General features: G+C 39.6%; 1 protein-coding gene and 1 long non-coding RNA gene across 3 annotated transcripts; both read right to left on the bottom strand.

Annotated features, from left to right (window-relative positions):
• Nucleotides 1–26,689: 26,689 nt before the first annotated feature.
• Nucleotides 26,690–36,996, bottom strand: LOC131231034 (uncharacterized). The gene is made up of 7 exons (XM_058227111.1): nucleotides 36,777–36,996; nucleotides 35,841–35,984; nucleotides 30,299–30,366; nucleotides 30,148–30,198; nucleotides 29,268–29,327; nucleotides 28,305–28,787; nucleotides 26,690–27,184 (listed from the first exon to the last, which is right to left on the bottom strand). Exons 1-7 carry the CDS (start codon nucleotides 36,901–36,903, stop codon nucleotides 27,131–27,133), a joined length of 987 nt encoding a protein of 328 aa, XP_058083094.1. The 5' UTR covers nucleotides 36,904–36,996; the 3' UTR covers nucleotides 26,690–27,130.
• Nucleotides 36,997–71,557: 34,561 nt separating this feature from the next.
• On the bottom strand, nucleotides 71,558–71,827 carry LOC131231945 (uncharacterized). 2 transcript variants are annotated; one of them, XR_009164575.1, is made up of 3 exons: nucleotides 71,793–71,827; nucleotides 71,664–71,747; nucleotides 71,558–71,588 (listed from the first exon to the last, which is right to left on the bottom strand). It is a non-coding gene; the product is annotated as an uncharacterized LOC131231945 (long non-coding RNA). The 2 variants fall into 2 exon arrangements; XR_009164576.1 differs by having other exon boundaries at nucleotides 71,558–71,584.
• Nucleotides 71,828–72,089: the final 262 nt, after the last annotated feature.

Below are 72,089 nucleotides of genomic sequence, written 5' to 3'. Positions count from 1 at the left end.
GTTGACGTCCAATCCTTACATTTTAGGGACACTTGGGTATTGTATTCGGTTCATTTTTAGCTCCATGTCCTAAAATGAGCTCACAAAATGGATGAATTTCTCCCAAACAACACTTTGGTGGCACCACGTAGCTTCACCGTGCAGGAACTTTATGCGAAAAGCTTTCACAGGAAATCCGCGTCCGACGGAAACGTCTCTACGGCTGTCTTTGTTCACGGGATATCTACGCCATCGGATAATCCAGTAGTTGGGATCGCCACGTGCAAACTCACATGCTCTCTGCAAGGTTTTTAACTTTTCTAAGATTTCCTCACGAGCATCTTATCATCTTCCCATCCTCAAAAGCGTCCAAGATCAAAACACGCTTCTTCCACATCCACAACCAAAAGAGAGGGGAAATAGCCTAGAAATTAGTATTCTCAAATGGATGACTAGGCGAAGCCACCTGCTATTCACGTGGGAGGAAAGGATCCTTGCAGCACACGTGGCAACATGGTGCACGTGTGAGATACGGACCATTAATCATGTTATCACCCATGGAAACATAACCTTGTTAAGAAACTATGGAATGTAACTCATACGCTGAGGCGAGCACAAGACGGGCGGGGATTCGGTACTACCCCCAATCAGGACCTAGCTAGAGACGGACGGTCCTGTCAAGGGCTCAATCGGGCCCATCTTGATGTATATGTTTTATCCATGCCATTCATCCATTTTTGACGAATCATTTTAGTTTATGAGCCCAAAAATGGGCCACTCTGGATCAACAGTACATTTATTGCCCTAATGGGGCCCACTTGCTGAGATAGTATGATGATCAGAACCATTCCTATTATGGATGCTAAAAGCAGTGTTCAAAAATTCAAAAACAAATAGATTATAGATCACCGAAAAATGGCCGCAGCTGCACAAAATAAATATAATTGTTCACGGTTCACATTATGTTGTGCTTGTTTTTTAGTTTGATGGTCAAGAGCCATGATCCAACACTTAATTCTTCCTACCATACAATTATGCTGGACCAGGTAGGCCCACCTTTAATCATGGTAGAATTGGATAAGAAGACTTCATAATCGATTAACATAGCCCAAATTTCACCTTGAATGAAGATGACAACCGTTCAAATAAGGGCCAACAAAATGAACCATAAGACCATTTTTACTAAGCACCATCCATTTTGGATACGCTGATTTAGATATTTGTGATTATAAGGTTACGATCTTTCTTCTTTTTTTCTTCTTCCACTCCACCACAGTGCTTGATGATATATATATATATATATATATATATTCCTTCTTCTTCCTTTTTTGTAGGGAGGCCCAGTCCAGCACAATGCTATGATATATATATATATATATATATGTGTGTGTGTGTGTGTGTGTGTGTGTGTGTGTGTGTGTGTGTGTGTGTGGGGGAAAAGGTACTATGCGCTCGACCTCACGATAAGCTCCCGTGAGGTCGAGCTGTGTGGGCCCCACCATGATGTGTGTCGACCATCAACACCGTGCATTTGATGGGTCCCCTCTAAATTATGGGATATCCCAAAAATTAGCCGTATACAGAACTCAAGTGGGCCATACCATCTAAAATCATGTGAAGACACCGTTAAAACATATAAAAGCACTTGGTGGGGCCCACTTGAGTTTTTAATGCTGCTGAAACTTGGTATAAACCCCTATCTAAGTGGGACACACATAATGGATGGGCTAGATTTGCAAACCACATCTCGGTGGGCCCAAAAACTGATTATGAATGTTTTAATAGTGCACGGCCCCTTCCCACTTCTATATGTGGTGTGCCCCACACAAGTCACGGATTGACTTGATTTTTGAGACCTAGGCCCACGATGGAATGGTGCATCTGACTGATGGGGTAGATTTTCGAAACGCATCACGGTGGGGCCCACACAACTCGATCTCATGGGACGGACTCGCGAGGTCGAGCCCATAGTACATTTTCCCTATATATATATATATATATATATATATATATATATATATATATATAGAGAGAGAGAGAGAGAGAGAGAGAGATGCTCAGCTACACACTGGTTCGCACGTCATTACATGTGAACCTTACTATCAACCGTCTGTTACGGTACCGAGTCCAAGTCACCTGACTCCGACAGATCCGAAGCAGGGTTGGCCTGACCCGAACCGAGTCCGACTCAGTCAGGAAAACCAACTCGGATCGGGTTTGGTATAATTCGGATCGTTTAAATTTAATCCATGGTGTGGTCCACTTCAGTCTTCAATATACTATATTTTTGTGCTCAAGGCTTAAAATGATATGTAGAAATGGATGAACGGCTTAGATGAAACATATATATTAAGGTGGGCCCCACATGACTGCAAAAACTGTATCCACGCTTTCACCGAAACGTAATGCAGTGTTGCCGTTCACGTGTTGTTGACGTGCTTTCCACGCAAACTCTGTGACTGTTTTGTGGGTCTCATCATGGGGTATGTGTTATATCCAAACCGTCCATTCATTTGGTGACATCGTCTTAAGGCTTGAGACAAAAAATAAGACAGATCTAACTATCATGTGGACCATACCAATTGTTTAACAGTGAAAATCATTCTCTACTGCTATTTATGGTGTGGTCTAAATGCTTTTTGGATATTATTCATTTTTTGGCTGATGCTCTATAATAATCTCTAAAAATATATGAACGGTTTAGATATAATAAATACATCACTGTGGGGCTTATGTAACTTTGATATCCTTTGAACTGTTCGTACAACTCGGAGCTCGAGGAGCGTCAGTGCTCGTCTCCGCACAACATGTTCCTATGGCAGCTGGAGGTAGGCAGAGACGTCACGTCATGTGGGAGGGAAATGGAGACATGATCGGTGCTATGTGGGCCCCACCATGATGTATTTGTTTCATCCATGTCGTCCATCTATTTTTACAGATCAGTTAACATAATGAGTCAAAAAATGAGGTATATCCAAATCTCAAGTGGACCACGTCACAGGAAACAGTGTTGAATGAGAGTTGACCATTAAAAATATTTTGAGGGCCATAAAAGTTTTGGATCAAGCTGATCTTTGTTTTTTCTCTTCCTCTGAAACTGTATGAACTAGTTAACAGACTGGATATCAAATAAACAGTATGGTAGGCCTCAGGAGGATTTTAATGGTGGATATCCAACCGTTATTGTTTTCATGTGGTGTGGTCCACCTGAGATTTATATTCCTCTCATTTTTAGTACCAAGTCATAATATGAACTTTAAAAATGGATGAATAGAATGAATGAAACACATACATTCGGATCAGGCCGAATCGGACCGAATCGGTTCCAAACGGATCGAATTTCGGATCGGATCGGTCGGATTTGCTACTTACCCAAATCCGATTCGAATACCGTTCGGATTTGCCCGATCTCACCCAAACCTGACCGATCCAGGCCATCGGTTCTGTTCGAATCGGGGCAGATCGGGTCAGATCAGGTCGGATCCGCCGGATCGGGTCCATCTTGCACACCTATATATAGATATATATATATATATATATATATATATATATATAGTTGCGCAGCACGCCAACAACGCAGTGAACCGAGATCCAATTTTTGATCTCACCCACAAACGATAAACAAGAAGAAATATAAACTAAAAACAGATCAAAGCAATCCAAATAAACCACAAGACAAGATATATGTGGAAAAACCCCAAACTAGGGTAAAAAACCACGGATGCAAACTTCCACTATGAAGAAAAATGAAGATTACAAGGCAATATACTAACCTCTCCCTTGAAAGCACATAGAAAACCTTTACCCAAACCTCAGAATTATTTCACATACCCTAGAAAAGCCATAGGGACACCTATTTATAGTTTAAGCAACTTCCCTTTCGCACCCTTGCAAAAATTGACTCAAATTTTCGCAGTCCGCATCAAATCTGAAAATAAATCTGTGTAACCTTGACTGATCGTGGAGGCTACAAGACCGATCGAGCGGACCCCTCGACCGATCAAGCATGGGCCACGACCGGTCGAGCACCTCGGAACCAAAAAATTGATGCTCGCTGGACTTTGAGTCGAGCCTGTCCACGACTGTTCATGACCAGTCGAGTGGACCCCACGACCGGTCGAGCAGGGGCCACGACCGGTCGTGCATCCCCCAGATGTGGCTCCACATCTCAACAATCTCCCACTTGGAGACACATCGCCATAAACCTTTGTCTTCTTCATCCGGAGTGCACCACCTCCCCGTCTTCAAGCCTGAAGACCAATCAAAGCTAAACAGAGCTTTAGCTTCTCCCGTGTGACCGCCTTGGTCAACATATCCGCAGGATTCTTAGTTGTATCAATCTTCTCCAAAGCAATCAATCCATCTTCCATTAACGAACGTATGAAGTGATATTTGATGGCAATATGCTTGGTCCTTGAATGAAAGGCTGAATTCTTAACCAAGTGTATTGCACTCTAACTGTCACTGTACAGCTTGCAATCTGCTTGCTTCTTATCCAACTCTTCCATGAAACCTTGCATTCACACCATCTCCTTGCACGCTTCTGTAGCCGCAACATATTCTGCTTCTGTCGTACTGATAGATACTATCTTCTGTAACTAAGAGACCCAACTGACTGCAGCACTACCCAGAGAAAAAACATAGCCTGTAGTGCTTCTTCTGCTGTTAATATCTTCTGCCAAATCTGAATCCACGTAGCCTTGTATCTTGATTTCCGATCCACCATAGCATAGTCATACATCCTTAATACCTACCAAGTATCTAATAATCCACTTCATAGCTTCCCAATGTTCCTTCTTGGGGTGTTTATGAACCTACTAACAACTCTCACTGCTTAAGCAATGTCTGGCCTCGTGCTCACCATAGCATACATGAGACTCCCAATAGCTGACGCGTATGGGACTTTAGCCATGTAGTCTTGTTCCTCCTGCGTCTTTGCACTTTGCTCCTTAGATAGCTTGAAGTGGTTGGCTAATGGAGTGTTAACTGGCTTAGCACCTCCCATATTGAATTGATCAAGTACCTCGGCTATGTACTCTACATGTGACAAAATTAATTTTTTATTTTCTCTGTCACGCTTTATCCTCATGTCTAGAATTTATTTTACAGCTCTTAAATCTTTCATGGCAAATTCTCTAAACAGTTGTCTTTTGAGATCTGAGATGTCCTTCATGCTTGAACCGGCCACAAACATATCATCAACGTACAGAAGAAGGATGATGTACGACGTATCAAACTTCTTCAAATAACAACAGTGGTCTGCATGACATCTCCTAAAACCATTTCCCGACATGAAACTGTCGAACTTCTTGTACCACTGCCTCGGGGCCTGCTTCAAGCCATATAGACTCTTTTTCAGTCTACACACCTTGTTCTCCTTTCCTGGTGCCACATATCCTGTCGGCTGATACATACATACATACATACATACATACATACATATATATATATATATCTCTTCTTCAAGGTCCCCATGAAGAAAGGTTATCTTAACATCTAGCTGCTCTAGATAGTCCTCTGTAGCCACTATACTCAAGACCATATGAATCGTAGACATTTTCACCACAGGTGAAAATATTTCAGTAAAATCGATACCTGCCTTTTGTTGAAACCCTTTTACAACCAATCTAGCCTTATACTATTTTGAACCATCGTGCTCCTCCTTCAGTCTATAAACCCACTTGTTATGAAGAGCTTTCTTACCCTTGGGTAGAGTGACTAAGTCCCATGTAAGATTAGACTCAAGAGAGTCCATCTCATCATCCATGGCCTGCTCCCACTTAACCCGTGTATCCGACTATAATGCCTCTTCAAAACACTCTGGTTCACCATTATCTATCAACAGTATATAATGTAAGGAGGGTGAGTATCGGACCGTAGGTCTCCTCTCCCGAGTAGACCTCCTCACCACTGGTGCATGCGACTCTACCTCATAATGCTCTTGTACATGATTATCCTGTGGCACTGTAACACCTGTGTTTAGTAACTTTTCCATCTTTACGAATTCCTTTTTCTCGGCCTTATTTTCCTGCACACTGTCCTTATGCATCACTTTTTCATTGAAGACTACGTCCTTGTTTCTGATGATTTTCCTGTTTTCTGCATCCCAAAACCTGTAGCCAAAATCATGCTGCCCATATCCTATAAACGTGCACCTCTTAGACTTCACATCCAGCTTGTTTCTGTGCTCTGCATCAATGTGAACATATGAAGTGCAACCGAACACTCTGAGATGTGCGAGGTTCACTTCTTTCCTAGCCAACTTTTCTTCTAGTAGCCCACCATCCAATGGTGCTGAGGGACTTCTATTAATAAGATATACGGTAGTATTCACAGCATCTGCCCACAAGGTCTTGGGCAACCCTGCATGTAACCTCATGCTCCTAGCATGCTCAAGGATTGTCTTGTTAATGTGCTCAACCACACCATTCTGCTGTAGTGTCCCTGAAATCATTTTTTGATGTTTGATTCCATTTGTTGTACAATAATCCTCAAATCTCTTATCACAGTACTCTTCCCGATTATCAGATCTGAGACATTTTACTGTTTTACCTGTCTCGTTTTTTACCATAATTTTTCACTTCTTAAATACTTCAAATACATCAGATTTATGTTTTAAGAAATAGACCCACAGTTTTCTTCTAGTATCATCAATAAAAGAAACAAAATAACGGGAGCTACTAAGAGATAATACCTGTGCCAGTCCCCACACATCAGTGTGTACAAGCTCCAACAGATGCATCTTTGGAGCGCGTCCCGTCTCCTTGAAACTTACCCTCTTCTGCTGGTCATACACGCAGTCCTCGCAGAATTTTAACTCAAAAGATTTCAGCCCTGGTAACTTTCCTTTTGACAATAACACTTTCATCCATTTCTCACTCATATGTCCCAACCTCTGATGTCATAACTGTCCATTCACTCCAGTTGATGCGACTGCGAGTCAACTATACGATCCTGAAGTCACGTACAAAGTACCTTCCTTCTTGCCTTGAGATATCACAAAGGCACCTTTTGCGATCTTTCAAGAATCACTAATGAATGTCGTCACATAACCGGTATCTACCAATTGCCCCACTGAGATCAAGTTACGTTTTAAACTCAGACATGTCTGGCATCCTTCAATTTCAAGGCCGTTCCGTCTTTTTGATTTACATGAACGTCCCCATTTCCAACAATACTGAACGGCTCATCATCACCCAAGTAGACTCTCCCGAAGTCACCTGATACATAATCACGCAGAACTTCCTTACATGAAGTGGCATGAAACGAAGCACCCAAGTCTATAACCCAAGATTCATTCCTCACATCAAGAGACAAGATCAACGCCTCTGTGTCACTCTCCTCAGATAGATTCACTGAATCCTTCCCGCCTTGAGAGCTTCCTTTTTATTTCTTAAGCGCCCTGCAATCACATTTCATGTGCCCCTTCTTACCTCAATGCCAACACCTGTCTTTGTCTTTCAGTCCCTTGGACTTCTTCCTCGACTTAGAGCGCCCGTGTTTATTGCCTTCTTTGTTCAATGATCTTCCTCTTCCTTCAACGTTTAGAGCATTCCCTGAATCCCCTGAAACTCCTGATGCCTTTCTTCTAGATTCTTCGCTAAGAATTAAACCGGCTACATCATCAAATTTCAGCTTTGTCGACCCTGAAGAATTGCTCACAGTAATCACCAAACCATCCCAACTGTCTAGCAAACTGGATAAGATCACTAACGCCCTAACCTCATCCTCAAAAACAATGTCAATGAATTTCAACTGGTTCGTGACTGTATTGAACTCGTTTAGATGTTTAGCCACACTCCCACCATCTGACATCTTCATGTTGAATAGTTATTTTATAAGATGAAGCTTATTGGATGCTGAGGGTTTTTCATACATGGTGGCTAGGGCTTCCATTAATTCTTTTGTGGTTTTCATCTTGGATATATTAAAGGCGACGCTCTTAAACAAAGAGAGTCGGATCGTTCCTAAAGCCTTCCTATCCAATAAAAATCATTCATCATCTGTCATCTTCTCTGGTTTCTTCTCTTTTCCTCTTGGAGGAATATAGAGGTCCTTCTGATACAGATAATCCTCCATCTGCATCTTCCATAAGGCAAAGTTTGAACCATCAAACTTCTCAATTCTACTTTTCCTTTCTTCCGTCATCGCTCCCAATAGAACTAAAACCAATAGCTCTGATACCAGTTGTTCCGTAGCACGCCAACAACGCAGTGAACCGAGATCCAATTTTCGATCTCACCCACAAATGATAAACAAAAAGAAATATAAACTAGAAACAGATCAAAGCAATCCAAACAAACTATAAGACAAGATATACGTGAAAAAATCCGAAACTAGGGTAAAAAAAAACTATGGATGCAAACTTTCACTATGAAGAAAAATGAAGATTACAAGGCAATATACTAACCTCTCCCTTGGAAGCACATAGAAAACCCTTTGCCCACACCTCAGAATTATTTCTTATACCCTAGAAAAGTCATAGGGACACCCATTTATAGTTTAGGCAACTTTCCTTTCGTACCCTTTCAAAAACCGACTCAAATTTTTGCAATCCACATCAAATATGAAAACGAATCTACGTAACCTTGACTGGTCGTGGAGGCTGCACGACCGGTCAAGTGGACCCCTCAACCGGTCGAGCATGGGCCACGACCGGTCGAGCACCTCGGAACCAAAAAATCGATGCTCGCTGGACTTTGAGTCGAGCCAGTCCACGACTGGTCACGACCAGTCGAGTGGACCCCACAACCAGTCAAGCAAGGGCTACGACCGGTCGTGCGTCCCCCAAATGTGGCTCCACATCTCAACATATATATATATATATAGAGAGAGAGAGAGAGAGAGAGAGAGAGAGAGGAATGCTCACCTACACACCTTTGCACACGTGTCATGTCTATAGAATCTGAAAAGTCCACGTGATGCGGCACCCCCTGAAGCCTCACAAGCCTAATTTTTAGCCCGATACAAACCTCTGGCGGGCCATGGCGAAAGGAAACAGTTTCCTCCCTTGATTTTCATTTCTCTTTACTGTGGCCCACTAGAGTTTTGGATCAAGCTGAAAATTGAGCTCATTTGGTTTCAGGAGGTACCGCATCAACGTGGTCTATTCAAATTTTATGGCCATGACACATGTGCGAAGATGCGCACACATGCTCACATAAGAATGTGTATATACATGAGAGAGAGAGAGAGAGAGAGGTCTTAAGAGAGATTTAAAGATTGATATGTTTTTCCCACATTTAATGGATCCTTACTCTTGCTCCGGTGGCAGACTCTTAGGAGTTTCAACGCCTGGTCAAGGGTTCGACTACCCATAGGTGATGAAATTCCACTACGAAAGTTGCACAAAACTTGAACAAATCTCTATAACTTAGTTTTGATCTAATTTAGCACATTTCCTTCCAAGAGAGACGACTTGAAATCTGATTGAGTTGAATCAGACGACTAAGATGGCTTGAAATCTAGTTAAGTTGACTCGGATGAGTTTTGAGTCAACAAGTCTTAGTGGTTCTGACCATCCCTATGCGAAGATGAATGCAGAACATTGTAGTACATTTGCCTTTAAAAATCGAGAATCTTAGCATGATTTATTAGACAATAGGTTATTTAAATAGTACCAAATAGATGGATGGTTCCAGTAACTGGACCATATCTAGCGAGGTGATATGACGCTAACTCCTAGAGCCAGTTACTAAGCTCCACTAACCTTGCACATGCCTATAAAAAAAAATTTTAATTTGTTTGATATTGGCCTGAGACCCACACTTGGATGCGTGGATCCCACAACATGCACTAAGCTAAGGTGGGCACAGGCAACTACTCAGCGAAGCAGTAAGATTAGCATTTTACCTATTTTACTTGTAGGACACAGTATCCAGCGTGTGCACTAGGGCCCACATGTTGAGCTGTCTCATGATCGAAACCATCCATATTGTGGAAGCTATGATGTGCATACCAGAATAGCAAACTTACACTGAATGGATGATTGTTACCATCACTGTCTATATATGAATTTAGAACAAATAGAGAAGATTTTCAATGGCTCACATTCAACTTTAAAAGTTAAAGGCTAGGATCATCTCTGAATCATCATTATGGGATGATGAGTTATTTGTGATAGTCAAGAGTATATGCATAGTTCAGATCATAGAACCGTCTTAGAATGTAAAACCTGGTGGGTCGCAATAAAGATCAAAGGAAAATGAACTCGCTCAAATTTATCTCTAAGTAGATGTTTCAACCATTTATCTCTTAGTAGATGTTTCTAACCATTAGATCCACGGGAGAAAAGCTTTGATGCTAGGGTAATTTTTTACTATAGATGCTACCTTCCATTCACCTTCATTTTTTCGACCCAAACAAAACTTACCTAACCAATCTAGACTCCTACCTGTACCAATGAAGCAATAAAGACAAAAACACCCCTACCTTTTCAGCTACTTTTAGCTTAAAATTATGGGTATTTTTGTTCAAAATTCTCTTTTCGTACCTGACAAATCTACTTTCGTAACATAAGTTTTCAGCCTTTCAAAAAACAAAAAAATGCATAAAATGTAAGCTTATGGTGATACATGATTTCATTGAAATTCGTTGCATTGCATAATGTTTAGCAAGATTATGTGGCATTGCATCGTGTCACATTGTATATGGATACCATTGCACACTCCAACATGAGTAAGTTACACCAAGATCCATAGCTCAAGTGGTAAGCTGATTGAAGATACCTTGTTTCAACACTGAGGTCTTGGTATTGATTCCCTAGAGGGGGTGGCTAACGCCAAACGTATAATCAGTGCGTTTTTTTAGCTCATACTTTTCTTATTCTCATTAAGTAGATAGTTTGGATCCTAATAGTGTTCTCTAATATTTTAATATTTTTTATTCTGAAGTGCATTTGTGTACTTTAAAATATAATTATAAATAATACTTAATAAAAGTTTGCAAGTTGCTCTCTTATCTCATTGACATCATAATTATGGATGATACTACTGGCTGTTTAAAAAAAAAAAAAGAAGCACCCATTTGTTTTCGAATCACATTCCCAAAGCTGAATCAGGCTTGGGGTCCATTTTCGGCATTCTCTTAAAATTTTATTAGAAACTGCATACCTAGCACACAAGTTACTTAAATTGAACTGTTGAAATTATATACCGTTTTTAGATGTAGCATGAACCAAAACTTACTCTTATTTGATTACTTGACGATTGGATTGGTAGATATTTTTTTGACATTTATAATTAAAAATGAAGAATATCCAATATGGTCCTATTTCAACAACCAAGTATACCCCAAACGGAGGTTAAGATTGAAACGATAGATTTTTTTACATAACTTGGTAAAAACATGTTCTATAATTTAGTCTATAAATTTAAATTAATGCATGTCACATGCACAATTTTTTAGTGCTTGTGTATCAAGGATCATAGTCCACCAGAGCATCAAACAACTCCACTAATTGTTAGTGCTAGGGCTGTCAATGGGCCGGGGGCTTGGACCTGCCAAAATCAAAATTTTAAATAGGCCCAGCACCGGAAACAATTCAAAATCCGGCCCAGCATGTTGACAGCCCTAGTTCGTGCCTGCGATAGGAATAGTTTATTTAGTTGCTAAGGAATTCATTCCTTAGTTCCTATGTTTTCTGGAAAATGTTAAAATTAGCTTAGAATTTTTTGGAAAATGTTTAACTTATATTTGGTTGATACATTGGGGTTTTCTTGAGAAATTAACTTGTAACTAAAACTACAAATTATTTTGTGGACGTGTAATTTTCAGTTCTAAATTTGTCCTTTGCTGCAAATGTGGTGTGTGTGCGTGAGATAAAACTCTTCATTTGAGAAAGCACCTGATTAAACTACAACATAAGCATAAAAATGGATGGACCCACTTTGATGGATGGAGAGAATGAATCTATTAACTTTATTTCATTTGACTAATCCAAGCATAAGACCAGTTTCAACAAAAAATAACTAAAAGGCCCACCCAATCAACAACCAAGCCCACATTTTTTGTCCAAAAAAATTAGACAAGACCAGTTTCAACATGATTCATGACATGACATATTAAATAAAACATTTACATCCATCACATCCATAAAAAATTTAAAAAATAGTAAATAAATAAACATTTGATGAGTTGTGCGCAGCATCAAGACACACATAGTGCTCACTTTTCTTTTTTTTTCTAAAAATTTGTACAAAACCTATTTCCAATATGTTTCAACATCTTTCATATATAATGTGACACACACCAGACACACACACACACACACACACACACACATATATATATATAGATATATTCTCATCTATCGGAGAAAAATCGGCAAATGGTCCACACCACATCAACACCTGCACGGCCCACATTTTTTGTCCAAAAATTTAGACAACTCCTATCCCAAACTTATTTCAACATGTTTCATAACATCATGTAAAGAAAAAATATTCTCACGTACCCATCGCATCTATCAAAAAATTTTCAAATGGACTCTACCACATCAACAAACATCGAACTTTAAAAAACTGGGCATATGCACATTCTGCTTCAACCTAGTTTCACATTGTTGAACAGTGTAAAGTCATATTGTTTAACAAAGTCATTTAATAAGACATCAATAGTCACATTATTTAACAAGCCAACAAAAGGTTTCATCATTTAATTAACAACACAATAAGAAGAATGACAAATAAAATTGAAGCAGTGTCGATGCATGCGTGAGGGCTGGCTTCTGTCAGTTTTTAGTGTCATGGCCACTGGCCGGCTTTTATTGGTTTTTAAGGTAAGGGGTGAATTGACTAGTGAATTTTTCTTTCTTGACTTTAAGTTGCCACTAGTCAATAGAGTTAGGAATCTATGATCGATTACATACCATAGAATTTCTACAAAGATTTTTTAACTTGAATGATTCCTGAGGTTGGTATGCTGCTGGTGATTTCAAGTATATAAGCTTTGTTGGGTCTAAAACCCAGCTTCCTGCTGACATGTGGCTGCAGCCACCATGAAACAAAAACTAAAACTTTGGGAAAAAAAAAAAAAAAAAGAGGAAGAGAGAACTACTGCTGTATTGGAATGAATGAAAACGTATTACACGGCTGCCTTTTATAGGCTTTTTTATTCTATGAAATGACTAATTTATCCCTGTCTAGATTCATCCTAGGGGCAACTAAAGAAAGAAAAGAATCCATAAAATATATACTGTTTATCTTCACCCAGCTAGCAAACTAAACTTAGAAAAATCTCACAGCTAGCATACATGGCATGCACAGCTAGCTCAAAAGATACTTATACGGTTTTGGATTTGCACAAATCCTCCACCATGTCCAACACTCCCCTTCAAACCAAAATCGGCTTCATTCCGAGCATCGTTCTTAGTCGTTTGAATGCATCTGTCGGTAATGCCTTTGTGAAAATATCTGCCACCTGTTCCATAGTATGACAATACTCTAATTTCATCGTTTTCTGCTTCACATGATCTCTCAGAAAATGGTATTGGGTATCAATGTATTTGCTTCTTCCATGCTGCACCGGATTTTTAGCTAGCTCGATTGCCGACTTGTTATCCACATATATGATTGTGGATTCTTCCTGCGGATGCTTCAGCTCCATTAACAGGTTTCTCAACCAAATTTCCTCACAGACGGTGGACGATGCTGTCATGTACTCTTCTTCACATGTGGACAGGGCGACCACACTTTACTTCTTCGAATTCCATGTGAAAGCAGTTGTTCCGAGATAGAATACATAGCCAGTGGTGCTCTTTCTCTCATCTTGGTCACCTCCCCAATCACTGTCTGAGTATCCATACAACATTGCTTCATCATCGTATGGATAAAAGAGACCGAATTCAATAGTCCCTTTGATATACCTTAGTACTCGTTTTGCAGCTAGTCAGTGTGACTCTTTTGGGGCTTCCATATACCGGCTTAGAAGCCCAACACTGTACATTATATCTGGCCTAGTGATTGTGAGGTACCTTAAGCTTCCGATTAGGCTTTTGAATAGGATTGAGTCGACATTTCTTCCTTCTCCATCTTTTGTGAGCATCAGGCCTGTTGTAACAGGTGTACTTACAGCTTTACAGTCGACCATCTGAAACTTCTCAAGAAGTTCCTTTGTGTACTTTTTCTGGGATATGTAAATGCCGCCGACTTGTTGCTTCACTTCAATGCCTAAAAAAAAGGACATCAATCCACCATCAGTCATCTCGAATTCTTTGAACATAGCTTGCTTGAATTCTTCAAACATCGCCTGGCTATTCCCAGTGAATGGCAGATCATCAACATATAAACAGGCGATAAGCATATCACCACGGGCATTCTTCTTTATATAGACGGCATGCTCATATGGACATTTGACGAAACCATTCTCTTGAAGATAACCGTCGATCCGTGCATTCCAAGCACGAGGAGTTTGCTTTAACCCATATAGGGCTTTCTTCAACCGATATACCTTATGTTCCTCCCCTTGCATGATAAAGCCTTCAGGCTGGTCAACGTATACTTCTTCTTCGAGTACCCCATTTAGGAATGCAGATTTCACATCCAGTTAGTAAATCATCCAACTGTGATGTGCTGCAAGGGAGATAATCATTCTTACTGTGTCAAGGCGAGCAACTGGGGCGAAAACTTCTTTATAGTCTACCTCATATTTCTGTTTATAACCTTTAGCTACGAGCCTTGCTTTATATCGTTCGATCTTAGCATTGGCATTCCGCTTAATTTTGTACACCCATTTGAGACCAATGGTCTTCTGACTTTTGGGGAGTGAGGTCAACTCCCATGTTCGATTCTTCTCGATGGCATGAATATCTTCTTCCATAGCCTTTCTCCAACATTCTTCATTCACAGCTTCCTCGAATGTGAGATGCTCGTGGTCCGCATACAAGCAGAGTAAATTCACTTCCTCAGTTTCTGCATAAATGTCGTTGAGGCTTTTCATTTTAATAGGAGCCAAGGGTGAAGGAGAATCGGATGAAGATGTGCTGGATGAATTCTGATTTGATGAAGTACTTCAAGGAGAGATGGAGCGTACTCCTGGACTTCTGCGATCCGAAGGGGGTGATGTGGGTGTCTGCTCTTGCTTCTCATGTCTCTCTTCTTCGTATTCTTCGACCTCGACCTGCTTTTCTTTGGCCAAGTTTTCCTCGTTCCATTTTCATGCTTCTTCCTCACAAAATACCACATCTCTACTCACCACCAGCTTATTGGTTAGTGGGTTGTAGAGCTTGTATGCCTTTGACTCTTCGTTGTAGCCGATGAAGATGCACTTCTCGCCACGATCATCAAGCTTTTTCCTTCTCACTTCTGAAACTTGAGCGTAGGCGACACACCCAAAGATCTTAAGGTGCGCCACACTCGGCTTGTATCCACTCCATGCTTCTTGCGGTGTCTGGAATCTGACGCTCTTGGTCGGACACCTATTAAGCAGATAGGCAGTACATGCAACTGCCTCTGCCCAGAAATTCTTTGACGGACTTTTCTCCTTCAGCATGGTCCTCGTCATATCGAGGATGGTGCGGTTCTTCCGTTCCGCAATTCCATTTTGTTGTGGCGTGTACGCTGCAGTGTGTTGTTGCTTAATGCCATTTTCCCTGTAATATTCTTGAAAAACATTTGAGGTGTACTCTCCACCTCTGTCAGATCGGAGGGTTTTGATTTTAAGACCACTTTCTTTTTCAACAAGGGCCTTAAAATTTTTAAAAATAGTAAAAACAGTAGACTTCTCTTTGATTACATACACCCACAATTTTCTACTGAAATCGTCAATGAAGGTAATAAAGTATTTATTACCTCCAAGAGAGATTGGCTTTAATGGTCCACAGATATCAGTGTGAACCAACTGCAACGGTTCTCTTGCTCTTCGGGATACTCCACTCGGAAAGGAATTCCTTTGTTGTTTCCCAAGTGTGCATGCCTCACACACATGTTCTGGAGCTTCAATAGCAGGCAAGCCATGCACCATGCTTGATGAGGACAGAAGTTTCAGGCCACTGAAATTTAAATGGCCAAAGCGAAAATGCCACATCCAGGAATCATTCTTTGCTTTTTCATAAAAATACTTCTCAAGCATTGTGTTTATATGGAGAGGAAACATACGATTCTTCGTCATCTGGACTTTTACAATCAAACGTCCATGCATATCTCTTATGGAAAGAGAAGAGTTCTCCATGTATATGACATACCCTTTTTCGAGGAGTTGTCCAAGACTCAGTATGTTACTTTTCATGTTAGGCACGTAGTATACATTGGAGATATAATTTGGAACACCATTCTTCTGTAAGATTTTGATTTTACCTTTACCTTTCATTGGCATTTTCGATGAGTCTCCAAACGTTACATCGCCATGAACTCCTTTTGTGAGTTCCACAAAGAGTTTCGGCACATGTGATTACTTGCACCCATGTCGAGATACCATACATCCTACTGATCACTACCTTTCTCTTGTGTAAGGAAAAGTGTGGAGCTTTCTTGTTCATGGCCTGATGCTTCGGCATAATTGGATAACTCGTCTTGAGTCACCGGCTTGCTCCAGCAATCAGATGCATAGTGGCCAAGCTTGTTGCAATTATAGCATTGGACGTTTTTTGTACTTCCTCGTCCACGCATAGATCTACCTCTACCATTTCCTCTTCCACGGAAATTGGTATTTTTCTGCTGATTTTGGCCATGGCTATGTTGATATCCGCGCCATCTGCCTCTTGCGCGATTATTAGCAAAACGTCCACCACGTTGTGAACTTCCACATCCACCATTGTTATCATTCAGAGTCAATCTTGACTCCAAAGCTTGTTCCATCGGCATGGAACTGGTATTCTTCTGCATTCGTTGCTCATGTACTTGCAACGATCCCATCAACTCCTCAATGGAGAGTTTCTCAATATCTTTTGATTCTTCGATCGCCACAACCACATGCTCAAACTTGGTTGTGAGGGATCGAAGTATCTTTTCAATAACTCAGACATCTTCAATCTTTTCACCATTCCTTTTCAAATTATTGACAGTTACAAGCAAACGCGAAAAATAATCAGTAATATTCTCACCTTCCTTCATGTGAGTCGCTTCGAACTCAGCTCTTAATGTTTGAAGGCGAACCCACTTCACTCGATCTACACCCTTGAAGATGGTGCCAAGGGTATCCCATGCTTGCTTACTTGATATTGCTTCGGTAATTTTTTCGAAGGTGGATTCATCCAACCCTTGATAGAGGAGAAACAACGCCTTATTGTCTCTCTTCCTTTGATTTTTTAGAGCAATCTTTTCTTCGTTGGTAAAGGCGGCTTCTTCTTCCATAGTAGGCTCTTCATACCCATTGGTGACGATCTCCCATAATTCTTGCGACCCGAACAACGCCTTCATTTGGATGTACCATTTTTCATAGTTGTCCTTTAACAACTTAGGAACATGCGGCTGGATTGTGCTTGCCATCTTTTTCCTTTTTTTTTTAAAGAGAGGGATGGACTAGAAGAACAGATTTTGTTTTTTTTTTTTTTTGAAAAACAAAAGAAAAAAAAATCTTCTCAAATCTGACTTTTTTTCTTTAAACTCTGATTTTTTTTTTGTTTTGAAAGAAAACAATCCGTTGGCTTGGCAAGCTAATTTTTAAAAACAGATGTTTCTGTTTTTGCTGCAATCTAATTTTTTTGAAAAAAAAATTCTGTTGTGGCTGAAAACTTGCTGGAAAACTTTTTGCTGGAACTTTTTTGCTGGTTTTGTTGTTGGGTATTTGCAAACACCCAAAACAGGTAGAGGTGCAGGACCTCCTTCTCACGGATCAGCAGCTCCTTCTCACATCTGATGAGGCTCTCACGGCTGATGAGGCCCAAGGATCAGCAGCTCCTTCTCACGGCTGATGAGGCCCAAGGATCAAGGGCTCTGATACCACTTTGTTGGGTCTAAAACCTAGCTTCCTGCTGACGTGTGGCTGCAGCCACCATGAAACAAAAACTAAAACTTTGAAAAAAAAAAAAAAAAAAGAGGAAGAGAGAACTGCTGCTGTATTGGAATGAATGAAAACGTATTACACTGCTGCCTTTTATAGGCTTTCTTATTCTATGAAATGACTAATTTATCCCTGTCTAGATTCATCCTAGGGGCAACTAAAGAAAGAAAAGAATCCAGAAAATATATACTGTTTATCTTCACCCAGCTAGCAAACTAAACTTAGAAAAATCTCACAGCTAGCATACACAGCATGCACAGCTAGCTCAAAAGATACTTATATGGTTTTGGATTTGCACAAATCCTCCATCGTGTCCAACAGGATGTAGGTGACAAAGAATGAAGGGGTTAGGCCCCTTTCTTCACTTGCTCATCTGACACATTTACATCATTTACTTTTTGAGAGAAAAAAAAAAAAAAACCTCCACCATAGAATTGTTTCCTTGCTTGATCATGTCAATTCTGCATCCAAAAATGCCTTCCTAGCTTCGCTCGTGTTCGTGTGCAAAGTGTCCAAATGATTGCACTCTTCTCGCGTTGAATCCAATTTCCTACCATAGGAAAGCATAGTTGATCCATAATATATTTGGATCACATATAGAGCCTTCTCATTATTTTTTTTTCTCCAATTTTCAAGCCTTGCTTGGCGCACTGTCAGTTTGGGATAGCTACCATTGACAAATCCTAGAGGTCTTGGCCCATCAAATAACTTTATAACCACAATTTCCAATTCCATAGTTCTTCGCCATAACAATTTTAGGAATAATAACACTCGATGTTAACATAATTGAGTGCATCAACACCTAAAAAATTTGCAAATGATGGGAACTAACACAAAGTGAAAGTGGAAAAACTCAACATGGCCAATCTATACCCATCAATAAGGCTTTGTGTAGAAAATCACACTTGTTAGTTATAGGATGTAGTACACAATGAATGAGTAAAGAAATACATGAGACAAAAATAAATGATTTATCAGCTTAAGTGACTTGGACTGTCAATATCTCAAGGCATATTTGTTGCCCTTTTCTAGATATTCTAGCAAGTGCAAAAGAAGTGAGATACTAAATTATCTTCATGATACAATAAACTCACAAATTCGAAACTCACATAATACAATAAATTCTTATTTTTAAACTTTTAAGATTTGTCTTTTTAGAGATTATTTGTAATCATGCTAGGACTCCTCCAGTAAAGTTTATTTGGACTTTCTATTTTTGGCAAATTAGGCTTTAAACGAGTTTTACTATCTTGGGTAACTTTCTGTTAGTTTTATAATTTTATTATTTTTGGTAATTTTGAATTAGAGTTTTATTTTTTCTTTATTAATAATGTAATCAAGAAATCATAAACATTGGACATTATTCAATAAAAATATTCAAAATTTTCCTTTTTTATCTTATAGATTTCAAGAATAAACTTGTAGATTCAAAGTATTTCCTACTTAAGGAAGATGGGTGAGCTTTCTCCTCATGCCTTTCCCTACGAGTTGGTATCAGAGCCATGCTTTTTCTTGGTTTGATAGCATCTAACAATGGTGCAAGCAACAATCTCCTAAATGCTGCTCTAGGAAACAATCCTATGATAGTGGCAGCATTTTAAGCTTTCTGACAAAAGAATCTGCGAGCCATGTAAGGACTGCAGGCAGCGATCAATCGTTTGATGAAAAACCTTAGGACAGACCCATGTTCGTAATAATGAGCAACATGAGGTCAGAGATGGAGCTCTTAGTCATCTTGTTCTTAATGTGCACTGGTGATGAATTACATGCCACCAACCAATAATAGCGAATCACAAACCACCACTCTAATCGTGAGAGAGGTGTTGTACACACCAAAGGAGGAGATAGATCTACGGTGGTACGACATCTTTCGAACGAGGTGCACTATGAACTAAAAGGTCTGTGATCTAATCATAAATGGCGGGAGCGATAAAAAATATCGTGCAGAAGACTATGGTAGAAAAGTTGTAACTAAAAGCCAAAAAACACCCATCTTAATACATAATTAGATGAATCAAAGAGGTCAGCGAAACAAAGGTAACGGAAGAAATTGATTTAGAGGCTTGTCACATGTTGCTTGGTCGACCATGGTAGTATGATATTGATGCCACACATTGAGGCCAGGATAATATATTTATATTTGTTAAATATTGTATAAAGATTATCATCACCCCTATAAGAACGAAGAACTCACCCAAGACTTTTAAAGTGAACGAGTAGTCTCTCCTAACCATACCGAATATTGTCAAAGAATCTGAGGAGACGAGAGGTTAATGCATTAGTTGTAAAGGAGAATGATGTAAAACCCATGAACATTTTAGAAATTTTAAAACCAGTGTTGTAAGAGTTCAAAGGGATTATGCTTGATGAACTTCCCGATAAGTTGTCCCCAACGGCATATTATTCTTGCTCAGGTAGAGTTCACGTTCAACAACATGCAAATTCGTTCCACTAGCAAGTCTTCATTTAAGGTTGTGTATGGTCGTGTTTCCAAACATATACTCGACCTAGTCCATTTGCATAAGTTACTAGGTATGAGTGTTGTGATTAAAAAAAAAATGGTGAACCGGATCATAATAGTGCATGCTAAGGTCTAAAAGAAGTTACAGGAGTTCAATGTCAAGTATAAAGAAGATGCTAATAAACATCAGCCCCAAAAGGTATTTGAAGTAGGTGATAACGTGTTAGTTCACTTGTGCGAAGAAAGATTTACGACCATAATGTATAACAAGTTGAGAAATAAGAATATCAGCGATGTTCCGATCATCAGGAAAATCAATTATGACACCTATGTTGTTGATCTTCCCGATGTCATTGAGATCTCTTGGACTTTCAATATGACAGACATGTGTGAGTATCATGAGCCAAGTTTATTGAATAACTTGAGGACGAGTTCTTTCCAAGTGAGGGAGACTAATGTAGGACTTGGCATAGATACATTCCCAGCATAGCTTAACCAAAAGAAGGCCAAAAAAGCAGAAGTAGTCCGTCATATCCAAGCCTAGTCCTATGTAGGGTATGACATAACTAGGTCCTGAGTGCATACGATTCAAAGAAATTCATTCTGGACAAGGAGAAATTGTTATTTGAAGTATAAACCATAAATCAGCCATAACTTTTAATCTGAGTATCGCTATGGGATGCATGACCCATCAATCTTGCTTTAGCAAAGCATCCGAGGTCAATCGACCCAAACAGTGGGTCAAGTCTATCTATTTCGCGAAAAAACGCATGTTTCATATTCAAAACTGAAATTTTCAAAATAATTTATTATTTTTAGTAATTTTGATTTTTGTCATATCTCCTTAATTTTAAAGTTTTAGGATTTTTGTTTTTTTAGAAATTACTTTAATCATGTTAGATAGGAGTTCTCCAATAATGTTTATCCTAGACTTTCTAATTTTTGTGAATTAGGCTTTAAATGAGTTTTACTATTTTGGAAAACTTTCAAAAGTTAGAATTTTTCTATTTTTGGTAATTTTGAATTAGGGTTTTATTTTTTTCTTCATTAGTGGTGTAATCAAGAAATCATACGCATTAAATATTATTCAAATATTCACATGTTTCTTTTTATCTTGTAGATTTAAGAATAACCTTACAAATTCAAGGTTTGCCTACTTGAGGAAGACGGTGATCTTTCTCCTCACGCCCTTCCCTGCTTCACTAACTAATCGCTTTATAATTTGACTTAATCAAAACTTGCTTAATAATTAAGGGGGTCATTTGGCATATCGACAAATAAGAGTTTATTTGTTTGTTTTTTTTTTTTTAGTATTTAATTGAAATAGATTACTTGGTAATTATCTAATTTTACCTCTCGATTCTTTAGAAGCAAAGAAGTTACTCTTTCTAAGAGCTTATTTTGTTGAGGTGGTGAGCCTTTTAAGGCTTTTTTTGGACTAGTTTATCCCTAAAACTTTTTAATAAACTATCATATTGCCTTCTCTTCTCTTTAGGATCTCTCCCATCACATCAAAGGTGAACCCACATGATGAACAACCCATATTAAAAGTGGGGCCTCACATGATAGAGGTCTACATTAAAAGTGGGACCCACATGATAGATGGTGGACATTGAGCATGGGCCCACATGATGAATGACCAATATTGAAGTTGGGTCCTATAAGATAAATGGTCCACATCAAGTAGGGTTCACATAATGGATGGTCCACATCAAAGGGGGCCCCACGTGATGGACATTACACATCAAAGTGTAGCCCCATATGATGGACAATCTCCATCAAGTAGACCCCACCTAATAAACGGTCCACACCCAATGTCTTGCATGATGGACGGCCCATATCCAAAGTGGCCCAACATGATCTATCGTCCACATTAAAAGGTGAACTTCACGTGATGGACAATGGACATCAAAAGTGGGCCCCACATGATGGATGGCCCATATCAATGGTGGGTTTCACATGATAGGTGGCAGATGTCAAAGGTGGGGCCACACAATGGATGGTCCATATCAACGGTGGGTAAATAGATGATGGATACCAAAAGTGGACCCTACATGATGGACAACCTACATTGAAGTTGGGTACCACCTTTGGTTGCCCATTCCTCTTGATTGGATGATTTTAGCCACCCAATCAATAATTAGAAAAACCAACAATCTATAATGATCATAATGGAATTGTTGCAATTTTTAAAAATGATAACTACCAGCCTTAAATAAAAATTTTAAAAAAAAAATTAAAAACACTCTTATTTTGAATATTTTTTCAAATATGCTTTTTTCAGAAGAGAATATTTACTGGTACTTAAAATGTGATTTTATCAAACACGTTTATTATCAGCCAAGGGCTATAATAAAAAATTTAAAATAAAAAAAAATCCTAATTCTCTAACTCTTATTATATTAGATAAGACTTCCCAAATAGCCCTAGGTATGCTAATTTACGACTGAAACTTGAAATAATTAGTCAGGACTTGACAATGATTCTCAATATATATGCCAAGGCAAGACCTTTTGCCTTTGTTTTATTAGCCATTTGCCGTCATCTTGGCAGGAATCCACAATGTTGTAGGGCGCACATCTACACCTTCCATTAGGTCCGCACCTTCAAGTTCACCCACTATCTCAAAAAACAAACTGGTCCAACGCGTTTGTGTATACCATCTTATTAATTCACAGGAGTCACCGAAAATGGATGAATTGCCTAATTTTTTCTTCACCATTCACTTGTTTTGTATACTGTGGCCCACCTAATTTGTGAGTTGAAATTATTTTTTCGGTAAAGCATCTGCATTGGTGGGCCACATTGTTTGAAATAAAACGACAGGTAAGAAAAAAAAACCTTGATTTTTTCTTGACCCATTCACTTGTTTTGTAGAAGGCAGGCTGAGTTGTAGATTCCTTTTAAGCGGTGCATGATACAACAATGCTCTGTGCCTGTATATTTTAATTCATCATGGTTTGGATCAGCTATTTAATTGTAACAATTAGACCCGGTGATGTCCAGGCCACGTTTGAGTTTATCCATAGTGGACCAATGACTTGGACGGTCTGGATTGCCATGCATCATGTAAACTACAGGTAGGGTAGTGGACCCAGACCCTTCTTTGGGCCAAAATCTAAATAAGCTGATTCTCCAATACTTTGCGTGTGGGGCCCATCATAGTGTAAAGTGCACATCCAATCCGTCCAGAAGGTGAATTAACCTTATCCAAAACATAGGTGGGTCACGCCATAGAGAATAGTTAGCTGAAGACGCCCAGCATTAAGACCTTCCAGATTGTGCATAGAGACCGGTGTTTTTTTTATCTTCTATCGATCGAATCCATTCAAAAGACGTGACCCCCATCGATAAATGGAGATTGAAGTCGAGATTTTAAAACTCAGGCGTGGTATGGCCCACCTGAGTTTTGGATCCAACGAGAACATTAGTTATATATCCAACAAGAAAATTAAGGGGCACACATGATGGAAACGGTGAGCTGCACAAGCAAAGCGTTTCCACGTAGGCTGCAGAGGAACCAGCATATTTTGGCCTCGCTTTCTCAGCTGCAAATGCTTGGATGGAAGTAAATGGAAATAAATGGGAAGAATTATGAGTAAATTGAGGTAAATGGTACTTCAGGTATGTTTGGATTAAAGTAAATGTAGGCAAGTGAAATGAAATGAAATGAAATGAAATGGGAATCAAAAGGCATGTAAATGAAATCATTTTTACAAAAGAGGATTTGAAAGTAAAGGGGATAAAATGTCTTTTTGAGCTCACTTGTAAATAAAGCTGTTACTATACACATGTCCATGGTACAGGTGTCAGGCTAATGATACTCCAAAATAATCTAAATATTAGCTACATCACTGTAATCACACCAAAAGAATCATCCAACCGTCCAAAGGATGACCATCTAAATAGATGGTTAAAAAATAATGGCAAGTTGCTTGTCTGTGATCCTTACATTTGTGACCCACCCAAGGCTCGAAATTTTCTCATTTTTTGTTGAAGTATATATTTCAATAAGTTTATTACAATCATTCTATTAAATATTTCATATGTATACAAAATTAGGATATTACATCTAATTTGGGATATCACATATATTCCTATGAATATATTGAAAAATTCAAATGCGTTATAATCCCTCCCATTTACTCCCATCCAAACATAATATTTTGATGTGAAATGTATTTCATTTACCATCATCCAAACACAACTATATAAGCTATTTACTGTCGATTCATTTACCTCCAAATCCATTTCCCATTTACTTCCATTTACAAGCTCCCAAATGAGCCCAATCTACAACACAATGTGTGGGCCCCATGGTAGCATATCCATTACACCATATATGCCCACCATATGATCCCCCGTGGACCAAAAATCAAGCATATTCAAAATATAGGTACACCACACATGTAAAATCATACCTAAAACCTTTAAAAATCACATAATGTGGCCCACCCAAGTTTTAGAACAGCCTAATATGGCAAAAAATTAAAAAAAAAACCTGCAGTATGCACCGCAGTGAATCAGTAAGTCAACTTGGCAAATCTATTGAAGGGCAAGTCCCAATCGCAATTAAGGAGGAGCTTGGATAATAAGTTACTTTAGATAAGCTACTTATTCGGTAGCTTAGATAAGCTATTGTTGCATAGATAAACTATTGAATCATAGCTTATCTTGGTTTGTACTTATTTGGTGAATAAGTATGTTTGGCGACAAACATATTTATCAATTAAAAAGTAGAAAAGTATGTTTGGTTTCCAACATCATAAGCAATTATCTTTTGAGTTTGTTTGGTCCTTGTCACATCCACCATCCATCACATGGGGCCAACCTTTGATGTGAACCATTCATTATATGGGCCCCACCTTTGATGTGGACCATCCATCATACGGGGCCCACATTGAATGTGTGCCATTCATTATTATAGCCCGACCTTTAATGTGCATTATTCATTATGTGGGGCCCACCTTTGATGTTAGTCATCCATCAAGTGGGGCCCACCATCAAAGTTATTGTCCATAATGTGGGGCCCACCTTCAATATTCACCACCTATCGTGTGGAGCCCACCTTTAATGTGGATCATCCATCATGTGGGCCCTACCTCTGATGTGGGTCGTCCATCATGCAGGGCCCGCCTTAGATATGGGCCACAAATCACTAGGATCTACCTTTGATGTGGACCGCCCATCATGTGGGGCCCACACCTTGATGTGGATCATCCAACATGCAGGCCCGCCTTGGATATGGGCCACCATCATTAGAGCCAACCTCTAATGTAGACCATCCATCATGTGGGCCCATCTTGATATGGAACGTCCATCATTTGGGCCCACAATTATTACTTGCCCATCATGTGGAGCCCACCTTTGATGTGGACAATCCATCGTGCGAGCCCCACCTTCAATATAGGTTACACATCATCCAGGGCTCACCTTGGATGTGGGGCATTTATCATTAGGGGCTAACCTTTTTGTGGACCGTCATCCATCATGCAGGGCCACCTCAATATGGGACATCCATCATGTGAGGCCCAGCTTCAATGTCCAATGCCCATAACATGGAGCCCAACTTTGATGTGGACCATCCATCATGTACGCCCCACCTTTATAGTGGACCATCCATCATACCACCTGCTTTGGATGTTTGCTTTTTATCATTACAGGCCGACCTTTGATGTGGACCATCCATATTTGGGCCCACATTAATACGGCATCATCCATTATATGGGGCCCACCTTTTATGTGGACCATCCACCGTGTGAGCCCCACCTTCAATGTGGACAGTCCACCACGCCCGGGCCTCCTTTGATATGGACGGTGGCACAGATCCTCCTTTGACATGCACCGTGACATAGAAAAGTCTGCAAATTAAAACCCTTTAACATTTTTGTTCTCTTAGCTTTTGGCACATAAGTTACTTTTACTTAATTACTTAACATAAGTTAAAAAGTAACTTATTTAGTGGTATCCAAAGGGGCCCTAAGTTTCCAAAACCCTGTTGACCTGAGTTGACTCACCCAAATTTCGAGTGAGTCACTGAGTTTTAGAACCATGCCGTGGTACTCTGCACACGAAGCACCATACAGGCTGAAGGGCGAGTCACAATCAAGTTCTGGAAAAGAGGACGATTTTATTATCAAGGTCTGTTGAAGAGCGAGTCACAGTCACAATTAAGTTTCCAAGACCATGTTGAGCCGAGTTGACTCAGCCAAGTTTGAGGCCGGATCGCAGAATTTTAGAACTGCCGTGGTAGTACTCCGCATACAAAGTTCCATACAGACTCTTCACTCATAGTTTTGTTAAGGCAAGTCGTACAAAAGAGGCTGATTTTATTATCAAGCGATGAAACGATAACCTATGCTTCTCTACCATACGATTTCTGTCTATTATTTTACATAATCTAACCGAATGAAGTTAATACACACAGTTCTACTGTTTGAGTTTCAGAAGAAATCAATCAAACACAAAAATACAAAAATAATAATGATGATTATGATTATGATAATTATGATGATGAAAAGAAAGGAAGAAAGGCAATATACAAATCTGGTACTGTCAATGAAACCACCCCTCCAACTCGGTGCAGCAGATCCAATGGCTGGGGATGTTTTTGTGAATCCGCAAATCAGAAGTTGAAGGGGGCACAATCCATGAGTTTTCACAATATTTCTTCTTTTTTTCTACAATCCGAATTTGTTCCACTACATTCCACAAGAATAATGTCCAGGGCCGCCTCCGGGCAAACAACCAAGATCAAGCTCTGTTGGCTCCTGCTGGCTTCAATCCTTTCATTGCTGCTGCAAAAATCTGAAGTTTCAACAAATCCATTACAATGCAGTTTCGAACTCGCCAGGAGATTGAAATCAGAAAACAGTTAGCATTTTGATTTTTTTTAAAAGAGCATATGAATAGTAGTTTATGTTTGCTGTGAAGCAAATAAATGACAAATTCAACTTTTAACAATTTTGTATGTTATCAGACATGAAACACTTGTAAGGCTACAACTTGGGTTCGGGTTTTTGGGTTGACACAACCCATCAGGTCGTCGAGGTCCTCAGGTTGTGTTTGGGTAGGAAAACGCCAACCCAATTTAAATTCGGGTCAGGTTCCGGTTGAGCAAATGCAGGCCAGGTTAGGTCAGGTTGGGAATAATCACATGTATTTGGGTCGGGTTGGGTCGGGTATAGAGGACGTTGGATTGGGTTTGGGTTGGGAACCTCAGGTTTGAATATAGGTCGGGTCGGGTTATGGGTTGGATCCTCTTGAGGTTGGGCTGGGATCGGATTGGCCTTCAACCTGACCCAAACGGCCTGAGTAGCACTCCTATTTGTGCAACAAACAAGCCATTTATTAGACACCTATTTTGTATTTCATGACATATGACATAATTGTGCAACACCCAAGCCATTTATCAGACAGGCCTCATCTAGCCCGAGATTGGGGTAATTCACTCACTAGGTGGGTCACACGTGTATGAAAAATGGATGGTTACAAAAAGAACTGGTCCAGAGTCCGTATTCAATACACACTTGGCTCCCGCATGGAATGGATTTTTGTACCAGGAGACAAGTGGCCTGTCTGATGAATGGCTTAGATCTTATGCACGTGTTCCATGCCGGCCGCTCATGCCTGCAAGTGCAGGTACGAATAGCAAAACCCTGACATAAATACACTTATATTACCATTATATATGAAGAACTAATCACCTACAACCCTTTTATACAAGAATTTTTCCCTTGAAAAGAAAATTGGGAAATGAAAATTACAACCAGATGGTAGTGGTCTGTCTATGCACATATTGGGTTCCAAGATAGCTATCTAATGATATGTGTTTGTGTTGACATATGGAACTCTAACACAGACATCATATTCCAACAAACAACTGCCACTGTTGAAGAGAGAGAGAGAGAGTCTGTGTGTTACAAACCTTAGAAGAAGCCCCCAGTTGTTGATTAAAATTTCTACCATCGCCTTGATAGCGCCTGCTGCTATTTCTGTCATGATCCATGCAACTATTTTCTTCCGCATTCTGGTGGGCCCTCTCCCATCTGTGATATCCACCATTCGATTGGCCAGAAGGCCCTTTATCCTCTTCCACAGCTCCGTTGTCCTTCCATCGACTTGTTTCCGTAGAGTTGCGCGTATCTCTACTCCGGATAAAATTAGCATCATATCTTGTGGGGTTTTTGCTTGGCTCCTTCTTTGAGAATTGCGTAGCTGCAGCTCGGGCACCAGCTATGGCCGCATTGAGACTTGGTGGTTTTTCCACTTCAGATGCATTAGAGCCATTGAAGCGCAATGCAAGTGATCCTGGCTTCAAGGAAAAAGGGTCCGAAGGATCTGGAAGTGGGAACTTTACAGGTAGTGGGCCTTCAATTGGACAAAGACCTCTTACTGCTGCCTCGTAGATCTGTCAGAATTTCGACAGGAGAAGGAAAATAACAGTCAAAATAACCTTACCAATAACAGTAGCTACCTAAATAAAGAGCCTACTTGCAAGGGTAGAATTTCCTACCCTACTATCCCCACCACACATGCCAACGTGACCCATGTGTGCAACATCTGAGCCATTCATCCAGTGAGACCCACTGTGCACATGCCGTGGCTCCAAAATCAGGCCAAACTGGTCATCAGGTGGGCCATGGGCATATCTTATGTGGATTGCTAGTCAGTCTGTTTTATCTGCATGTGTGCCCACTTGATGACCATACCAGCCTGATGTTTTGGCCATGAACAGCCTGGATTTTGCACAAGTGGGGCAGTGGCAGATGTAGGGAGAGTAGGATTCTGAATCCTACTCTCAAGTTAAGGCTTCACATTTCTTGCATGGTCAGTTTGCTTAAAATACTATGTGGGTTTGCTGAATATCAGCTGGAGCTTGTGTCAGTACCTTTTTTTCCAAGTTATAGACACCCTGATAGCCTCGCATTTCAAATGGGACAAGTAATTTCTGCACCAATTGAAGAAACAATGGATTTCATCAAAATCACAAAATAGTAGAGATAGTCCAAATGTTCCCAACTTCTTCTGTGAGGAAATCCAACCATGTTAATATAACAGCAAGCAGTAACAATATCGCCCTACGGATGTTCATGCATGAGATGGAGCATACTTTCATGGCTGAACTTTTTATATAATGGCTCTTACCTCGCTAATTTAGGGAAATATTTTGATTAAAATAAATTAATAATTAATCCATGAAAAAAACAAGTACCATATTAAGAGAACAAATCACCTACAGGCAACGGTACCACGTCTTCTTGAACCATCTTTCCTGCCAACATACCACTTATGTAGGACATTAGTACCATGAAAATGGTAGACGGCACCATGAAGATCGCCCCTCTTGAAAATCAGGCTGATCTGCTGACAAGGTGCGCAACACCTGTATGACGACTTGATGAGTCGCACTGCCAGCTGTCCATTGATTCCGACAGTGTGGCCCACCTGATGAACAGACCAGTCTCATTCATGTGCAAGGTGAACCTCATGGTGAAGCAGATGGTATTGATGTCCTAAACAAGTAGCGTGCTGGGGTGAAATATGGTATGCTTATGGTATAAGTACAAAGAAATAAAAAATAAAAAATAAAAATTCAATAAAACAACACCCTTTACCACTTGATGTGTGACAAAAGAAAGACAAGAAAAGTAAAAAAAAAAAAAAAAACAACAACATGGGGTTGTAAGAGATATAAAAAGCACATGCAGATAGAATCCATCTCGATTTTACATCGCTGATTTCAGAAACTTGTAGTAATTATAACATACCTGCGGTTGTTCGCAGAGCCAGCAGAAGTCTGTTTGCCCTTCTAGTCTCACCTGTAAACAATAATTTAAATGATTAAAACAACATGATGAATTACAGGTTGCAGATATGAAACTATATGAAGGAAAAGAAAAGCAAAACACTGGTATTCACCCCTTCAGGTACATCCTCCCAGCACACCAACTCTTCACGTTTAACACACCCAACTACCTCTACACAACCTGTAACAAGGAACACAATTTTACAGCTAGTTATATCGGACTAGTTCAAAAAAAAAAAAAAAAAAGCCAATGTATCACAATAAGATCCTCATAAAAGCTTATCATGCAACAGTATAATAACTGGAAAAAAAAAAAATTTGTACGAAGTACTCAATCCTTAAAGCGTCTAATGAGTTGCCAAAGATTTGAGTTACAGTTTATTATTTCTAACTTTGGGATATCACTGAAGTCTCAAAAAACTAGAATTGAAAAGAATCTGCACATTAGCATAATCTGTGTCACTTCACCAAATGATATTATGTACATTGAAATCACACGATCAAATCAATATTTAAAATTATCAATTTATGGAAGGAATAAGACCACAATGAAAACACATTTTCAAGCACAACAATAAACAGTTAATTTGCATTAGCAAATAAGCTAAGCAATTAACCAAAACTTCATAGCCAAAAAATTATAATATAAAAATTGAGTTACAACATAACTAAAGATAAACTATTACGCCACACAAGTTCTTAAGTCGCTTTGCAGGCACTTGTACCTCAATAATTAGCAATATAGTCGAAGGCATTTCAGGCACACGCCCAAGCATTTTGGGCCACCGCGCCTCATCTAGACCCCAGGTGAGGCATTATGCCCGACTGTGGACCTAGGCACAACTACCACCTGGTGCCTGGGTACACCCAGGTGCCACCTACGTAATGTTGTGAGGTACCTTACACATAAGGATGCCTCAATAAGGAATGCTCTTTTTGGGATTTTGCACCTTTAAGGGTGGAAAGGCATCTTATTTTGACCCACTTGTTTTCCAAAAAAGACACCCTAAAAAAGGATCCATATTTCAATAGTGCTCATGGAAACAATATTTGCCTAATCATTACCTTTTCTTTTATTTTCCCTCGGAATACATGTATCCAAACATGGCCTTAATGTTTTAAGCACAACGTTAGACTTGTTAAAAGCGATTTCAGTTTCCAATTGTGCCATTGAATAGATAAAAGACGAATTGGTGATTTTAGGGGAAATGGAATATTTGGATATATTGAAACTTCAACTTTTTACGGTTTGTAAACTTTAGGGACTCTAGCAAAACTATGATTTTGTGTTGGGGCATTTGGGGGAGTTGGGGATTTTGGAATTTTAGGGTCGGGCTTTTGGGAAATTCGAATTTTAGGTTTGCAACTGAGAGAGTTCATGGAAAACTGAGGATATGAGTTTTTTAGCTAAGAATAATTGTAGATTGTATGAAATTAGGGCTTCTATATTTGGGAAACTGGAGGAATTTGCAATTCTAGGTTTTGTGGATTCATTGGAGTGTTGAGTAGATGCAAGTTTTGAAATTGGGGTCTAACTATCACTATTAAAATACGTAATATCACTACAATTGGTTTTATTTCAATTTTAAAATTAGTTTTGAAGTTAAGAATAATAAATCGAAAAATAGCATATCTTCAATATAAAATAAACGTAAAAATGCACCTAATATCTCCAGGCATGAGCCTAGTTGATGCAGGACAACTAACCACTTGCTCTAAAAGCTCGAACTGATAGAGCGTGGCGAATCAATCCCTTTATCTCATAGCTCAGGCCCCACTTCACATGGGTCAGGTCCTCGGTGTCAGGTCCTCGGCCAAACCCCCCTTGTGGGCCCTACATGACATGGGTCTCGCCTCACACGGACCGTCCATCCTGAGTGTGCTCCCACATCCCACAGGCCACCCCACTCGAGCCCGGTGTGAAAACGCCCCTACATTAATCACTCCCGGTGAAGAATCTCAAACACGAGACCTCCCGCTCTAATACCACTTTGACATAAGACAACCAACCACTTGCTCTAAAAGGTCGAACTGATAAAGCATGGTGAATCAATCCTTTTATCCCATAGCCCAAGCCCCACTTCACATGGGTCAAGTCCTTGGTTGAACCCCCCCTCATGGGTCCCGCATCACATGGGTCTCGCCTCTCATGAATCACCCGCCTCACACGGGCCACCCACACCGAGTGTGCCCCCTGCATCCCATAGGCCACCCCACTCAAGCCCGGTGTAACAATACCCTTGCATTACTAGTGAACCTAGGGGTTTCTAGCATTTTCAAGGCAATTGCGCCTAGTGTGTGCTAGCACCTTTAACTCCATTGATAATTAGGCAAAGTGATGGTTCGCCAACTTGAGCACTAACACAAATTATCCTCACTAAAAAAACCCATGACCATTTCAAAGTGAAACACAATTCACCTCTTTGATCATTTTTGGTCTCGTAGCTCCTTTCAATGTCCTACAAACCAGTCCTATTCCACCAATTAATATTTTTTTATGAAAGGCAAAATCTTATTGAAAAGATATGGAAAAAAAAATTTGCAATAGTGATAAGACCAAGATCAATGCACCCAAAAAAAAAAAAAAAACTGCAAACACAAAGAAACAGATTCCGTGCAATGCAGATGACACCGTTGCACTCCCCATCTATCCGCAATCAAAATCTCCTCCAAAAGAACACCCTCAATTTATCTGCCTCTGAGTTTGTTAACTGGTGCATGTGGGAGAAAGATGCACAAATAGTCAATATAAGTACGAAGCTTCCTCAATGATGTCTGCAATATTCCAAGGAAAATGGCGCTCTTTAATCCATCCAGTTGTATTTAGCAACTAATTTTAGACCTTGAAGAAGGGTTGTTGCTTCGGCAAAATTGGAATCTAGGACAACCAAAGAACCCAACTACAACACAGTATCACCCCAGATATTTCTAACTAAGCCACCAATCCCGACAGGACCTAAGCTCCCTATGGAGTTCCCATCGACATTGAGTTTGAAAAAGCCAACAGGGGGGGCCACGCCACTTTTTCTATGATTTTCGCCTACTCCTTGCCACACATCTCAACCTACTTCAACTGTGGTTGGTGGATAGGATAACCTCTTAGCAGCTTGTCTTGCTTACATCATTCTGCAAGTAGCCTAAAAATTTTCTTTGAAGTAGCGCCACTAAACAGCCTTTTCCTTTAAAGATCCTGTTACTTCTTTCCAGCCATAAGCACCACAGGGATGTTTTGATGAGTGAAATCCACAAAAGCCACCCAATAGGACCCCAACCTTCGGACCACCACCTAGCAAAAAAAAAAAAAAAAAAACGAACCCAGATTTGTCCGGAAAGGAAAAGCAAAGAATGTGGTTGAAACAGTGTTAGACTCTCTTCCACTACAATGCACGTCAAACACCCATTGGGCAAGGCTATGCCCCTGCCCTAAACATGATCACCAATGTTAGAACCTTGTTTGAATAGGTCGTCCAAAAAAGCACAATGATCTTTAGAGAAGCCCCACCTGACTAGACAACAGCTCCCCAATCTGAAGCTGACCTGAAAATTGCCTAAAAGGCCATGTAGAAGGAGCGGACTGAGAATCTACAATCGGCTTCAAGCTCCCATATCCAGGGGTCAACTCCAGACCTACCAAATGTAGACCTCTTCCAAGATGCTCAACATCTGAGATAACAATTTCCTCATTTTGAGATTATGTCTGAAGGACAAACCCCTGGGCAGTTTGCCAGCAACCCGTTGAAAGAAACTAGCAATAAAAGCGCCTCTTTTAAGAGAAATACCGAATGGCAGTTCAAAGAGAATTCAAAATGGCAAATTGGGACAAACGTGTTCCTCCCAAAACCGCACTTTATCCCTACCTCGACCTCGAATCTGGTGTGCTTAGAGAATTCACAGTAGGCTGGTGAAATAGCTCTTCAACTAGCAGACCCCTTCCTGCTATAAACTTGCTTAACATCCCAACCATTCTCCAATGCACCATATTTGCAACAGGACCTCATCATTGTCAATCATCCACCACCTTTTAACAAGCAACGCTAAATTAACATGCCGAATGAATCTTATGCCTAATCCACCAAGATTGGTGGATTGCACACATCCTTTCATGCCACCAGATGATATCCATGGTTGTTCCCCTTATCTTTCCAAAGAAATCTCTTCTTAGCGACTACTTTAGATGAGCATATGATGGAGAGAGAAGATATATTGGATATTCACTATGACTGCTTTGATTCACCAAGTGATATTTCCCTTTCTTCTTTCTTTCTTTTTTTCTTCTTCCATTCCTTGTCATAAGAAATCGTGCTGAAGTCTTTCCAACCTACCTATGACATTGACGGTGTATTTAAACAATGACACATCATATACCAACATGTTGGAAGGCACTTTAATTGATGTCATTTGCCATCGTACAATAGATGCTTATCCAAATAATTTCCTGTCTATGTGTTCAATTACCAGGTCCCATAGCCTTTTAGGAGGTTTTCGCATAGAGATGGGAAATCCCAAATAAGATGAAGCAAAGGCGCCTACATGGCAACCTAAGACCGCTCTAAGCTCCTCCATGTTCCTATCCTCAAAATTGATGGAACTTTGTCAGGCTTATTTTAGTCTATGTAACTTGCTCAATAAGCAAGGTTTCTATTAATAATAACTTTTAGTCTATGTTTAGTAATTTAAGTTGATAGGGGTGCCCCATTATATACTGAATATAACTACTCATGTATCAGAGATACAAATGGTCTTTTCTCCAGAAATTCATAAGTATGTGATTTTCCATGTTCCCCTTTAAAATGTCACCATTTGTAATTGTCGACTGTAGCATGTTCTCCTGCAAACCATGCTTGATAAACCACCAAAACAATTTTCACAGTCATGTTAGGTAAACAATCATTAATAACCGTAAAGCCATAAATGGCAGACTGAGAAATTGATGCAGGAAATGATTAAAGAAACAGATGCAAAAAAACATCTCATTATATAATATTTGTTATAGTAGTTACGCAAATGCATGAAACAAACACCAGAAAATGGAAGCAAATAACGTAGGTACCATATTTCCCAACAAAGAAGTAAATGCCTTTGCAAGATGGCAATAACTTTCGTGATGGAACCACAAAGGCAGATCACGCAATAACCATCAACTATTGTAGAAATACTAGAAAGAAATCAGTTACTGACGTATCCTGCTACTATTGGTGAAGGAAAACCCTCTAAATTCAGGAAAAGGAATGCCGATTATCATGTTTTAAATATGTAGATGTTAAATTCTACTTCTACATTTCACAATCCCATGAACTTTTCTAGAGTAATTAAAGTTTTTTCCTAATAACGATAAGGGGAAGTCTTACCCATCGACAGTATTAAGCTTTGGAAATAAGCTTCAAATCATAAAGAAATGGGATAACACTATACAAACACCAACTTCATTTGTTATTTTAATCATAGTAAGCAGATGCCATTGCATAAAGCTTGAATGATATATAATTATGATCGCAAAAGCGAACAAAATGTGAACAGAAGGGAAGGGAATGACTGCCAAACACGTGAATCACAATAGATCATTGCCATTGTAGTACTTTTCATTAAATCAATTTCAATGCAAAACAGATATGAAGATTTAAAGCTCAAAACACTAAAAGATCTCGTTTTAAATACCTAAAAGTCGTGAAACTGGGTAATGTTCTGGAAACTTCAGATCTGTAACCCCATTTACAGCATAGATTTCTCTGTAGAAGTCCTCCATTGCCTTAATTGTATCTTGATCAGGAACTTTCCCAGCAGCATGAATCCAAAGACGACCTTCAAAAGACAAATCCATACTCAAGAATGCACATGCATCATATAGATAAATATCTCAAGGCAATGCTATAACGTGAAAAAGTTGGACAATTTCACAGTATCTAATATAAGAAGATAGAGGGAGGTGGCACATGCATCATATAATAATAATAATAAAGTCATTTTTATGTGATTTGCAGATTTTGGTAGGATTTACTGCCCCATGAATAGATTACTACCTAAAAGCCAAACAGAATAGCATGTAAACAGTTTACATCAGAAACACTTTTTGGGGGTAAATTGTTTCCAACTTAAAACTTTAAAGCATCCACACAACCCCAAATCAACACCTGAGATTGGCTCGATATGGACTAGGGATAGAAGCCCATCCATAGCCCAAGAGAATTGCCTGATGAAAAAGGGAACTGATCAGCTACAGCCAACTGCATGGTTTGCAGGCTGTCTAGGAGATCCGAACCACGCAAACGATGGACCCCACATGAAGATCACCCAACACAAAAATCAGGCCCATCTATTAATCAGGAAAGCCACACTCCCAGGTGTGGCCCATAGCCTGGTTTTCTCGATGAGCGATCTTCATGACCAGGCCCACCGTTTGCATGGTACAGGCGTCCTGTACAAGTGGGAGAGATACGATTGCATGACAAGTTACCATGAAGCTACATGTACATAATCAGTTCAAACTACCTTCAAATTTCAATGGTGAAAGGTTAATTATAGCTGAGAAATTGAGAAATATAAGTATTCAAAAACGAAAAAAAAAAAATCAGAATTCTAGGGTCGAAAACAAACCTCTGATTGGGGCGGGCCATGATCTACCCTCGATGCGCTTTATGCCGTACACGAGAAGCGATGCCCATGGCTGATGCATGGTCAGGCATGGGTTTGTCAGATTCCCTCCTCTCATTCTCCCACTCATCTCTCTCTCTCTCTCTCTCTCTCTCAAAAGTCTTTTTGGTATTCGACGATTTCAGGGATTAGACGACCGAGTTTAAATAGGGTATCTTGAGAAGTGTATCATATGTATGTATTGGATATGGATTACCTGCCAAAGCATTTCGCGGAAAGTTCCTCTGCGGAAACCTAGGTGGGGCCCACCGTCACGTTTTTTGAGAAATCTAACCTAGGTGGGGCCACCGAGAGGTTTTTGAGAAATCTACCCCGTCCATCCGTTTTGAGAGCTCATTTTAGTACTAAAAACTAAAAATTAGCAATATCCAAACTCAAGTGGGCCGAAAACGTGAGTATTGAACGTCCACAGTTGAAATATTTGCGGGTCTACAGAAGTTTTGAATCGGGCTAATATTTGTGTTTTCAGTTCATCTCAGTAGGAAGGACATTATAAACGGTACAGATGACATGTAAACATTACTTTCGATCTGAATAAGGTTTCAACGGTAAGAATTTTCTTATCCACGTTTTCCTTTACTGCGGCCCACTTGAGTCTTGGATACGGCTCAATTTTTTGTTTTATGTCCTAAAATGACCTCAAAAAACGGATGATCAGAGTGGATTTCTCACAAACATCACTGACACCGCACATAGGTTTTCAGCGCAAAACTTCTTGGGAGATGATTCCGCAGGAGATACTCTTTCTAACTAAAAATTCAGGCAATTTTGCCCTTCAGGGTGGGCCACAACTTACAAAGGAAATTAAACCGTTTTAAGATTTTTTTTGTGATCCCGCTAGAAGTTCCCGTGGTAGAAAGCAATGTGAGGCCCAAAGAGATTCCTGTGACAAATCCACTCCGTCCATTAGTTTCAAAAGACTACAGTTGGACAAAAGTTCAAAAATAGGCATATCCAAAAATCAGGTGGGCCACACCATAGGAAAGAGCAGGGATTAAATGCTTACCATTGGAAACTTTACAGGGGCACAAAAGTTTTGTATTAGGATGATAACTGTACCTACGGTTAATCTGAGCGGCAATAACCATATGAAGGGTTTGGATAGCATATAAAAATCACGGTCGGCTCTAATAAGGTTTCAACCGTTGATGTCTCCAATCTAACTGTGTGCTATGGTGTATCTCACATGAGAATTGGATTGAGCCGATTTTTTCACGGACGCGGATTCCGTGCTAAAGCCTTTTCCACGAATCTCTGCGCTAGGATGTTAGGTGGGGCCACGTTGATATTTGTGTGAAATCCACACAGTTCATATGCTGTGGGAGCTCGTTTTAGGACAATCAAACAGAAATGGGGTGGATTAAGACTCACGTGGTCCCCACGAGAGGGAAACCAGGAGAGAGTTTCTCACCGTTGAAACCTTTGAATCTACCTTGATATTTACCATCTAAACCATTTATAAGGTCATTCCCACCGGGATGAAGTAAAAACATGAAAAACTTCACCTGACATGAAACCTCGTGGGCATATAAATGTTTCAAAAGGTGGTAGTTAAATCTACAATATTTCGTCTCCCTCGGTTCACTTGAGTCTTTGATTCATCTCATTATTGGTATCATATCTTAAAATGAGCTCCTACAATAGATTTCTCACAAACATCACTGTAGACCCCACGTAGCATCCCAGCGTTGGAACTTCCTTGGCAGGAAATCCGGATCGTCTCCTACCTAATGTAGCCTTGCAAAACTTATGAACGGGATTTATCACGGGAATCTCTTTAGGTCCACGCAGCTTACTAAGACAGAAACTTCCTCTGTGGCCGCACTGGCAAGTCCCTTCCCACGAACCACCTATCAGGTAAAATGATCAGATTTCTATATCCGAACGTCTAAATAGTTTTCCTGACCGTATGTAAAGTTCAGATGTCACATGCGTATCTTATTGTGATACATACCCGCGATGTGGATGTGTACAGCCGCTCTACACGCATGTGTCAAATCAGCTAAAAGGTGCACTGATAGCGGTACACAACACCGCGGGACTCCCATTGATGTTTTTTTTGAACGCGGATTAGCAACTGACAGGTTGAATAGCCACACCTGCTGCTGAAGAGACGTCACTAAGTTTTATAAGGCCTACCATGAATATACCTTACTCATTCTTTATCTTGTGCCTTAAAATGATCTCTCCAAGTAAATGAAGAGTGTAGATACAACACATACATCATGGGTGAGCCCTACAAAACTTGGTGGCATCACTTTAGCAGCAAGTCTTGCTACTCAAGTTGTCTATCTAATCCGCGTCCATAACTTTTATGTTATCTCATGTGGACCGTACCATAAGAAACCGTGGTGAATGGCTGCCCTACCATTAAAAACTTAAAGCTTTCATAGTGTTTATTTACCATCTAATAAGTTGATACGGACATAAACGAAGAAAAAAAAAAACAAACAAACAAATTCAACTTGACCTATAACTTTTGTGGCTCATTAATGATGAATCAACACTGTAATTGAATGTCCTAAAGTGATTTTAAAAAATAAAACATATCAACAACATTGACACGTAATACACACATCAAGTGGGCCCTAAGGTAACCCTAGGGTAAGGGTGCACCGTCTTGAGTGAAGCTAGGTCTCAAGAAAAAAAAAAAAAAAACCCAAGCTAGGTCTCACCCAATCCACTCTCATTCATGTGGACGTTTGGGGATTGCCTATTAATATTGTCACGGCTTATTATTATATATGTGTTTTATTTACAAGGGTTGTCTATTTTCCCGGATCATCATAGGGCATAATTCATCTAAATCTCGCATGGACAACATTATAAGAAACGGTAATGATTAAGCGTCCATCATTAAAAACGTTTTGGGCCGCAAAAATTTTAGATAAAGCTCATATTAACCTAATCCATGGTTGAATGGCAAATAAACATTCAAGTGATCCTTAGAATATTTATAATAGTGAGCATTTAATAACTACTGTTTTTTGTGTGCGGTAGGTCTTCTAGAAATTAGGATATTAGCTCATGTCCTGATATGATATGGAAAAATAGGTGGAGGGCGGGATAAAACACATATCCCAGGGTAGCTCACCACGCAGCACTGTCGAGTAGCTGCAATCCTCATCCCTGAGGAGCGGAAACGTGTCAGGCATCCGAGTGTCGCTGCAATCCTCATCCCTGAGGAGGGGAAGCGTGTCAGACATCCGAGTGTACGGCATACGTGTCAGAGATGCGGGCCATCAGGCGAGTCCATGCACACACGTGCGTTGAATTAGGACCATTAGACTTTTCTCTAAAGGCCATTTTTCACATGCTGGTTTAATCCCCTCGTTGGCTGACCAACGTTGCTTTTGGCCCTCGTTGTGCTTGCAAAATACCTTGTCTGATGTATGGTTGGGATTTCCAATCGCATGTGATGCATGGACAGGAAGATTTTATTTGACCGTACAGGTGCGAGTGGGGGAGATTTGATCCGGCCGGTCAAATCGAATATATGCATTGGACCGGGATTCGAAAGTGACCCCTCCATTGCCGAGGTGGCCTGGTCGGTGATGATTTGTGCTCTGTGGGCCCACAATGACGTGTTTATTTCATCCAAAATATCAATCCATTTCGGGCGCCGATTAGACACTGACAAGGTAATCGCCACTGAAGTGGCGTCACTAAGCTCTCTGTAGACCCATCATAATGCATGTGTTGTATTCATACCACTCAACCATTTGATGTGATAGATCTAAAGTTCAAGTGGACCCACCATAGAAATCCATGGGATTAGTCACACCCACCGTCGAAACATTTATAAGGCTTACCATGATGTATTTTTTACATCCAACCTATTCATAAGTTAATATAGAGATAGATGAAGTAAACACATGTCACTGTCCCCACTGTTTTCTATGGTGGGGTCCACTCGAGCTTTAGATATAATTCATTATTTTTTTTCATGCCCTAAAAGGATCTCTCCAAATGGATGGACAGTATGGATACAATATATGCATTATAGTGGGGTCCACATAGCTTGGTGAAGTCAATTCAGTAGCCATTAGGCTATTAATCTGTATCTAATCTGCGCCCGTCCATTTTCGGCTCACATGGATTAACAATGTGAGTAGTGAGTTTGCCACTGAAGTGACGTCACCAAGTTATGTAGGGCCTACTTCAATATATGTAGTACATTTACATAGTATATCTATATGAAGAGATCAATTTAGGGCATTAGCCAAAGAATGAAGCTGATCCATAGCTCAAGTGGATCCCACCATAGAAACCACCGTTCAAAATTTCCTAGGGGCCACCTAAGTTTTTTATCAAAAAAATATTAGTGTTTTCCCTTCATCTATCTTTGCATTAACTTATGAACATGTTGGATCTCAAAAATATATCATGGTTGGCCCTAGGAATATTTCAACGATGGGTATATCATTGCCCCCACTATTTTCTATGGTGGGATCCACTTAAGCTTAAGATCTGACTTGTTCTTTGGACCATGCCATAAAACGTTCTCTTCAAATGGATGGGTGCGAATTAGATACTAACAAGGTTAGTAGCCAAATGGCTACTGAAGTGATGTCACCAAGCTCTATGGGCCCCACCATAATGCATGTATTGTATCCATATTGTCCATCCATTTGGAGAGATTGTTTGATGGCATGAAAAAAATAATGAGTTATATCCAAAGCTCAAGTAGACCCCACCATAGAAAATAGTGGGGATGGTGACATCCATCATTCAAAACTTCTTAGGAGCCACAAAAGTTTATGATCAAGCTTATATTTTTGTTTTTACTTCATCTATCTCTATATTAACTTATGAATAAGTTGGATCTAAAAAATACATCATGGTAGGCCCTATAAATGTTTCAATGGTGGGTGTGATTGATCCCATGGTTTTCTGTGGTGGGTCCACTTGAACTTTAGATCTATCTCATTCCTTTTCTGGTGTCATAAAACCATCTCTACAATAAGGTTAGATGGTATGGATATAACACACGCATCATGGTGAGGTCCACATAACTTGGTGACGTCACTTCAGTGGGGATTTGGCCACTGACCTTGTTAGTATCTAATCCATGCCCGGTATTAGTTTGTACATGTGGCATACATTAGTTCATATTAAAGAAGCTAAATTATTAAATTCATTTTGCTAAGTCAAGTTTATAAAATAAGATTGTTTGCACACTTACAACCTTTTATTATTGGACACTTCGTTTGTTGAAAGTGTACCAATGGATACGTTTCATTTTAACTGTTCAAGTAACTCTCCGCAAATGTAATGGATAATGAAACAAGGATAGATTTTGATTCATAATAAATATATGGTAGGAACTATGCTTTTAGACCAGCTTAGTTGACATTTTATATGCCTCTCAATTTATAAATAATTTCTAAGTGTGCCCACGTATCATTTATCATTCTTTGTTAGAATATTAGAGTTTTCAACAATATGGATGTGTGCGTGAAATATAAAGAAAGAGAGAGAGAGAGAGAGAGAGAGAGAGAGAGAGAGAGATTCTAGTCGTCTTACCGCTGCCATTTTCGGATCGATGTAAGAAGGAAGAGCTGAGATTTTCAAAGAGAACGATTAATGGGGGCCGATTAGAGAGTGAGAGGAATAGAAAGTTGTCAGGTTGGGCGTGTGTGATATATATATATATATATATATATATATATATATATATATAGAGAGAGAGAGAGAGAGAGAGAGAGAGAGAGAGAGAGAGAGAGAGAGAGAGAAGGAGAGGCATTCTTAAGTACTCTAACTAAGTTGGATTATACCTCATCATAGAAACTCATAATTAATTAGTGTTAATAAATGTAGAGGGAGAGAAGTAAAGGGGTCCTCAGCTTAAGGAGATTGTAGCACGGTGTATATATGAAATCCACCCCAACCACCATATGCATCACTTCGTGTTAGGCCCAGGATCAAAAAATCAACTTCGTTTGTGATTGAGTTGGACCACGCAACAAGAAACAATGTACATGTCAAAGCTCACCCTTTAAACTATTTCCCTTAGTCCATCCCACCTAAGTCACTAATGAGCCTAATTTTTGGGCTCGAACACTATGTTTTAGTGTGATATCCATTGGTTGGAGTGGAATCAATATAATAACCACGGTGGGCCCTGTAAAAATCAAGGGCAGGCGTCTCTCTCCCAAGTGTTTCCATTGTTGTGGTCCAGTTGAATCACATGTCAAACTAATTTTTTAGATTTGGGCCTAAAATTGGATTAAACATCTACTGGTCAGTATGGATCTCACATAGACATGATGGTAGATACCATAAAAAATAAAGGTTAGAGGAAAAGCTATTTATTCCCTCAAAAAGTAGTTTTTTTTAGTATAACCTATTAGACCAGAAGTTATCATACAACCACATGATAACTTTCAAAGTATTAAGTACATGTGACATCCAACCTTTCTAGTAAGTTGGCCCCACCATGAGGATGACCTAGTGCAGTGTTCAATCCTATTTATGCATCGATTGGGTCAAGGCATATAAAATGACGTCTAGACATTGGTAAATAGCAAAACACAAGTATGGTTCACTCAATGAATGGTTATTATTGAATTTTTCAAAAGATGATAATCATGATGGGATGAATCTATTATTTGAGTTGAATGTTGCATATACAAGAAAGGTTGAAAGTTATCTCTATCGAACATTAACCTATAATCCAACTAGTTGGACCTTAGACCTCATTTCTTTTAGGAAATTTTACGGATGCCCTCCATTAATTTTTATCTAGGTCCACCATGATGTGTATGTCCGATCCATACTGACCATTAATTAGATGTCTAATCATATTTTACACCTAGATAATAAAAATAAATAAATAAACAGTTAATAACTTGTGATTCAAGTGGGCGACAAAAATGAAAATGATTGAGAGAGAGATGTCCACCCTTGATTTTTGTAGGGCGCACTGTGATTATTATATTAAATACACTCCAACTATTGGATGCCATGCTAAAACATAATGTTGGGGTCCAAAAATCAAGCTCATTAGTGATTCTGGTGAGCCACACCATGGGAAATAAGAGCTAGCATGAGTTTTGAAATATACATTATTTCTAATTGTGTAGTCCACTTTAATCACAGATAAAGTTAGTTCTTTGTCTCGGGCTAACATGGAATGACGCACGTAATAGTCAAGGTGGATTGCACATAAAAACCGTGGTGAGGTACACCTAAGCTAAGGATCCATTCTCTGCCTCTGCATTTATTAACAGTAATTAATCATGAGTTTCTATGTTAGTTCGACTTGAGGTATGGTCCAACCAATTAGACATGAGAGTGTACATATATATATATAAAGCTTTTACTCAATCAAAATAAAGGTGGGGCCATGGTTCATAATACTTGAATGTTAAATTATGTTGTGTTTCTCATTTATACCGCTATTTATAGGCTAAGAAATAAAAGGTTATGATCGACTAGGATATTAATGTCGAAGTCAATACCCTAGAAAATCGCCCATGCCCTAATCCACTAGCCGTGTGGATGTGATTGGGTGAATCTTAGTTGTTGATCATGGTGACCATGGGTCATAAATTAGACATGCAATATGTCTTAGATAGATTTAGTGTTGATCTCATCTTGTATTTATTAAGTTCGTTGAGGAGTGATATCTCTGGTAGTTATTGGGAACTTAGATCAAGCATAAAAATCATTAACTTAGGAGAGTCATTGTAACATCTTGGATTTTTGCTATTTTAGATTGTCAAAAATTCTTAAAATTTTATTTTATTTTTATATCTAGCCCATGTTGTCACTTACTGACCCTTGACGCTTGAAGTGAGCCTATACGCGACTGGTACTGATAAAGAACCGTACAAATAAAATTGATTAACCGTAGAAAACCAATGAATCCGATTGATTACTTAAACATCGAATTTAGCCCCATGATTTGTTCGCATAGAGCCTAAATCTAACCAACCTATCACTGACCAAATAATCCTTTTTTGCTAATTTCGAATAGGGCACACTATGAACTTAGTTAATTTAGACCCTAACAACTGCGCCCAAGAAATCTCCATACCCAATTCATTCGAAAAATGCCCCGATTATCTGAACAAGCTCTAGAACGCTCGTTAGCGAGCCACTAGTTCCGAAATTATAGAATAATGTTCGTCTCACTGGGTTTGTAGTCCATTGCAGATGGAGGGCCCAAACGACGCTTTAAAATGGACAACTTAGACTGCCAAGTCGACACTTGTGAGACGCGACTCTCTAAGATAAAAACCTGAAATTAAAACAATTGCCCCCCCCCCCCCCTTAGGGCAACAAATTACGATTTGCCAACCGTTAGACTTTATTCAAACTCACGCCATAAATCAGAGATATTTCCCTGCTCCTTCCCACCAAACCAGACCCCTGATCGAGTAACAGCGACCGTTGATAGCAAATCGGATTCCTACGATCAATTGTCACATCCGTTTGCCACCAAACTTGGGATAGCCCCTCATCAAACTATGGGACACCTATCTCATGGCATAGATGGGCCAGGGGGCCACTAGGACAACCCCAAAGATCAAAAATATACCCATCAAGGATATAAACATTAGGACCAGCCTTTCCAGGGCCAAATGAGCTAATTTCTAGGCTTTATAAACCCAAAAACCTCTCTCCCTCACTCCCATATGAAATTTTTAGCAAAGGGAGAGATAAGAAATAGTAGAGAGGGAGTGTAGACAAGGAAGGGGCCCAAGGGAGCTGAAATCTTGAGAAATCTCCCTCTCCTACCACAACCACTCGCCGAGGATCGTGACTCCACCACCATAGAAGCAGTTTGTCGTCGATTGTGAAGTAATCACCCAAACTCTCCTTAGATTTTAGTATATTAGGCCACTTGCATGTGTCCTAACATGCAAATTCAATTGGCACAGGGCCCTGACGCCCTTAGAGCAGCTCCACAAGCCATCAAACGACCCTAGGTGCGGACCATTACCTTTAGGTGACCGTTTATTAAATGTAAGATGAATTTTAGTGATTGTGGTTGTTAATTTACTTTGCATGTCACTTACGTGGAGTAAAATTGAAGAATTGAAGTTTGGGCATGGATAATTTCTAGACAGGGAAGAAATGTTGGTCCCCAATCACCCCAATACTTGCATTATCTGATTTTTCTGTCAATTATGGAATTATAAGTATGATACCCCCAAATTTTTGGATTCAATAAGAAGAATCTTGCTGCATGTTCCCCCATATTCATGAATTGTGTAGATTAACTGCTAAATTTACTCCACGCATGTTTAATTTCCTCTGAAATTAGTCATTGTACTCAACTCTCCTATGATTTTGAGTAACTTAGGATTCGTGTGAATGTTTATCTAGAATTACATTGGATGTTGTAAATCCATACTCATTGTGCTAATAATGGCTATGATTTACCTTTATGCATGTCTAATTCTCTCACAACTACAAGTAGATCGACTTCTACTTTAAATTAATTCACTATTAAACTGCCCCCTTTCCGGATCAGCCAGTAATTTCACACTATTAAACTGCCCCCTTTCCGGATCAGCCAGCAATTTCAGAACCCACATGGGCAGCCCCTCTGATAGGCCCACCCAAGGGCAAATTTGACCCAATTAGTCGAATTATGGATAGTCGGCAGTAGTCAGACTACTTGAGATGTTGCTCCCAATGTCGTATGATTCGTAGTTCGTCTGGATGGGACAAATTAGCTCACCAGCTGGTCATCCACGTACCTTAACCACGTATGCACACACTTGTCTGAATCTGAAGCATCTCATACCATTGAGAGGTCACTATTAACTGTTAATGATACGATCCCCAAGACTCATGAGTCGGGCATGGTGGTATGGGACACCGTGTCCGAGCTGTCGTCCTACGCTGGGGTGGCAAGCCTCCCCATAGTGATCGGTGAGTTACTAAGACTCAGGAGTCGGGCATGGTGGTATGGGACACTGTGTCCATGCTATCAGCTTACGCTGGGGTGACGAGCCTCCCCATAATAACCAGTGAGCATAGGAAGTGATAGTCCTTATTCGAACAGCCCCCGTCAAATTACTCAACCGATGGTTCCGTGCCAGATTTCCGTTCGAACGACCCGGGTAAGAATGGAATTGGGCAACAAGTCATTCCTTATGGTGATTGGTTATGTAACAAGCCCACACCTCGGAACTGAGTGATCATACTCGGTGTTTGGGTGACGACCCATACCGAGTTAATCCTCAAACCTTTAGGTATCATGCCTTACCTTTGGAATTATTGATTTATGAGATAAATGTATGATACCTAAATTTGAATCAAGGATCGCAGGCTCAGAGCCGCTACAGACGCCTTGGGCTAAGTGATCTGGATAAGGCCATTGATTAAATGGAGGTGTTTCAACTTCTCCAATCTTGTTAGATGAATGGACTTAATTAAATACTCGGCTAACATGAATATTCATGCATTGCATTAGTTAGGTTGGTGACTCAGCAGTCGAGGTTGCATTGAGGGAGTGTTTGTCATTTACGATTGTAAAACAGAGTCGCTTGAGAGAGTGTTGTATGGCGAGGGCATGCATCATATCATGAAACCATGCATATGCATTAATAAGAGTACTTAGGATTCTATGAATGATTTTTTTCACTAACTTTGTCTATGTATTTGATAATATGTGTAACTTATTGATAATGCATTCATTGAGTTGATCACTCACTACCACTCTGGAACGGTGTTCAACAAGACCCTTCTTTAGATGCAGGTATCACAGAGTCTAACATGTTAGATGGGGCAGGCATAGACGAGGAGGAGGAGCTTTCCTATTTTCAGCTTTTGGGTGGATCCCCATAGACCGCCTTAAGATTAGCGACAGGCCTTAGGGCGAGGGGACAGTTGCATATCATCTTAGGTTTTATATATATATATATATATATATATATATATATATATATATATATATATATATATATATATATATATATATGTATGTATGTATGTATGTATGTATATATATTTTCCTGGGGTGTCGCCTCGTACATCCTGTATAACATTTCTTTTTATTGAACACACACCTACTTAGTCGTACTTTATTTTAGCAACTTAGTAGTGGTTTATGCTTCATGATCCATTTGATCCCCCTATTGTTCATTTTTTAAATTGATTATAAATGGAAATTGTTAATTCTTAAGACATAAGTGACACTCAGGAATTTGGGAGTCGAGTATCACTCGGCCCCCGAAATCCGGGGTGTTGCAGTCATGGTCCACAAATCTTAGTATCTTATTAGACCATGACTGTCACAGGTGCATGGGAAACACCTATGGACATCAACTCATGAGATGTAAGATCATCTTGTGTAAGGGGACTAACTTGGGTTAGGATAGATAGTCTCCACCATCAGGAGTTGACTTAGTGTCGGTTTAAACTTTGCCATTATCCTCCACAAGAGTGTGAGTGTGCCCATCACCAAAGAATACATATTTGGACCTTTGATCACTCACATTAGTGGATAGAAATCGAATCAACAGTCTAGGGGCCCATTAGCTTGGATTGTGATCGTGAGATCATGACTTGATAATGCATAAAAAAAATATTTTAATCATTAGACTTAAGGATATGTAAGGGTCACGATCTTGACTTATTGATTTTAGCTCTTCTTATAAGGTTCATACATGCGCCAATAAAGTGGACATAACTGGGCACTTCCATAAAGAGTTATTGATTCCTAAATGGGACAAAATGAGATCTACTAATTTGCCTAAGACATGTTTATGGCTTTGATCAACATCGATCAAGAATTCATCAAGTGGTTTTTTTGCTTGGGCTAATACTATAAATGTTTTAATCAGTTTTTCAAAGGTTGTTAACCATTGAAGTTTTGTTTTAACTATTAAAATTGCTTTGATCGCACTTGATGATAACCTGGTAGCCTAGAACTGATGGTCCGCTTTCGATTGGCATGAGACGTGATCGTTAGTGGATACATTGTGGCAATGGAGGTATTGAATCATGAGTATATGTATGGATGAGGCAGATTAACAAGCTTTATTCACAATAGGTTGCATTAAAGTCCGTAGGGTGGTGGAGCATCATATCAAGTGCACCCCTTAAATCCTAACCCCTCCTTATTTATATAATTTTATCCCAAATAAGAGGTAGAGTTAGCCATGGATGTCCCCACCCCTTGGGACGTGTGAGTGTGAGGAAAATGAGAGAGTTTGAGAGAGAGAGCGGAAATCCTTTCCACCATCTTCTATTATCCCCACATATAGTTTACTTTATAGATAGTACACATCTTCTATTGCACCTACCAAAAAGTTAGATGTTGGGCTATCTTGATTCTCTAGTACTAGGATAGATTAATGAGAGACTCATTGGTTTAGGAGATCAGTATCACAGACATCTCTACATGCACATCATAGACAAGTATGATCTCCAACATTTATATATATTATTATATTATAGAAATTTGATGTTACTATAAATAAAAAATCTTGGGATGAGTCGACCCATGATTAAATTGTGTGCTATATTTTGTTGCATTTGTATATTAGGGACCCAACAATTATCGAGTTGTAATCCATCCACTATTAGAAAAGAAAGGTCAATTTCACAGATTGCTAGAAGATGAGCCTCACTCGTACATGGCCTCATTGATCATGCAATTCTACTTATACTCTATTTGAGAATGTATTTGAGTGATAATTGGCTACACTTGCTTAAGTCATGGTGTCCCATTCACCTAACTTGACTTGCTTGAGATAAGAATGGAGTGGACAGTAAGTCCTAAAATTGAATATGAAATCTAATCAGCATTGCTTGTGAGGCCTAGCAGCACATGTATTAGAATAGCACACATGCATTATGCGTCATGCTTTAGGCAAGGCTCATAAATCAAGCGGATCTATTGATTAAATAAGCTACACTAATTTATGTCCCTATGATCACTATGGATTTAGGATGACTCGAACTAAAACACTTTATTCAAAAAAAAAACTTTTTGGTAAAATTTATTAAAGGAGTTGGTAGGTTTTGACTATTTAAAAAAAGTTTAATAATTTTTTTCCTCCAACAGGCACAAAAAATAGTACTATTACTAGTAATAGTTTGTACCAATAACTAATATAATGTCCATGATTTTAGCCAACTTTTTCATTCAACAAGCTTAATTTTCAGGGAAAGCCCTTCCCTTATAACGACAATTACTATGAATGGGTTTGGATCTTGTACACAACTGTATAATTTGTGAAAAATATAAAGGATAATTTCTTCAATAATTATATTAATGTTATACATATTAAAATCGTTTTATAGTAACAACCAAATAAGCACTTCGCAAATAAACAAAATCAATTGTTTACTTATTTATTTATAATTATTTCATATATTTCACTTCAATGTATCTATTTTGTATTTATTCTAAACATTTACTAATAAATATGGCGCATGCAATTATCTTCGACATAAGAAAGATATGAGATAAAAAAGAAATAAAAAAGTAATTTTATACCATACCACTAACATTCTTGTGAGATATATCTAAATAACAACCATTAAATTTAGTTATGTGGGAATGATTTGAACTATTCATATGATGAGCCTTACGAAGTATTATGTAAAAGAAAATTTTAAATTGGATTAATTCAACCCTTTGATCACTTGTCCATTTTATTGTAAATATGATTATCACTTTAAACAATATTTTATAAACAATTTATGGTGGTGGAAGATCCCACACATACCTAGTGTAAGCAAAATAAATCCATACAAGAAATAAAGAAACTAGGCATATAGATTTATGTGACTTGATAATATTATTTACATCCATAAGGCAGCAAACAGAGATTTATTTTTCAATAAATTATGAGAAATCACATAAAATAGAAGATTTTTCCTCTCACCCCCACTGAGATATTTTTCATATCCTAAAACACATAGTATTTCCATTCATAAATAATACATTTCAAAAAAACTTATTTACTTAATCCTCATGAAACTGAGATTCGTAAATAAGAAAAGACGGGAGAAAATAATTTTCAATTAGAAAATTCTCCAAACACAACATTCCATTTTTTTTAATTAATTTTTTTTCATATTATAAAAAATACTTCTAAAAAAGCTGTCCGATTGTCACCAACTAACAAGCAACAAGAAGCTTGATAGAAGTCTTACACCAAACAAACTTCTCTATAGTGGTAAGCTTTATTAATATATTTACTATGTTGTTATTTCTATAAATCTTTTTTTTTCAATTAGATATGTTCATCTTCCACCGTATCACAAAGAAAGTAATATTACATGTTAATATGCTTCGTTCGAGCATGAAATATTGGATTTTTAGCTATGGGCTCATTTGGCATCTTTACTCTAATCTAATAAGAGCTTTCCAAATAAGAGCTAGTCCAATAAGTTCTTTTTATTCTAACTCTTGTTTTAAATAAGCTCATCCGGTAAAATCAAGTTTTCAAAACCAATAAAAGCTCTTATAAGAAATAAGCACGTTTAGTAAAACATTCAAATATGATTTTTTTTTTTTTTAAGGGATAGTTGATGTCATTTTTAAAGATTATAAAACTCTATCATATCAATGTCCACTACCCACCATGTAGAATCCACATTTGATGTGTCCATCATGTGGGCCCCACCTTCGAATCGAGTTGTCCATCAAGTGGGGCTCACTTTTGATGTCTACCATCCATCGTATGTGGCACATGTTTTATGTGGATCATCCATCATGTCGGGCCACTTTAAATATGGGTCGCTCATCATTCAATACCTTAGATGTGGCTCGTCCATTAGGTGGGGCCCACTTAATACGAATTGTCAACCACAGGGGGGCATCCATCACATGTGGCCCACTCCGTCCATTATGTGGGCCACCTTGATGTGGACCAATCATTATGTGGGCTCCCCCTTTCAATATTGATTGTTCATCATATGGGCCCACCTTTGATGTCAACCATCCATCATGTGGGCACATCTTTGATGCCTATCATCCATTATGTGGGTCCCACCTTTGATGTGGACCGTTGATAATGGGGGCCCCACTTAACATGGATGGTCTATCATGCTCGACCCACCTTGATGTGGACCATTCATCATGTGGGAGGCACCTTAAATATGGGCTCACCTTTGATGTCAACCGTCCATCATGTGGGCCCATCTTTGATGTCTACCATTCATTATATGACTCCCACCTTTGATGTGGAATGTCCATAAAGTGGGGACCATTTAATGTTTATAGTCCATCATGTAGGGCCCACCTTAATGTGGACCATTCATCATGTGGGGGCACCTTCAATGTGGATCGTTCATCATGCAGGCTCACCAATTTGATGTCCACAATCCATCATGTGTGTCCCACCTTTTCTATAGATCGTCCATCATGTGGGGCCCACTTGATGTAGATAGTCCATCATGCATGGCCACCTTTGATGTTCACCATCCATCATATGGGACCCACTTTTGATGTTCACCATCCATCATGTGGATCCCAACTTTGTTGTTGACCATCCATCATGTCATATGGGTCCCTACCTTCAATATGGGTCATTCATCATGTGGGCCCACCTTTGATGTCAACCTTCTATCGTGTGGTCCCACCTTCAATGTCCACCATCCATTATATGGGTCCCATCTTTGATGTGGGTTATCTATCATGTGGGGCATCCATCAGGTGGGGCCCATCTTTGATGTGATCATGCATTATATGAGCCCACCTTGATGGGGACCATTCATCATGTGAAGCCTCACCTTCAATATGGGTTGCTTATCATGTGGGTTTTATTAGTGCACTAATTTATGTACCTTATTTGTCAATCATGTGAGTTCATGTGTCATATAGTCAGTTGAACCATTGAAAGCTAAATACCGAAGACACAAGAGTAGAGTTGGGTATGTCTGACCCGATCCGATGAATCCGACCCGATCAGAACCGAACCGACAGCCTAGATCGATGCGGATCGAGTAAAGCCATTCAGATCCAACAGTTTTTCAGATCGAGTTCGAATCGTGGTAAATCCGGACCGATCCGAACCGAATGAATCCGATCTAAACCGATCCGAACCAAAATCCAAACCAAATGGATCCGATCTGGACTGATCCGATCCGATCCGGAGTGATTCTTAAGAATATTTATTACATATATTTATCTTATAAACAGGTTGGATGACAAATAAACATCACCGAGGCCTTATAAATTTTTCAATGGTGAAAAATCAATACTTCTACTTTTTCTGGTGGTATGGTCCACTTGAGCTTTGGATATGCATCAATTTTGGGTTCAACCACTAAAATGATGTGGAAAAACGAATGGACGGCGTGGATAAACCACATGCATTCACAGTGGGCCCCAACAGAGTTTACTTAGTACGATAAAAGAGCCCGGAAGCGGATTTGCTGGCGTACCTATAACGCCCCATGCTTTGGAGTACTTGGGTGTTACTATTATAATATAGATTATCGTATTTGTATGAATAATACAAGTAACGTACATTTTTCACCATCATTTGATAAGTCACAACCCATTACTAAATTTCAGTAGTCAGAATGCCAACATCTCAGATCCAACCATTAATTTAAATAAATTGATAACTAAACGTAAAACCCATGTATTTTGGCCCACTTACAAACCCAAATAATTTAATCTTTATAATCAAGGACTTACAAGGGACTGAATGAATGAATAAATGGCCCTAATCGGGCTGTGGCCCACGTGAACAATTTAGAAATATACGCATATATGTATATATAAAAATCTAAATATAAATAAATAATTCATCCTTGAAAAACATACAGAACATCTCCCAAAGAGAGAACGTGAGAAATAAATATGAATAATTGATAATCAAAAATATAATAATAAATCAAAATGAAATATAAAACATTGCAAAAATGTTATTTAATATTATAAATATATATTAGACCACTTAAATCATGAACCAACCATTAATTTCTAGTTAAATGATCATGTAGACCCTTTATATCGTTGATGATGAATCTAGTTGTAATCTGTCACGTCCCATACTCGGAAACTGGGCTCATAGAGTTCTCGATCGCCGAATCCGGCACTGACAGCCTCCATAGTACCCCATTCTCGGCTCTCAGCGCCTATACGCCAGATTCCGATCCTGGGATCCTACAAGGAGGATTTGTAAGTGATTTTTTTTTAACATAACCACAAGTGTACCCATTTCATAATGGTAACATCATCATCATATATCCACTAATAATAAATCGTTGATTACAATGTTGAAAGGCAATACATGTATATAACAAAATCTCCACAAAGCTCAACCGCACGCTCCTGCTCTTGCTCAGCTACGACTGCCTAAGCATCACCTGCACGCATCTATCGTGCATAAGCTTATAGAAAGCTTAGAGGGTGGTATAAGTGTGTGTGCAAGATAAGTGCCAAGCACACAGATATCAGAGTAAGTGAAAGTACTAGCAAGTCTGTAGAAATATTACAACAATATCCAGGATATACAATGCAATTACATAATAAGCCAGTGCCATGATCTGAAAAAGTAATGTAAATCAACTATGCAAATGCAGAAACATAGTAAGCCAAATATTAATCACCAAGAATACAATACAATATGCAATATCTAACGAGCCATGAATGCCATCAGCCTCATTTAGGCCATGCAAAAACATAGTAAACCAAATGTTATGTGCTGAGGATAGATCATATGATATCAGAGTATGTAATGCAGATGACCAAGCTGTAGCGTGTAATCGGAAGGATAGCGCGTAATATCGCAAGCGATGAGGGTCCATCACAAAGGACTTCTATCCAAACCAGTCCCATACCTAAATTTGGATAGCTAGACTACTCCTGATCTCAGGTTGGTCGCGCACCTAACCGAAATCCTGGTCATTATGAAGATACACATAATGATTTGGTTGCGGATCACCAGCCCGAGTGTATAGTGAATGAATGAATAAATGGATCAAGAGCTAAGTATGCAACTCCTACTAGCAAGCTTGCATGTGACCGCCATAGTGTCCGATATGGGACAAGGTTTCGTCTTACTGTATGCACGGTAACATGTCAGTACAGTAGCCTGCCAACTACTGCTAGCTCGCTCAGGCCCTTAGGCCCTGCCCACATCAGCGTCCGCTCACGTGTGCCCACCCATGTGTGTAACAGTGACGAGTTATCACAATATCAAAACCATACATCTTTGGGATCATCACCATGGTCTAGTACACTACATGTTGACTGCCGCTCTCTAAGCCGCAGAGCCTAGCGAGCATAAGAGACCTCACTACCTGCCCGTGGTCAGCCAATCACCAATAAGGCTCGGCGGTAGCGGACCCATTTACGAGCTGGTCAAACTCAGCCTAGCTATGCCCCCTCACTCAGGCGGGTAAGGCCACACCCCCTCCCAACCGACCATGCTACAGTGGGAGACGCGGCTTAAAGGTAAAGGCACTCGAGTGCTCATGTTTTCCACTCGGTCTCGACGTTGGGGCATCTCCTGGTACCATGGAGGTTTAGGGGCATTCACCCAAGGACATCCTAAGTGCCCTAAATGCTCAAATAACATTTTCAGTGTCCCAACTGGCCATCCACGTCATACCTATGGAGGCCATGGCCCTGATGCCGCTAAGGCGTACGGTGTTCATATCACAAAATGCTGAGGTATATGCGTCATATCGCCCAGTCATGCAATAATTCGCCCAATGGCATGTGCTATGATCACTCCTCATAACACGCATACATATAATGCGTATGGCATGAAACATGCAGCTATGAGTGATTATCAAACTTAACAATGACCGATCACACAATCACAATGGGCCTCACACATCACAATGGGCCTCATCTAGTCATAATGGGCCTCACACAATCACATCGAGTCTCATGCTATAGGCCTCATACAATCACAATGAGTCTCATACAACCTCAATGGGCCTCATACAAACACAATGGGCCTCATTCAAATACAATGGACCACATTCAAACATAATGGGCCCCATACACAATGGGCCTCACATGGTTACGATAGGCCTCAAGTAATCACAACAAGCCTCATGCAATGGGCCTCATATATTCGCAATAGACCTCATACCATCACAACACAATAGTCTTCACGCATCGCAATGGGCCTCACATCATCACAACACAATGGTCCTCACCCAAGCAATGAACCTCATACCATCACAATAGACCTCACACAATCACAATGAGCCTCATACCATCACAATAGACCTCACACAATCACAATGAGCCTCATACAAATATAATGCTATGTTAACACATACCCAATGCGTATACTAACATAGTCGAAATCAATGATCGACCTATATATGGCGAGGTCCCTAGAAGGACAGGAGATCTAATTCATAACATGAGGATCGATCCTCAACGGTGGGTATACCAAATCTGATACCACCGATCCTACCATCTACAGTGATGATGTACTGGCCTCATAACAAGGGTAGATCTAGATGGCCTACTTGTGGGCCTAATGATGGGCTTCTAGGTTTGGGTACTTCTACTAGCATCAATGGGGACCCAAAGAATTGGGATAACCTAATAAAGTGGGATGGATCATAGTAATAATAGTGGGGGCCCATCCGTTTGGGCTAGCCCACTAAGGAGGGAATGAGAACAGGCCTAATCAATGGGCCCTAGGGAGGATCACAAGATGGACATTTAACCACCGTTGCTCTTACAATATAGACATTTAACCATCATTGCTCCCAAGGCATGACCCATATAATCTATCTCATGATGGGGGCCCAAGGCTTATACTAACCAAGAGAATGATTGGGCAAACATAATTATAGTGGATTTACACATTACAATGGCTTCATCACATGGGCCTCTCATATATCGCATTAGGCCTCAACAAGGGTCATAAATACATCATATCGGGCCTCTCTCAAGGGCCATAAACATATCATGTTGGGCCTCATACAAGGGCGATAAACATATCATGTTGGGCCTCATACAAGGTTCTCATGAGACAACCCATGGCCCACATAGTAGCTGAAAAATTAATGGGCATCATCCACAATATTCTACACACCATGTTGGGACTCCAAGTAATGGCCCAAGGCCTAAATACACCAAAATGGGCTACATGAGGGGCAACCTATGGCCCAAAAACATCATGGCCAAGGAGAACATCCTACCTATGCATTATGTTGGGCTTCATGGGAAACCCACATGCCCCCAATTAAATAGCCAAGGTGTAACCAACATCCACCAATGTGTGCTTTACAATTCAGCCCAAAACTAGGCAAGTTGGGTGGGCGGCAAGGATTTAGTCACATATATCATATTGGGCCCTTATGGGGTAGCCCATAAAATCCAACGAAATAGATGGGCAGCATGTGCAACAGATACATCATAATAGGCCCTCATGGGGCAACTCGTGACCAGGGAACTGATAAACAGTGTGTTTCCAATACACACATCAAGGTGGGCCTCACAACTATACAATGGGCAGCCAATCATAGAACAAATGGGGCCCTTGCACATCATAAATGACCTCACCAAAGGTGGCCAGCATGAATATGGTACATTCAATATGGTACGGCCCAATTGGAATATGGAATCTAACTCATAATGGGGTCCATGACCCATACACAATCTAGTAAACAGATGGACAACATGTGCATACTACTTATTTATATGGCAGGGCCTCACAAGGTGGCCCACTACCCCCAAATGGATGAATAGAATGGATATAACATATTCGTCATAGTGGGCCTCATAAGCAGCCCATGGCCCAGGGAAATAGATGGGCAGCATGCACATACATATAACTCATGGCGGGCCTCACAAGACCATGGGCCCACGACCCTAAGGACAAAGGAACAGTATGTGTAACACACATAAATCATGGTGGGCCTACATAAGGCAGCCCATGATTGGGCACATACGTAGGGTGGGCCTCTCAAAATAGTGGGGCCCACGGCCCTAAACATGGATGAACGGTTTACATTTATCACGTACATCATAGTGGACCTTACATGTTAGTCTATGGTCCAGCAAATTGGATAGCAACCTGTACATATTATGCATACAACAAGGTGGGCTCAATGGCTAGACATCCAGCCCATCTAGGCCTGCTGGACGTCCAGCAATCTGGACACCTAATTGGGCCCATATATAAGGTGGACCTGTCATGGTAATGGGGGCCCACGGCCTCAAAGGTCTAAAAAAATGGTTGGGCATTGTGTATATAATCATATTCATCACGGTGGGCCCTGGGACTTAAAATCAAGTCAATCTGTGGCTTGTGTGGGCCACACCATGCACAAAAATTGAGAAGTTTACCCTCCATTGAAGCATTCATAATTATTTGTTGGGCCCACCAAGCCGTGGTTCACAAATCCAGCCCATCAATTATGTGTGTCCCACTAGGTTAAGGGGTCAGACCAAGTTTTAGGTACATCCAAATCTCAAATGGACCCCAGCAAGTGCTTTTATATGATTTAGCACGTCTTCACATGATTTTTGATGGTGTGGGCCACCTGAGTTCCATGTACGGCTGATTTTTGGGGTGTCCCAATTTCTAAAGGGGACCCATCAAATGCACGATGTGATGTTTGACATACATCATGGTGGGGTCTACTGCTGGGTCCCATGGACCCAGCCATCCCAAGCATTTGGACGCTACTTGCTACAGCGTCCTCTGGACGTTGGAAGCAGCAGCATCTAGCATCTATTATTATTATTATTTTTTCCATGGTTTTTAATAGGTGGGGCCCACATCAGGCCGATCCACTCCGCTGGTTAGGTTCCAGGGCTCAAGATAGGTCCAATAAGCCCAATATTGGATATGTTTTGAAGTATATAAAAAAAATCATGGAGGGCCCTGACAGTTTATCACTACTGAAATGATCTTTTGATGGTGTGGCCTACTAGAGATTTAGATTAGCTCCATTTTTCGGCTCAACACCTAAAATAAGCTGGGAAATAGGATGGACGGTGTGGATCAGATAAATACATCAAGGTGGGGTCCACGTGAGTGGCCCACTAGAATTTTTTTGGATCAAGATGATACTCGTGTTTTCTTTTCATGTGGTCCAGCAGGTGGACGGTTCAACTGTTGTTGTGGTGCAACCCACGAAAGCGTTGGATCTAGTCCATTGCATATGGATGGTGTGGGTACAATACATTCCTCAAGGCGGGGTCCATGTCAGTGTGGCCCACCAGCGTTTAATCGAATTGATATATATATATATATATATATATATATATATATATATATATATATATATATATATATATATCTCAACATCGTCTGCTGCTGGACAATAGCCCGTCCCCTAGGTCACGGCCCATCTAGCTAGGCTTTGGACGGCTAGATGATGGTCAGGGTGGATATAAAAGGGACACCGCACAGTAGGGTCCCCACAGGTGGGTTGCACGGCTGAGAATCAAGCCGATATTTATGTTTTCCCACCAGGCAGCCCTGCATGGCCGGCCGGCCATGCAGGCCCTATGGCAGCAGCACGTCGGGCCTACTAGGTGGATGGCATGGATAAAATACATGCATTAAAGGGGTCCACGTAGGCAGGCCACCCAACGTTGGATCAAGTTGATCTTTGTGTTTCCCTTTATCCAAGCCTATCCAAACGGTCCAGTAAGGTGGACCGGCTGGTGGACAGCAACATGCCCCAAGGTCTGGGCAACGGGGATAAAACCCATACAATCAAGGTGGGCCGCAAGATGGGAAGGAGAAAAAGAGAGAGGAGTAGAGAGAGAAGGGAAGAGAGTAAGAGAGAAGAACCCACCTTTCCTTCTTCTTCCTCCATAGTGCTCTAAAGCTCCAATGAGGCTCCTTCAATGATGGAGATGGGCTTCTAATGGTTGGATTGAAGGAGATCTAAGGTGAATGTGGCTAGAAATGGGAGGGCTGCCATGGACATTTTTAGCTCCTCCCTTGCGAGGGGAGAAAATGAAGAAGAAGAAGAAGGAGAGAGAGAGAGAGAGAGAGAGAGAGAGAGAGAGAGAAGATGGGTTGTAAGAGAGTAATAATGGCTTGTAAGAGCATAGGGAAGAGAACCTCATAATGACTTGTAAGAGAGAGTTGACTAAAGCTCTCATGGAAAATGGTGCAGCTAGGGTGGGTCCACTTAGAAAAACATGTGCACCCCCGCAAAGTGGGCCCCGCATCAATCAAGGGCTCAAATATTGCAAATGATATATCTTTTTATCTACCTGTCGGATCGGCGCACGAGACACGACATTGGAACCACAGCGACGATGCGGTCGCAATGACATAGCTCTTGGGTCAAGCCATATTGGAATTACAGGATGTGGCTTAGAGTCACGTGCAAACACCGTCTACGTGTCGCAGGTCCCCGGAATTCGATTGGAAGAACCGTGGGATCTTACGGAACGGAATGGTCATTAGGACACATGCCTGACATAATCTAACCATTGGATCGAGGCAAACCCACAAGTATGATCTGAATCGAGTCGTGGGACCCACCTGAGATTTAGATCCGCCTGATTTGTGGCTAGAAGCCCTCGCTGGGCCCCACAATGGCGTGGATTTCCCACAACCATCACCATGGGCCCCACAATGGTGTGCATGTACACCAGTGCAATAGCACCTGAGCTGCATGAGACGCCAGACCGGTCAAGCAGGCTTTGACCCACGAACTCCATAAACCAGAGGATTTTCCTGTCTCCCGCTCTGTTTCACTTCAAACGACGGACGTCCATTTGGAATGTCCATGGCCCACCATCTGGCCCCATCCCAAGGATCTGAACCGTCCATCGTGTCCAGAGGAGGATTCTGACCAAACCCTAGGTACTTTTACACGTAGTTGCATGCACGTATGGACACAAATCCAGTCGCATAGGGGCTGTGAAAAACCAGTTTTTTCAAAAACAGAAACTGTTTTTCATGTGCCACGATGGCAATCCGCGTGAGTTGCTCTTGCCCCATCCTGACCGTCCATCCTCGCGTGATCCTAGCCCTTCAAGTTGGGTTTTTTTAAAAGAAAGAGAGGGAGTGAGTAAGGGCAGCCGCACTTAAGAGAAAATCGGTCGTCTCCTTCCGAGTTCGACCCCACCAACCAAACGGCATCCAAGCTTCATTCCGACCATTCACCTAGCTCTATCACACCTCTAGAAACCCTCCCATGCTGACGGAATGAAGGAAGAAACAATGGGAGAGAATCTGCCATTAATGGTTGTCCTCTTCTCCATCGAGAAACCGTCAAGCGCTGGCGGTTCTGGCTCTTGTCCGGCCTCGTCCAGGCCCTGTGGGACATGTCTAAGAAGAAAGGAGAGAGAAACGAAGATGAAAGAAATAAAGAAAAGGAGAGAATAGAGAAGACAGAGGGAGTGAGCGGCTGCCCTGTGCGGCAGCAGCTCGAACCGAGCCAAGTTCGGGCCGAGTCAGGCCGGGCTGATGGTCCTTGCTGGGTGATTCTAGCAGCAGGAAAGGAGAGAGAAGATAAACAAAGAAGTGGAAAGAAAAAGAAGGGAAGAAACCGAGAGAGAGACAAGGAGAAGAAGAAGAGGGGAGAGAGAAAGAGAAATGGGAGTGTGAGTGCGCCCTACTCCAGCTCGAACCGAGTTAAGGCTGGATCGATTCGAGCTGGGCATCTAGCTGCTACTGTTGGACCTCCAGCAGAGGGAAAGGCAAGGAGTGAAGAAGGAAGGAAGGATAGAAGGAGGAGAAGATTTGTGGGAGAGAAAAAGTGAGCACGTGCACACTGCACTAGCTGTCGAGTTGACTCAACCGAGTCAGCTCGGTTTGAGTGTAATCGAGGCTGGCGTCGTTTGATGCAGCAGCACCTATAAGCCTTGTTAGAGAGGCTTTGATCCTGTTTAGTGCCTGAGAAGCTCGACCTCATATCAAGTGGTATTAAGCCGTGTAGCCATGGTAAGAGAATTTACGTTGAGTCTTCTTTTCATTTCCAATTAACATGTGATTTAGGGGCTAATCTTGTCCAATCATAGTAGTTGGGGGGTAGAGTGTGGGCCACACCAAGTGCATCAGGTCGGCAATCGAATTAGGTGGAGTCGAATTGGTTTAAGTTGGGGCCGAAACGGATTGAACCAAATAAGTTGCTATTGATATTATAAGGGTGTAGATTTATTGAGGTTAGAACTAGACTAGGTTGCCTTGGCTCATCTTGGGTCGAGTTAAAGTTGAATTAGAAATCAACTTCTACTTAAATCAAGCAAATCAAGGTGAATTAGCGTCTTGACCTGGATTAATCTAGATTTGTCAATTCTCCTAGATTAGATTTATTTCGATTACAAGTATCATTGTCACCACTATTAGCATTAATTAAGATTGTCAATAACCATTAGTAAATTACCTATACTAATATCGGTTATTACATGCAGATTTCAATGATTAAATAGAAGTGTTTTATTCTTCATTCTTAAAGATCATCCTTAATAATAGAGCACACTATTCGTTTCCATTACAATGATTATTGGTGTCATATTAACTAATATTAATTATATCATTACCGTAAAAATTTTAGTATTATTAGCATGGTATGCGTCACTTGAAAATACTATCTTTAATAATAGATTATACTATTTAATTACGATTATAATACTATTTATTACCATGGTCACAAATGTTAATTATATAATTAACGTTAAATTGTAATTAACCATATTATTATTATTATATTACATTTAGGCTATACATACACTATGGTTCCACTCTTAGGACCAAACCCTTGGATGAAAACCCTAAGTCCTACATCAAAACCCTCGAAACCTAAGTAATCCAAACTCTAGGTTAAGACTCTAACCCTAAATAGCGTGTGAGCTCGGATCTAATGGTACAACTTTACGATTGATGATAGGAATTGATTCCAAGGGAACACGCATTTCATAGCGATGGTGCAGGCAATTCAAACGTAAAGTGATGATTCTTCCCCTTGAGCTTTTCATTTTCCCATTAGCTTAAGTATAGTTTTATTTTAATTTAAATCGATAATTGATATCTCTATCTTATAATCACATGTGTAATTGTTTAAATCAAATTTCTAGGTTTCATGCTTAGTATTTATCCTGCTTATTATCTCATGCTTATGGATTAATTGTGGATTGCTTAGGAAACTTAAATTGGTACATCAGTGGGAAACCCCCACCTATAAATGTACACCCATACTTGGGATGTAACCTGACTGGTTGTGATTGTAATGGACCTTCGGCTTAGTGGTTATTGAGTGGTGGTTTAAATTGATTAATGATGTGGGCCTACCATCTAAGGTTGTTGTGTCCAATGATTTTATTACATGGTTTCAATATTGGCCCTACATGGCTTAGCTTTACTAATCGCCCTATGTGGTTTAGTTTTGATATTCCCCATACGTGGTTTTGTTTTGGTATTTGCCCTATATGGGTTCGATGTTTTATTCTATACAACTATGTGGTAGTAAGCCTTATATACTATAATATGATTGGCCACTAGTCGACGGGTTTCCATTAAACATCCCAAGATGGTAGTCTCATTAGCCGAGGATGGTGGTATGAAACCTATGCCCGAGCTGTCGGCCTACGTGGTGACAAGCCCCCATAGTGATCTTGAGCTTATTTAAATTGGCTGATTATAACTGGACTAATAATGATTTGGCTAATCATGCATCCATGACATATTGGCGATGACGAGTGGCTAATTCTGGATGTTGTGGCATGTACCCTTAGAATCATCAGGGTATCGTTTCTCTAGCTCCCAGACCACCGATTATCAATCTATTGTTCCGACTGGATGATTTTCCCAGGTCGATGATTGCATGAGTGATGAGCCCACTGTCCACACGGATGAGCATCCCCAGGGCGATGATTGCATTCACGCATCCATGCATCTAATAAGATCTGCATCATGTATTATTTTGTATGCTTTGCTTTATAACTATGCTTACCTAATGCGGCGATGTGTAATCTTGAGAAAAATTCACACTGAGTTGGCCACGCATTCATCAAATATACAAGCATACAGGTAGTACAGGTGGCGTAAGTGATATACAGGTTCAGACTGATGAAGAGTCGTTATGATGGTCAAGGATGCGTGGTTGTACTTGTCAAGGAAGCTACGCGATCTTGTGGCTTTCGTTTATATATTTTTCTTTTATATTTCTCATGTATATAAATCTTGTAATTGTTAACGTTGAGACATTGGTTTGTATAAATCATTATGGGTGACCTCTTGTACATTCTAAATATAAATGCAAATGTCTCTTTCAGTTGATTTGTCCATTCTATGCTTATTTGTTAACTCTGATGAAGAAAAAAAGAAAGATTATATATGGGATTTGGCTATTTATAAGTTAACACTTGGGTTTTTGGGAAACGAGTCATATACTCGGGTCCTGAAAAGTCGAGGCGTTACAGTACCACACACCAACTATATAGCTGCTGTAGGTACGTGTCGTGCGAAGACGAGTACTGACGCTTCTCGAGCTCCAATTTGTACGAACAGTTCAAAGGAGATCAAAGTTATATGGGCCCACCATGACGTTTATTTTCCATCCAATCTGTTCATAAGGTCACAAAACCTGAATTAAGAGGAAAAACAAATTTCAAATTGATCCAAAACTTCTATGACCCTAAAAAGGGTTTCAATGGTAGACGTTCAATCCCCCACTGCTTTTTTCAGTGTGGTCCACTTGATAGTTAGATCTGTCTTATTTTTCATCTCAACCCTTAAGACGAGCTCGCCAAATGGATGGACAGTTTGGATATAACACATACCCCATGATCAGACCCACAGAACTTGCTGACATCAATATAGCAATGCACAACAGCCACAACTGCACTTTCATGTTGTGCATGTCAACACACCTGCACTTTCGTACACAGCACGTCAAACAGCTGTGTAGATACATGTCGTACAAAGACGAGCAGAGACGCGCCTCAAGCTCCGAGTTGTACGAACAGCTCAAACGAGATCAAAATTACATGGGCCCTACAATGATGTATTATTATATCCATACCATTTATCCATTTTTCGTGATTATTTTAGAGCATTTAAAAAAAAAGAATCATATATAAAGCTCAAATGGACCACACTGAAAATAGCAATAAGGATAATGATTTTCACAGTTAAAAAGTTCAATCTGAATCGTACCCAACCCGATACAACTCGGTTTCCCTGACCGAGTCGGACTCAATTCGAGTCAGGCCAACCATGCATTAGATCGGTTTGAATCAGATGTCCCGGACTTGGTCCCAGATCAGATTGAGTTCAGGTTAGCCTATGTAGATTTTGGACCGAATCGAGTTAGACCCAATCCGATCCGACTCGGTCCGATGCCCAGCTCTACCAAGAGGATGTAAAGCATTAAGAAAGTGAAGAACATGCAAATGAGGTAGCTTGGTGACCCTAATGTTGACCCAAAACAACCCTTGAACCTCTAACTGATCATGCCTTAATATGTAAACCTCTTTTGATTACCCATTAGTCTTAGAAGTCTAATTGGAACATGTTAAGTAAAGCTAAAAGAAGTGAAAAGCTATTGTGAAATTGTATGCCCAAAACAATAGTTTTTTAGTGGTTCTCAATCCCATTGACAGGCTGTCGATGCAACTTGATGGAATCGAATGACCACTCGATTCGATCGAAAAATGAATCTAGCAATCAACAAATATAATTATGATTTTTTTCAATGTGATAGATAAAGGGTTCGATCCTATCGGAAGCCATTTCGTTCTAATCAACAAATTTGTTAATTAGTCATTATATATTCATTGCAAAATAGTTTCTTATAAAAGAGCATTCGGTTGTTAGGCAATATTGTGAATTTTTTGTACAATAGAAGCGTATGATATTTCTCACTCATATCCCACATTGTAAGCCTATAAATTCAATAGATATAAGTAATCTTCCTTGTAATTCATCACTTGAAAGAAAATTTCAACATTAATGAAGAAGATGAACTTAATTTTTACCTTGTTATAGAGATTAGACTTGAACCAATAGTCAAATCATTATCTAAACCCTCTAAAATACCCATCTACGTGATCCCCTAGGATTTCAACTACCTCATTAGTTGTAGGAGATTCTACCAACCTCCCATTACCTTGGTCACCTCAATGGAGCATCGCATCAGAGGTGTTTGATCTAGAAACCAAAGCATTGACAACACATCGACATCAATGATCGGGGGAGCAAAATGAGAGTTAATTGAAGCACATGACACCGTCAATCAAGCAACCTAAGAAGACAATACAAAATGAGCTCAATCCGACAAGCTATCAATTATAAGAGTCATAACACTTATTCCTTGTGTAGGATAAGTTTAGAGTTTATAACTCAAACTTGTGTAGGATCATTGCACCACCGGCACGGGTCAGTACGTATGTAAATCCTTATGTAGGCCACCGACATGAGTGTGTACGTGGTAATTCCTTGTGTAGGCCATCGACATGAGTGAGTACATGGTAAGTCCTTATTTAGGCCTTCGGCGGGAGTGTACACTTATAAAGGTTAGAGTTGAACCTAATTTAAAACCTTCGATAGTGAATCGGCACTACCAAAAAAAGGGGCAAAGGCTGCGGATAAAATCCATAGCCATAGACCTATGGCTACGGTTTTAGTCCGTAGCTAGTCTGTAACACGACTGTCGTCGTAGGTGCCGTAACAATAGATCTGGAACCTATGGCTACGGATTTAATCCGTAGCTATAGGTTAAACAGCTACAGATATAATCCGTAACAATTATATCTATAGCAAAAACTTTCAAACAGCTACGGATATTATTTGTAGCTGAAAGTCCGTAGCAATATGCCAAAATTGAAAATGCTACACCTGTCTGATTAGTGGCTATGGTCAATATCCGTAGCTATATTGTCCACTGAAAAATTAAATCCTTTGTTCATTCAATTACCACCTGTACAATTATTCATTCATTCAATTACAATCATTCATTCATTCAATTACAATCCTTCATTCAATCAATTATAATTACAATCCTTCATTCAATCAATTACAATTACAATCAATTATAGTTACAATTACAATAATGCTGAAAATATAAATCTTTGGCTTCATTAGAGAAATGTGCTCGACTTCACCCTGAAATTTCAACAGCTTCGTATATTCCATCATCCTACAAACAGTCATGTCATTCATAAATTAGAATGCCCATTGGGGAAAAGAAAGACAGTGAAAGAAGTGCATCACGTATAACCACTTTTTTTTTCTTAATGAATTTTAAAAAAAACTCAAAGAGGAATGAAATTGACACAAAAGAAATGATCTCACCATATGATTATAGGTTTTGGTTTTGGTTTAGGTTATAGGTTTAGGTTAAGGTTAGGCTATAGGTTATAATTAAGTTTAGGTTATAGGTTAAGGTTTAGGTTATAGGTTTTGGTTTAGGTTATAGGTTTTGGTTTAGGTTTAGGTTAAGGTTTAGATTTAGGTTATAGGTAATAGCTTTTGGGAACTTGATTATAGGTTAAGATTTAGGTTTAGGAAATCGGGTTCGGGTTCGGGATCGGGTTTAGGTTTGGGTTTTCAAGTTTAGGTTTAGGTTAAGGAGTTGAGATTAGGATTAGGTGTAGGTTTGGGTTTAAGGATTTTAGAGTACATTTAGGTTTTAAGTTTAGGTTTAAGTTAAAGGTTTAGGAAAAGGTTATAAGTTTAGGTTAGGTTTAAGTTTAGGTTTAAGTTTAGGTTATAGGTTATAGCTTTAGGGAATTGAGAATGGGTTATGGTTTAGGTTTAGGAAATCGGGTTCAGGTTCGGGATTGGGTTTAAGTTTGGGTTTTCAAGTTTAGGTTTAGGTTTAGGTTATGGAGTTGAGATTAGGATTAGGTGTAGGTTTAGGTTTAGGGAATTGAGTTTAGGTTATAGGTTTAGGGAGAGGTTAGGTTTAGGTTATAGGTTTTGGGATTTGGGAATAGTTTTAGGTTATAAGTATAGGTTTAGGTTAGGTTATAGGTTAAGGTTTAGGGATTTGAGTTTAGGTTATAGGATTAGGTTACAGTTTAGGTTTAGGTTATAGGTTTTGGGATTTGAGAATGGGTTTGGGTTTAGGTTATAGGTTTTAGTCTTGGTTTAGGTCATAGGTTTTGGTTTAGGTTATAGGTTTTTGGAATTGAGAATGGGTTCGGGTTTAGGTTATAGGTTTTGGTTTTGGTTTTAGGTTATAGGTTTTGATTTAGGTTATAGGTTATAGATTTATGTTAAGGTTTAGGTTTAGGTTATAGGTTTTGGGATTTGAGAATGAGTTCAAGTTTAGGTTATAGGTTTTGGTTTTGGTTTAGGTCATCATGGTCATAACAGCGGTTCCTACCTCCAGGGACCCCCGCTCATCCGGATAGCTCCGACGCACATCTGGGTCTGCTCCATTAATTTTGAGCAAATTTAATGGAGCAAATTTATAACCACTTGGCCCTAAATACTTACTTTATAAAAGAAAATTTCTCATGTTTTCTCAAATTTTCCATTTCGATCATTTTTTGCCCAAATCCATGTCAATGCATGAGAATCATGCATAAACATAAATTTTAAGCAAAATACATGAGGGAAATTACAACATAGATATTATGCACACGATATTACATAATATATTGTTTGATGAACTACACATGTGCATTCTTGACAAGAGACGTACCAGATGCTTGAATCTAAAATACGCAGCTCCAACCCTCCCACATGCAACATCCACCTGAAAGAATGCGCATAACCGTCATGCTTGAGTAATCAATACAAGAATGTACAACATCAACCTATACTTTAAAACAAATAGCACCCTGCCAAATTAAATGCTTGTTGGAAGTTGAAGTTATTAGAGATCCATATACTTTAATAGATAACACCAAATCTGGCCACTGTTGACATTTTTAGAAGAATTATAAGAAGGGAAGTACAGGCTCCACCAATGAGGTCAATCAATCACAGTGTGAAGAGCATCGCACATCAGTGTCTTATGAATATCTTTTGCAGTCTTGAGTTCCAAAAGGATGTTAATAGATGTTTTCCGGAGCTAAAATTTTCTTGATGTAAACAAGTGTAAGTAGATCCATCAAAAAGAAATCCTAGATGAATAACCATATCTGGTTGTATCAGTACGGTAAGCTAGAAAAGAAAAGAAAAAGAAAGAAGAAAAGGCAAGAAAAGGAAAGGAAAAAAGCAGAAAGCAGAGTGAAGAATAATTACAATCTGAAGTATTGATGAATAGGACTTGCACAAGAAACAATCTGAAGTATCTTTATTTTTAGTATTTGCCCTATTTTTCCTATTATTGTAATTAAAAATCTAAAAGTTACCCTACACACTATGTAGCCTATGCCACTCACTACACACTACAAGCATGCAGACTTGGGAATAGATGTGCATGCCTATGTACATATGTATGAAAATACAAATAACCCTGACATTTCTTCATTTGAGGATGTAAACAGTTTACACCACAGATAGAGGGTTTATTAATCTACAATGAATTGCTTAGTAGGTTCGCTCCTGGTATAGCTGTACTTCTGCATAATGATTGGCTACATTTGGTGAACCAACCAAACCTTGGTATATTTGTACATCCCATCTAGCCTATATGGTGCATATACAAATTTGAAGGAATTAGATCTCTACTTTGTCTGAATAGGAATCAAGTATTAAAATTTGAATGCACATCTACACATTAAAGCTAGCATAACACAGGATGCATATAAACAGAAAAGGAACTATAGAGATAGAATTAGTGTCTTAGATAGAAAAATATTGCCATGGATTTATTTATGTTTATTTGTTTTAATATATGACAACAACTTTTATTAAGAGAGACATCAAAAAAATAAAATCAAGAAAGAGGCTATGAGGAACCAGTACAGAGGCTAGCAATTTAATATGCACAATGCAATATAAGTGCAAAGTATAAATTTCCATTTTGAACATTCTTTTAAACTAAATAAATATATTACCAAAACAACCATGGTTCTCTCCTTCTAATGTCATGATGGGCATGGCCTCTAAAGAAAGGATAGTAAGTACCTAGCTGATACCAGTGAACTAGCAATTTAGGCTCAGGGTTGCCAAAAAATCCACCAACATCAGCACCTGTATAAAATACATCCATCAAAATAATTTACCTAAAAAAAGGAGAATGATGATCAAATAGAAACACGTTGAGCCAATCAAATCATGAGCTCTACTCACTAGAGAACACTACCAGAAAAATGGGTAAAGGCTATGGATAGAAGAAAGAAATTAAAGGCTAGTTTGGGATCATGGAAAATAAAGGAGAAAGTGACATTTTCTATTTTCCAATAAAGTATTTAGAGAGGAAAAAAAAAAGACGAGGGGAGGTTTGGGAAATTTTTATGAAAAGACTTCCTTGAAAAATGTTTCTCTACAAACGGTTCTCTTTCAGACAAACTCACCTCAATGTCTTTCATTTTTACAAGCTCAATGTGGCCATTTCAATGGACGAACTTGTATTAGAATTAGCCTGATTCAGCGACTTTTTGACAGAATTGAGCTTCAGTAAGAGTTCCTTGACATCCATGGTTATGGAGCATAATTTTCTAACTAGTAATGCACTACTCCCCTCTGAACTAAATCAAACCCAACATCCAAAACAAACACCCAAGTTCCAACATCATTCTCATTTCGGGGTACATCCAAACAGGCCTCAAATAAGAGAAAATAAAATTGCAGTTGATTACTATAAAGCCTTGAAATTCCATCCAAATAAATCAAATGAAAAACATAATTCAAAAATAAAAACACTAGCATTTCTAATAATTTTCTTTTGCAATCCAAAGAAAACATGAAGGGATAGTGGAGAACTTATTAAATTGATTTGCAAAGATGTGAAGGTATGTAGGAAACTCTAAAAGTACATTTGGAGCACTTATTAATGAACTGAAATTAACTCATTGGCATTCATATCAAATTTAAGTTAGCATAATCAAATGAAATAACCACAAGGAATACTTCCTAGTTTCTAACACATTATAAAATCAATAAACAGTGTCAAAGGAATATTCACTCATATAAACAAAAACATCATATAAATAGCCAGGAAGTCGTAAACTTAAAAATAAAATATAAAAGATCACATCCACACATATATCAACAAAGAAATCAAATAAAAAACCATATATCAATAGTTTCAAACCGAAGAAACTCATGACACAATCTAAGGCATGAAAATATCGTGCTTTTAGACAATCTGTTCTCTATTGTGCTCTCCCACCTCTTCTAGAAGCCTCACTTTCAATTGTTAAGGCATGTCCTACAACATCAAGTTTCAATGTAGGTCATCCAACCATACAACCATGTGGGTCGACTCATGGGTAGAGAAAAAAAAAAGGGACTCAAATGCAATCCACACAAAACATTCCTTGTACTATGGGTAGATGCATCATGTGCAATTCAGAACTGGAATCAGTCTATCATATTTTTATTCATTGTGCTATGGCCAAGTCTGATTGGAATTGCTTCTAAGGAAGGTTTGAAATTAACTGGATCTTCAATGCCTCATTTGGGGATTGGTTTTCTTTGGGATCCTATGGAGGATTTGGAGGGAGAGGAACAATAGGATTTTCAAAGACAGTCTTCTAGCGTTGTTTTTTTTTTTCACTTGCATGTGCTTAAAGAAACCCCATTAACACATTTGTCCATCATTTTACAGGCATGCATACATTGTTGATCATGCATACATGCAAGAATCCATATAAACAATGGGAAAAAGAAAGACCAAACTGAAAGCATACCATTTTCCACAAATCACATCTCTTTGGCATTTTAACAAACAACTCGTTTGCATTTTTTTTTCCAAATACCAAAGCATGTCAACTGTCCAATGTTCAAACTAATCGGCCAAGGTATAAAGATCTGACTACAAAAAAAAAAGTGTTAAGAATGCTCAAGCTCCATCCAAGTAACCAAGATCAACTTCAAGAAAAGCATTAACCTGGACGAGAAGCAAATCAGATGTTGCCTTCACTGGAAGAAACCAAGATTGAGGAACATTCGCACCAATAGCATGATCAAAGAACTGGTTCCCAGGAAGAAGAAATAAAGAAATGCATTTGATGAATACCCGTATCGCTGCTCCAGCTGCAGTTCCCAGGAGAAACCTTAGGGCCCGTTTGGCCGGTTGGATTGGAAGGGATTGGATGGTATTGGAAGGGATTGAAAGTCAAATCCCGGGATTGGCCTGGCATGCCAAACAGAGTCGTGATCTGATCCCAATCCCATGGATCTTAAGACAATCCACTGACAACACCATCATTACCTTTAAATCCCATCCAATCCACCCTAATCCTTTCAAATTCGCCTGGGACGTGTTTGGTTTAAGGGATTGGAAGGGACGATAAGGTTTAATCTCGGGATTGGC

This window comes from Magnolia sinica, chromosome 17, assembly GCF_029962835.1.
Source record: "Magnolia sinica isolate HGM2019 chromosome 17, MsV1, whole genome shotgun sequence".
Classification (NCBI taxonomy): domain Eukaryota; kingdom Viridiplantae; phylum Streptophyta; class Magnoliopsida; order Magnoliales; family Magnoliaceae; genus Magnolia; species Magnolia sinica.
The sequence above is the reverse complement of the archived record's forward strand: the minus strand, read 5'-3'. Positions and strand labels throughout refer to the sequence as shown.

Bases quoted from the DNA above. Each gene is read 5' to 3' on its own strand.
- LOC131231034 (XM_058227111.1), bottom strand. From the start codon at position 36,903: ATGAGTGGGAGAATGAGAGGAGGGAATCTGACAAACCCATGCCTGACC. The intron at 35,985-36,776 runs GTTTGTTTTCGA...TGTCTTTTGAAG, and splicing joins ATGGCCCGCCCCAATCAGAG to GTCGTCTTTGGATTCATGCT. The intron at 29,328-30,147 runs GTATGTTATAAT...CAATTGGTGCAG, and splicing joins GGCTCTGCGAACAACCGCAG to AAATTACTTGTCCCATTTGA.